The following is a 71,754-nucleotide window of genomic DNA, read 5'->3' as shown; positions in this document are numbered from 1 at the left end:
TACAGGAAGCATTACAGGAAGAAGTCTTATAAACATAAGACTACTTACAGGTTTATCAAGAAGAAAAAGCCTTATAAACCAGGTAAGTATTTCAAGAAAAAATCATCCAAGAAATTTTCTAATGATAAGAAAAAGTTTTGCCCAAAAGGCAAGAAAAATTGCAGGTGTTGGATCTGTAATGAAGAAGGACATTATGCAAATGAATGCCCTAATAGAAAGAAGAATGATGGCAAGGTCCAAATGCTAGAACGAGTTTATTCTTTAGGATATATTCATATTGAAGACCCTTATGAAGATACTCAAGAAGTATATTCAATTGAAGAATTGGACCCTGGACCAATAGAATCATATTCTAATGAATCAACTTCCTCAGAATCCGACTGAAGAAGAAGAAGTGATGACCAACATCACTAATCCAAACTCTATTTATACCTCAGGTAAGTTAAAATTTACAGGATATAAACAGATTGAATTACATTGTTATGTTGATACAGGCTCCAGCCTTTGCATAGCAAGTAAGCATGTTATTCCACCAGAACATTGGATTAACGCAGAAAGACCTATACAGGCAAAAATTGCTAATGGGAGCACCATTACAATTAGCAAGGTATGTAAAGACCTTAATATACTGATAGCAGGTGAAATATTTCATATTCCTACTGTTTACCAACAGGAAGCTGGAATAGATTTTTTAATTGGTAATAATTTTTGCCAATTATATGAACCATTCACTCAGTATACAAAAATGATTATACTAACCCTTTCAGGTCAAGAAGTATATATCAGAAAAATAACAACAGCTCGTAAAGTTGGAGTTCCAGGTTTCCTAGAATCAATGAAAAAGAATTCTAAAACCAAAAAACCTGATGCTATTAATATCAGCACTAATAAAATTTTTCTTTTACAGAGGGGGAAGGATGTTATTAGAAGATTCAAAGAATTAAATGATTGTAAAAATTTAATTCTTGATATAGAAAAGAAGACTATAATCGAAGGATTATTAGACTCTGTCTGCTCAGAAAATCCACTGGATCCTACAAAGACCAAGAAATGGATGAAAGCAGCAATCAAGCTCAGAGATCCTAAAACTGTAATCAAGGTTCGACCTATGAAGTACAGCCCACAAGATCGTAAAGAATTTGGCATACAAATTCAAGAGCTTCTGGATATGAAGATCATCATACCCAGTAAATCACCTCATATGTCTCCAGCATTTCTTGTAGAAAATGAAGCTAAGAAGAGAAGAGGGAAGAAAAGAATGGTAGTCAACTATAAAGCAATCAATGAGGCTACAATAGGAGACAGCCATAACCTACCAAATAAGGATGAACTTCTCACCCTTATCCAAGGTAAGAAAATGTTCAGTTCATTAGACTGTAAATCTGGATTTTGGCAGGTATTGCTAGACGAAGAATCACAGTTATTGACAGCATTTACATGTCCCCAAGGACATTATCAATGGATCGTAGTGCCGTTCGGTCTTAAGCAGGCTCCTTCCATTTTTCAAAGACACATGCAGGATGCATTCAGGTCATTTGAATCATTTTGCTGCGTTTATGTTGATGATATCCTAATATTTAGTGATAATGAACAGGATCATTTAAGGCATTTAGCAGCAGTTCTAAAGAGATGTCAACATCTTGGCATAATTTTATCCAAGAAGAAAGCACAACTTTTTAAAACAAAGATTAATTTCTTAGGGTTAGAAATTGATCAAGGAACGCACTGTCCTCAAGCTCATATTCTGGAACATATTAATAAATTTCCGAACAAACTTGAAGACAAAAAATAGTTGCAAAGGTTTTTAGGTATATTAACTTATGCTTCTGATTATATTCCAAAACTTGCAGCCATTCGTGCACCTTTGCAGGTTAAGCTCAAGAAAGATATTCCTTGGGAATGGAAAGATTCAGATACTGATTACATTTGTAAGGTAAAAAAGAATCTGAAGGGTTTTCCAAAACTCTATCATCCAGAGCCGGATGACAAGCTTATCATTGAGACAGATGCTTCAGGCGAATACTGGGGAGGAGTTCTCAAAGCAGTTAATTTTGATAAAGAATTAATATGTAGATATGCTTCAGGAAGCTTTAAAGATGCCGAGAAAAATTATCATTCAAATGAAAAAGAATATCTGGCAGTCATTAGAGTCATTAACAAATTTTCTATTTATCTAACTCCGGTCAAATTCTTGGTAAGGACTGATAATAGAAACTTCACTTATTTTCTTCGTATTAAGTTACAGGGAGATAATAAGCAAGGAAGATTAGTAAGATGGCAACAATGGTTATCTCACTACAGTTTTGATGTAGAGCACATCGAAGGAGTTAAAAACTGCTTAGCAGACTTTTTAACAAGAGAATTTCAGAAAGATCAGGTAAACACATTATTATAACAATGTGATGTTTTATACTGTTTTACACTATTTTTCAGGAATCCAAAGCCACTTTTCAGGCTATAAATATAGAGGAATTCTGAATAAAGAAAGCACCAACAAATCTTTATTCCAAACCTTGAATACATATAAGGCTTCTCTGCCTACATACATCTCTTTCTTTGAGATTACCATAAGCCTGTAGCTATGGACAAACTAGCAATGCAAGAAGCTATTGTTATGAAGAAAATTCAGCTGTTACAAGATGAACTTCTTATAATTCGTGCTGAAATGGAATTTGTAAGAAGGTTTCACCCTTCTGAACAACAAAAGGTTATCTCAGAACCTTCTTCAGTAATGAACAATTCTGAAACTAGCCCGGAGCAAACGGCTACCGGTAAAAGCTCAACAAATCCGTTGACACCTGTGGATTTGGTAAAAATCCAGACTGAGGTTTATACCTCACAACAAATGGTTACTTCATCACCATCTTCAGAAATGAACAAAGATGAGTCTATTCCTGAGCAAACGGCTCCAGGTAAAGAAATAACAAATCCGTTAAAGGCTGTTGCTTTGCCAGAAAGCAAGACTGAGGTTCAAACCTCCATAATGTTAGAAAAAACCTCTAATTTAAATTTGAGGCCTAACGGGGGAATTCAAATCCCTACAAAGACTAAAGGTCATACTTCAGCTGTCCCGAACGGATACAAAGGCCCTAAAACCTATTATGTGGTGTTTAATGGTCCTAATGCAGGAATATACATTACATGGGAGATAGCTGAGAAAGCTGTAAAAGGATTCTCAGGCATCAAACATAAGAAGTACAAATCCTTTGCTGAAGCAAAAGTTGCAGCAAATATTTATACTACACAAGAATTCAAGCCACCTCTCCAGTTGATTAATTCTGTAGAAGCATTACATCCAACTTATGCGGGGGCAATAACTCACCTAAAAGAAAGTTCTAGCAAAACTATTTTGGGAAACATCCCAAAATCTCAGCAACTGTTAATACAGACGGAAGAAGATACCATTGAATCTTATTTTTCAGGATTTAATTATCTTTATCAATATGGAAGAATAGCCACGGAAAAGGAATTTGTTAGTAAACATTTCTTCACCACAGACAAGAAGAATGTCAGCTACTTCAATTTCTATCCAAATGCTGATCCAGACATGGTCTATGAAGCATACCAATATGGACTATTAGCACAAGTTTATCCTGCTAATAACCTTTTGGAAATTTCTAAGTTCCCCAAGGAATTCAGAACGGCAGTCAAGACATTTAAAAACAACTGTCTTAAAGGAAAAGAGATCGACCTCTTCATCAAAACCACTAGTACCATTATGTGCTAGGAAAATGAAGAAGAATACGATTGTCCACCTAATCAACCTTTACATTATATTCAGGTTGGTCCTGCCAAGGAAAAGATCTATTATCCAAGCCAAGCAATGGAACCTACACTGGAGAAGGATGATTTAAGAGCACTGGCTGAAAATAAGTTAGTGATTTTAATCAATAAGTTATTTAGTGTTCAAAAGGAAGATAAGCTAAAAGTCAATTTAGCTACAATGCATGCCTTAATGACCTCTTATTCCCATAAAGGATTAAGTGAAGATGACTACAACAAAGTTGTCGCGTTCAGAAGGCAATTCTTACATAAAGATGCTGTTGGATCGCATCAAGAAATCTTCTACAAGAAAAAGCAAAAGGAAATAAGCAAATTTGGCATCCATCTCGAATGTCAAATCTGTGGTACCAGTTCCTTCCAGTCTCTCTCGTGGCTAATTTTTCCTTCATTAAATCCCTTGTTGTTCAACCATTTGTTGACAACCAGAAAATGGTACCCGGGAATTGATTTTCTGATGCTGTAAAAAAAACTAAATTCTTTCATCGAGGGCGCGCCCAGCCTGAGGTTGTGGTACATCATGAACAAAGCCCAAGCTAGCTTATATGAGTTTGGAGATAGTTGGATTGGGGCGACGTCATACCACTTCAAGATCTTTTTGATATATGGGTGCAAGGGCACGCCCACACCTAGAGAAATCAACTTTGGAGTAAGCACCATTCGGGGGATCCTTTGATTCCCAATGTTAAAAATATGTGGCCTCATGGTTCGAAGAGGGTGCGCCCAGATGCCTTCCATGTCATAGTATTTCATGTGCCACTGGATTTCCAGGTCAGACGCAGTAGAATCAGGAGCTACGCATGCCAGCTTACCCTCTTTTTTCCTTCTGGCATTCTTCTCTGCTTCAGTAAGGGTACCGAGCCTCGCCCAGTCACAATCTATTTCTACATCTGAAGGTTCCCAATGCTCTAGGGGAGGATCGGACTTTTGAGGAGATACGGGATATGTCTCAAGGTCAGGAATCCTTCTTTCGAACTCACTTACACTGTATGGGGATGCGTCCCCAAAAGGAGCCGCGCCCTAAGAAGATGACGCGTCCTGCGTGTTTGACGCGTCTATATCAGAAATAGCCATTCCTTGAGGTTTTTGGCTTGTAGTGGGGATAATTTCGTCGTCCGTCCAATCTTCGATGGCGGCCCTTGTATGGAGAATTGGAGTTCTTTGCCTTTTGACTCCCTTCTTTTCCATTCTTGAACTTATGGGAACATGGTCCATGGAATCGGAGCTGGAATCAGACATTATTGAGTTTTTTGATTTAAGGGAACCAAAGACGCGTCTTTCTGCTCTAAGGAAGGAGTTCGTCCTGTGGATTTCGGGAAAGTCGGGTTTAAAAGTGATCAGATGTGGGGAGTAGATTCCAAGGCGTTTGTTGAGGGCTTTGAATGGATGAAATGGTGAGAAGGAAGACGCGTCCTCCAGCTGCAAGAGAATGAATAAATATTTGAGGACGCGTCCATATGTTAAAAAAAAAAGAAAAAAAAAAGAGAAAAAAAAGGAAAAAGATGGTGAATGAATGAACCATAAGGAAGATGCTAGAGATATTAGAGGACGCGTCCTAAGAATCTATCGTATGAAATCCACTATCAACACGCGTCCTAGTAAGGTGTTGCCCTTATATGACCTTTAGTTAAAACGGCTTAAACATATGCCTTTATCAAAGGAAAATAAGACGCGCCTTGACAGGAAGGCGCGTCCTACGTGGTTATGATGTGGAGGAATATTAATCGATTGTTAGCAATTTGGGGAAAATATGATAAATCCTAGAAACATGTAGTTGGGAGATCAGGGAAACTAAACGTGTTATATTTACCTATACATACATATATACATACAAACGAACATGAAGAGCAGTTGATATGAACATAAAGCATATGAACGGTTTCTTGCTCATTAAAAGCAATGTATTTGGCCAAATAAAGAAATAAGAGGAGATTTATGTACCTTTTGAGTTGAGGAGTGGATTGAGCTAAAGAAATCAGGAAATGGCCGGCTAAATCGTCGGGGTTTTGAGCTCAAAGTTTAGAGGCGACGGTGATGGTGGTTTTCTGAGAAGGTGAAGGATGAAAATGACGGTTACGCCTCTGGGTATTTATAGGGGAAGATATAGCTGACGTGGAGGACAACTATCTGTTACGAGTACAGAGTAAAGGCAAGACGCGTCATGTGCTTTGGACACGTCCGGTGAACCAAATTTCATTGCTTGGATTGTAGGATAAAAATTCCAATCTTGTTTTTAACTGCAAGTGGAATTTGGGGGGTAGTTGTTATATCCGAAATTTGGCATTGAGTTGATTCGGGTCAAATGCGGATTACATACGGTCAAACCCGATGCTGCGCTGTGGAAGGATAGGACGCGTCCTGACACATAGGGCGCGCGTATATTTAATTTGGTGCTTTATATTCTGGTAACAGCGAGGCTTGGATATGGACGCGCCCACTTTTGGTTGACGCGTCAACATTAGGAAAATTACCTGGTAAACGTGATCTTGTGGCAATGAAAGAGGTAGGACGCGCTTGTCTCCACTAGGACGCGTCCTATGGTTTTGCATGCTATAAGGAATGATTGATGAGGAAACAGGGTTGGATTTATAAAGGTGAGGACGCACCCAAAAGGTTAGGACGCATCCTGTTTTTGGTCTATATACTTTGGATGAGTTTAGGACAAAGCTTGCATGGGAGGAGCAATGGAAGTTATTTTTACTAACGTATTTGTTACAGGTACTCTTTGAAGAATTCCCTCCTTGAGACGGTCAAGGAGGGGGATGTCCGTGAGAAGCTAGAAGGCCTCCAGGGGTATGCCTGATGATTGAAGGCCTCCTCCTGTATTCAACGGGTGTCCTCGTTGGGGATGTGGGGTTAACTTTGGTGTGTGCTTTGGGAACTCTGTTCTTGTATTCAACGGGTGTCCTCGTTGGAGAACTTTGGAGTCATCCTGCACTTTGCACCCAAGAGCTTGGGATCACCTATCCTGCTATCTAGTGGGTTATCCTCATTCGGGGGACAGGGACGCGTCTGGCACTTGGGGTGAACCGTGGCTATACCTGCGTTCGTAAATCAAGGGAGATAGCTGTAGCGGAGTGTTATCCTTGCGCAGGGAGATGCACTATCCGTGAAGTCCTACGATTACGGACGAGCCTTGGGCCTTCGCGGTTGGGCCTCATAGTTGGACATTCCTAAAGCTAGCGGAAGATGGATATCGGATGGGCTTCTACTGGGTTTAGGAGTAAGAAGTCTAAACTCATTAGACTTCTTGTTCTATGAGAACTACGTCAGGCTTGATCCCTATATAAAAGGGTATGTAGGCACATTGAGAGGGTAAGAAGTTGAGAGCTGATAAGAGAGCCACCACTTACTCTGATCAATCTCAGCCTAAAACAACCACAATCAACCACACACCGCTTAAGTTTCCGTCAAAGAACCACCGTCACAGATCTTAGTTCCGGCGAGAAACCTCAATCTTTGTTGTTACCAGATTCCTCCGTCAACAGACACGTTTACAGTTATTATTGGAGATGATTTTACATGTGAATACTTGTTAGCTAAATTATATAGTGACTATTGACTCTTTCGAGTCTACATAGATATAACTGTGTGGTTGATGCCTGATGGCCTAGTAAACCAATGTTATATGATTGCAGGTATCAAACTTTTATTATTGATAAATAGTTAATGTACACAGCTCCATACAGACCGTTGCTGATTTCAGTTCACCTTTGCTCATCAATACTATTTGTTCTAGCTAGAAATTGAGAATATACGGGGTATTATTGATGTCCTTGTAGAAATGTTGAGTACAATAAGTCCTGAGAACAAGGAGGTCAGTGATATATTAGATATTTCCTTCATGTTTTGTACTGTGAGAAAGAATTGAATATGATGAGTGACAATGTGTAGAACTCTTTTGTTTACAGGTTTTTTTTGCTTATAGCACCACAAGTAATAATTGAATTTATAATCTGGCTTAATTAATGAATGATTTGTCTCTGTGTTTTGATATATCATGGCGCCTGTAGTAGTATTCTTTCTCAAGATTTTAACAACTTACTGAAATTTTTGAATGTCATGTAACAGAAACTTAAATAAGAGGTTATTGTTAATTTGGTAAAGCAGTGCCACACATACAAGCAAAGAGTGGTACATCTTGTTAACTCAACTTCGTAAGGCCTTTCTTACTTTCTCTCCAAGTACTTGGTGCATTTTTCCAATAGATTGCCTTTTTTCCCAGATCTCACTAATATTCTTCCCAGAAAGGTTTTTTTATATATAAATTTAATTTTATTTGATTAAATTACTAAAAGAGAATGTTAGAAGTTCCTAATGATGAAGAAAAATGTTTAATATAGGATATTTCCAAGAAAGGTGGCATTTAAATCGGCAATGAGGTAGTCATATAATTTACCGAGGGTGTGGCCTTATACGGTATTTATGTTCAAAACTTTTAGAAAAAAGGATCTTTTAGTTACTGTGTTTGATAAATTAGTTTGTATGTGGTACCAATTTTTTTTAGGAATAGAACAACAAGTGAATATAAAATCATATTGGTATATTTTCAATTCCTTGCTTTTGGTTGGTGCTGCTATGGCAGCGTTTTATTTTCCAAAAAAAGGTGTTTCTCTACGTAACAAATATCAACTTCAGGGATGGTAGACATAAATTGATCACTAGAGAATCATTTCCAAGATACGGATGAAAGTATACAAGGTTCCTTTTATAGACACGGGAGATACCCTTTTCCTCTGAATGTAAAATTCCAGGAAACATGTTAGATTTAAGTAAACATATACGTAGTAGCACTAGCGCTAGCACGACCACCACTGTCACCAATCCTTCTACTAGTATGACCACTACCACCATTGAGATGATAGTGTATGATTATTTACATCTGAGGACCAAACAGTTAACTCCGTGAGTGTTGGATTCATTGTAATTTTTTTTATTTTGAGCAATGCTTTAACCTTCTTTAATTCCTTTAGCATAAAGTTCCAAATGTTTAATTACTTCTGATGTTTCTTGTCGAATTTGAAGTAGACGACAGCTGCTAGAGATCCTGACACTGCCTTTTTAAAAAAATTGGATGGTTTTCAGCCATGTGAGATAAATGATCTTAAAGATGGAAATCAAGTATTTGCTGTTTATGGTAAGAATTACTGCCCATTGCAAATGACCTGTTTAGAGACTAATGGGAGGGATGAAATGAACTTCATGAAATTGTAGCTTCAGGGTTCACATTTGATGTACAGATATGGTGCATCGACGGGGGAGGCCTGTGTTTGTAGGAGTGTATCATCCTTTTTAGACCCTCGTAGGCGCTTTCATGGAACATGTTACAGATGTTGGAGAGGCCTTTTAGTGTGTTGTATTTATGTAAAATTTTTTATCTACAACAATTAGTACAAGAATTTCATTTTAAATTTATAATGTTGTGTATTTGACAATTATGTTTTTGATATCGTCAATGTTGTATATTCGAATGCTTTGTAAGTTTGATAATGATAATCGAAGTTTCGGTTTTTTATATGTGATTGATTCTGCTTGTTTTACTTTTTGATATTTTTGGTGCATATATATGTGTATATATAATAGTTAAATATGTAATCACATACATCGGTTATTCATAGTTGTCTTAGTACGTTTAATACATCGTTTCTATCTACAAAAGCGTTGTTGCATATGTCAATTGACATTATTTCTTATTTTTTACATCGGTTACCAACCGATGTCTGAGTATTTGCTTAACACATCGGTTACTAACTGATGTCTTAGTACGCGTAATACAACGATCATTTAGTTAGAAACGATGTGTTATGCAGTCTTTCACATCAGTCTAAAATCGATGTAAAAACAGGGATTTTTCTCTACACCCACCTAGACATCGGTTTTTAAAATTTTTTATATCAGCCCAGAATCGATGTCTATTGACGTTTTTCTAGTAGTGTAACTCATCGCTGGCTGATCATCTTAATGTGTCTCCTGGAGATAATGTTTATTTTGAAGCCTTTAAATCTCGATATCTTATTTACTTACACATCTTAAGTAATCGGTTCATCTAAAATCTTAAGATTCTAGAGGAATGCTCCAACAAGATCATATACTATTTAACACTCGTTCTCAATTGTACCATTCTTTTCGTACCGATTGATCCGACAACTTAGATAACCAATACTAATACCAATATCAATACCGACACCAAAATTAAATTCAACAAATGGAGGTGGGAGGACTCGAGGACTCGAACCGGAGTCCCTCCCTAATCCGAGCCATACCGATCCATCTAAAAACTTAAAATTGTAAAGGAAGACCCGGCACGATTTTATACTCGATTTTATACTCTTTTACGTTTCATTTCGCATAAAGTTTAAGAAGTCTAAAAAGCGCAAACTAGCGACTTAATTTAAATATGAATTCCCATCAGTGATCCATGCGGGTTGCCTAGACCTTCAACGTAGTCAATGAAATACTCAAATTGCAAGTTTATGGTAAATTTAACTAGTAATCTCTTTTACTTCGTTTATACACTTCATTGGCTTACAATATTCGATTTCTCCCCTAGAGAATATGTATGGTCTCGGATAAACATTCTTGTCTAGTACGTTAAAAATTAAGTAAAGCAGGCCCGAAATTTTGGTTCCTTACCAAACCTGTCCGTTCCCACTTCCCACCAAAGCCCAAAAATTGTACCAAACTCAAAGATCTAGATCTAGATGCAATGGCAGCTCATTTCCAGAACTCATTCTATAAATCTAACTTATGTCATCATCAATCACTATCCAAAAGATTGGACCAAATTTACTACTCCCTCTGTCCCGTTAACTTTTCCTATTTTGACTTTGAATACTATTCATTATAAGCGATTAACTATTAATTTACGTTTAATCAATAAAATTAAATGTACTCATAAGTGATCTTGTTGAATTCGTATTTATGAGTATTTTAATACAATAAAGTTTTTATATTTAATACTAATACGAAATTAAAAATATTAACATTCAAAAGTGTGCATTAGCAAACGTGTCCAACAAAAATAGGAAACGTTTTTAGAGACGGAGGGAATACTATGCATAAATCTGATAACAATACATTTTGTTTCTTGTGAGTACATTAACACGTAATACTATATTATTTCGTTTTTACAACTTGCAAAATCTGCATGCTTGACATAAATATAACAAATTTGAATCTAAATCACCTCTAGCCTTCCCATATATAATTTATTATATCCATATTTACTTATTTAGTATTTACCAGTTGTTTATGCAAATGAACCACAAATGGTAAAAATTATAAAGGGGAGATGAATCGAACCTGTAACATACCGTGCACAGGACTTCGGCCTTTGTTATTAGATTATAACCTCATTGGGTATTTACATCTTTTAATTTTAGTGTACTTGTTATTCCCAACATTAATTTCTTAACACACTCTTCACATCACATGTATGATGTTAGTAACTTGAGCAGCATTGTTGCTTTTGTTTTAGTCCTCTCATTACATTGGCTCTGTAGAAGCAGCAACAACTGAGTCAAAACTCCAGCAGAAATAGAGTCATCTCGTGCCCGAAACGAATCATAACACAAAATCATCAGTGAATTAACAGCACTCTCACAGTTTTCATTATCCGATATGCGAAAAACCATCTTAACAAGAGCTTTAACACCATTAGGGTCATTCATTAGTTCCACTTTTGCGCTTTCTAGTCGTAACAAATCTTCAATTATGGCCATTGCCTCGGATACCATCAGTTTTTCGTGTTTTTTTGGCCTTGAAATGTACGTTACAAGACGCTGAATCACACCAACACGTACCACGTTCTCTTTATTTGATTCATAACAACACAATGCTGATATTGATTTGATCCCAGCTTCAGAGGCATAGTTGTTTTCATGAAATACAAGATTAACCATTTCTCGCAAAAGCGGCAGTTCATTCCCAACTGCAATACAGAAGTCTTTGGTATACAAAGATGATGAGATTGCCTCCACTAGCAAGTGGCACAAGCTCTTCTTGATAACAAGATTGCCATGATCAAATAAATGCACAAGTCGCGCAAATTTAGACTCTTCTTCGAGGATATTTAGTGATCTTGCATCACTAAATGGTAACAACTTGAGAGCACATACAAGTGTTTTCTCCACAAATTTCAAATTTCCCTCGCCTTTCCCAAAAACTAGTTCTAGAAGTAATGAGACTAGGCCTGACTGGATCAAACCGTAGATCTTGTCAGGATGTTCTTGTGATGACTTTTCGATTTCTGATAGCAAGTCAAGCTTGTTTTCCAAACTGGCCTCACGTGACTCAAATTTTTGCCTGATTGAAACTAAGGAGAAACCAGGAGCTATTATACTCAACTCATTTGTGCCTAGATAATGACCCTTTTGAAGCCATTGGTCGATCAAGTTTCGAAGAGTGTGATTGGGAACCAGCAGTGGATCATGAAGCTTCTGCATTGTAACAGGACAAATCATATTACCAGTGGCAAGCCATTTCTCTATGCTGGACCTCTCATATGTTTGGCCAGTGCATAGAGTCACCGGATCTCTAAACAAGTCTAGGCTTATTGGGCACACGAAGAAGTCTGGAATGACCATTCGAGATAATTTAACGAGAGAAATGAAGAAAATATTAGCTCTAGATGGTTTTTGATTATTTTGCAAATCTAAGAACTTAATTGGTTGCAAAGACTTATATGTGAAGTATGGACAGATATGGCATAGGCAAGATATTATGTAGGGAACTATTGTTCTGAATTTAGAATCTTGAGTCAATGTGAGATCACAGGAGTCAAGAGAGGCAACGAATGAGTAAAAGTTGATGATTTTATGTGCAGCTTTAGTATTGTTTGGCAACAAAAGGCCGCGAGCTGAGATAAGAGAGTTGGTTTGTTTGAGCTTCTTACTCACAAACACTATGTCATAAAGGGAAAAAAAAGAGAGGACACAGAGGAATATATGGCAAAAGATGAGAAAGTGAGGCCAAAAGTATTACAACACAAAATATTCAGATAACCATCGTTATTTGTGTATGTCTTACAACACGTACAAATTCGACCTGGATGCCTCAAATTAAACTAAATCGAGCGTACTCGAGAATATACCACTCCGAAATAAGTTTATTATCCCATTTCGAAGATCAAATATCTCACTCCGAAATAAGTTCATTATTTCAATTTGAAAACCAAAGCTACCATTCGAGACTGGAAACTTATGGTTAGATCATAAGTATGACATGCGGTCACGTCTAAAAACTTGTGTTAAAAATTGTAAAAAAATTATGGTTAGATAAGGTCCCGAAAATTAAAAAATTGTGAGAATTACATGAACTCAATCTTATCTCTACCTTGTACAAAAATTTGTTCACGTAAAAATTTGTATTTGCGGTCACGTCTAACAATAACTAAAAATTTATATGTCTCCTTACGATATCTCAAAGGTATGTACTCGTGGATGCTAAAAAATACACAAAAATTTCCACATGACATAATGTTGATGCAGAGCTTAATCCCGTACAATTGATAAACTGAGGTACTCCGAGTCTCTATTTACAACTAATCAAGAAGACAAGGACATTCAAGTGAGTAGAGATATGGTCCCAGTTGTCTTAATTTGCCTTTGAACACAAGAGTGATAGTTCTACCCATTATTGAGTTGAACAGCTTATGCTTGTTTGTCATTCTAAAGACCCCAAATTAGTTATTACAGTCAAAGAATACATTAGAAGACATCAATTTAAATGCTACAAGTTTGAATGCCTCCTAACAAAAGTTGTAGGAGTAAAAGACTAGTTGCAATTGATTTGAAAATGAAATACCATAGATTAATGGCGTTGATAAACTTACACTATTTAGGTTAATATCTGCATATTCCAACTGTATGCTCTATGCACATATATGCCCAAGCCCAATCCACACTAACCTATTTCTGACGGAAAACTTACGACTAAGAAATTTTGGGCTTTTCAACATGAAATATATATTAAAAAGGGATGGTTAAGATTAAATTTATCGTAAATAATATTTATGTCTCCGAAAAAATTTGTCATATCATGTATATACGGGAATACCCAAATAATAATCAGCTAATATATATCACATCTGTTGAATATTGAATGGTATAAAATATTGATTGAATTTTTCTCTAACACCTTATTATCTACTTGTTTTGTTTCCGATTGATTTTGTTGGCCTGGTTTTAGTTGAACATCATGCAGTCAAATACGTATATGAGTTGTTTGTAATCATGAACATACATTACCAAATTACCTTTGTCATCATGGTCAAGTATAATGTTCAAGCTATGACATGAGTTTCTGCTTTAAAATGCAGTTTTGAAGTATTTACTTACAAGTTTCAGTTGCTTATATATATAAGTATATAACCAATAGCAATGTTTACTAATTTAAACTCAATAAAATTCAATTGGAAAAATAACCAACAAGTAACAAGAGCTAATTTTGTCCTCTCCTGTTTGGTTGGGCATCGATACACAAACGTACACATAATAACAAATGTATACAGTAGATGATACATGCATCATGCATGGAACCAGAAACAAACAATTTAGGATACGTGACAAACAAGAATAAAATCAATCAAGTACCCTTAGAAGACTTGCTTTTGACCGGCCTAACAAGTTATTTAATTGATTTAATTAAACATTCATTTTACATATTTAATTGATTAAAATGTCTCATATTAAAGTTCCAATATAAAATATTGTGTTCAGCTACAAAATATAACAAAAAAATTATGCATCTTTGCTATTTCTTGGTGATTGGCACAAGAATATATGTTAATAAGATGAAACCGAGAGATATTATAAATATATATTAGTATAATTTTAGATGCTTGTCCGTCAAAATATTGACTAGAAGAGATAATGTGGGACAAAAAAGATTAAAAGAGACGAGAGGATGAAATAGACTTGGAATGAAGACGATTATATGTGCACGGTTGAAGTTTTGTTTATATTGTCTGCCAATAAAATTACAAGTGTCTAGAAGATTTGTATATGCACTAGCGACTTTACGTCTATGATCAGCTGCGGCCGATCCAGGGACTCGGATGGATGGTTCAAATTTAAATTTTATTTATCATTTTTGCTACTGTTTTTGAATTTTTTTTCATATTTAAATATTAAAAATTAGTATTTTAACTATTTAATATCCAACTTATAATCATATAATTCTAAATAAAATTAAATATAACTCAAATGATAAGATATTTACTAACATTATGGGGGCACTATTTTAGTGGAAGTATTTTACAAAATATACATATTTATAACTTAAAATATTTTAAAAAAACTGTTAATTTTTGTCAGGGCCAACCCTGTGACTTTTGGTTGGCCTAGTGCGAAATATTTTTTTAAGAGCCCTTTTAGAGAAAATTACTAATATGAATAGAAAAGAAAAAATTCAAAGAAATTTACAATTGAATACAGTAAAGCAAATGATATTTTATAAACATAAAAAGTGGCAGAAGTACATCATAAATAACAAAATTATATATATTTAAGTCTTGCTTTTCTTCATCAGGATAAAAACTAAAATTTGAAACCTACAACACATCAATACTCATCTAAAGTGCCCTCTTCTTGCATTTTTAGAAGCAAAATCAGCGACTATATGCTCCAAATCAATATTTTTCACTGGATTTTTCACAATACCCAAAATCGCCAATCCATTCAATCTCTCTAGACTCATACTTGTCTGAAAATAAGATTTAATTAACTTTAACTTTGAAAAACTCTCTGCATATGGCAGAGTAAAAGGTATAGTTATTAAAATCCGATAACCAACTAAAATATTTGGAAACATGTCCATCTTCTTCGCAAATTCTAAGACTGTGAGAGAATTTCATGGTGTTTCACATTCTTATGCTACATTTGGAAGTATCTTTGGTAAGATTTGTAATTCTGAAAGAAACCGTTTTGCATCAACATCACAATCATCACCATGAGTCAAGGTTTTTCTCAAGTTTTATACAACAATTTTTTAATCCTTCATCGTCAAAAGAAATCAGGCGGGATGCATCAAACAAAAAAACAAAAACAGACTCAAAAAGTTTCATTTGTTCGAATCTTATCTTCAGCTGAGAAAGTTCCATATCCACTAGTATAAGAAAATAATCAGTTCTATACTTTTCCAAGGCAGATTGTTGTTTCCTTTCGGTGTGAGAATTGTCATCAAATTGTCTATTTCTTTTAATACTACACTTTATAAGAAAAAATGATTCAATATCCATTTCATTAGCAAGTTTTTTAGCATCAGTCATAACTGATGTAAACCTATTTTCTCTATATTTCTCAAAAAAAGAAACCAGCCCTTTTAAACTTGCAATAGCAACATCAAGAAACATATCTTCAGATTGCAAATTCTTGCTCACCAAATTAATTTTGTGCAAAATATCATGCCAAATAATCAAACTCAATATAAATTCAAAACTTGAAAATTCATTCGAGGCCAATTTTTCAGCATACCAACATATTTTTGGGTCATCAGAAACTTCAGCTAATTTTATTAAAGCATCTCTTATTTTTGGAGCTTGTGTTCTTATACCTTTACACTTTCGATTTGACTTTCCTATCTTGTCACACATAAGGATTTTAAAGTCAAATCATCAGCATATTCAAGTAATAGATTCAATCTCTTGGTGGAATTAGTAAACACATTATATATAGCTTGACATGCTCCGAAAAAGATTTACCTTTCACACAAGAATTTGCCATATCAGAGAGTATCAAGTTAAGAGAAAGACAACCACAAGACATGTAAAAAGCTCTAGGATTAACATCAAGTAATCTTTTTTCAACACCTTGGTGTTTCCCCTCATATTAGAACCATTATCGTATCCTTGTCCCCGCACATCATTGATATTTAAATCAAGAGATTTAAGAGCAATTTCTAACTTACCAAACAGGCCCAACACGAAAGTATTTTCCACATTTAAAAACTCTAGGAAATACTCTTCAAATTTTACAGGGTGACTCACAACATCAATACATTTAGTCACCAAAGTCATTTGTTCCATACGGTTTGCATCAAGAGTGCAAACAAGAATTACTTAAAAGTATTTGGCTTTTTTTATTTTCTTTAATATTACACTCTTTACACTAGAAGCCAACATTACTATCAAATCATTTTGTATTTTGTGACTAAGATAATGATAGTGAATGTCCTTATCTTGAATGAGTCTGAAATGGTGTTTCAATATTTGATCAAACTCAACTATTGACTTAAGAAAACCCAAAAAATCATTCGAATCTTCAAATATTTTTTCATTTTTTCCATGAAATACAAGATTATTAATTGCAAGGCGTTTTAATAACATCAATTATTCTGATCATAACATGCTTCCAATGTTCAGTATCTTTTTTAATTTGCTCTTGCAATTCATTATCAATGGTTTGATTTGTTTTTAATCTAACTTGGAGTTCGGCCCACGCCCTAAGGTTGGTAAGATGTTCAAGACTATCTTCGTGTTGCTTAAGCTTTTCACCTAAATGTACCCAATCATCTATTTCAACACTTGCTAAATTGCTTTTAGAACGAGCATTTATTTACCACTTTACAACAAAAGCAGAATATTTTATTCAATTCTTTTGAGTAAACTAACCATTTTCTATCGACAAGTTCACCATTTCTTAATTTTTGATCATAATAATAGGTTGAAAACCCCCGACTACATTTATCGTTGGGAAATTTAATCATATTTTCTCTAATAGGCCCATTTTCAACTAGCAAATCCCCCATTTTACTATCTAATCCATCCCATACCCGAGGACATTAAATATTCAAAGTTGGAGGACCAAACTCTCTAGTACTAGTGTCTTCCCTATTTTCAATAACCATATTTTTAATCACTTCGATTTCTTGTTCAGTTATCTCGTTCTCACACTCTTCATAATTACATCGTGTTCTTGTGTAAAAGTATTCTGAACTTGAGACAACTCTTTTTCGACAATGCCAGACTCTACTTTTTCAATAGACACGTTAGGTTTTTTGGCTTTCTTCCAAAGTTTTTCAAGAGATCCCTTTAGTGGCTTAATTTTTTCTTCATCTTTCTCTTTTCTTTTTCTTTTGTCATTATCAGATGTATACTTTTTAGTAAACATATTTTGCACTAAAGCAGCTACCAGATTTTGCACTAAAGTAACAGGCATGAGACTTATGAGAAAATGAAACCTGGATAGATGAACTAACAAGTACTGAAGTAATGAAGCAAGGTAGGATCTTCAGTTCCAAATTAAGAACAATGATCAAGTTTGAACTCAAGTCCAACACTGATTTTTTTTTGTAAAAACTATTAAAATGAAATAATGGATTAATGATTATAATGTTGGATTCTAATCTAAACTGTTTGGGATTTGGTTAAGTTGATGGGCCTATGTTTTTGTTTTTGTTTAGTGTTTGAAAATAATAATCGTTGCTGTATCAGATATAGCAGCATGAAGTAGTCAACCTCTTAGTGGAGAGATTATAGGAGGTAGTGAAGTTTATTTAGTAGTTGAAATAGTCTGGGAAGTGGCTAATATAGTTCCTAGTTTGTAGCAGCAGTTTAGTATCACGTACCCTGTACTTTGCTTATTTATTTGCAGCATGTAATTTGTTTTCTTAGAGAAATTAGAAGATAATACAATGTAGTCCTAGAGAGCATTTCGGTATTGTACATATTAATTTTTCATCATGTTTATTATGCAGTTATCATTCTAGTACGTCTTCTATTTTTAACATGGTATCCGAGCTACCGATCTTTGTGGCATAATAATTTGTTTTTCGAGAAGAAGCTTCAGGTGAGAAGGTCAAAGGATGGAAAGAAGTCCCGAGAGAAGCCTCAGAAACAGGAGTAGACGAGAACAATGATTTTGTTATTAACAAAGGGGTGGTGGTATCTGTGAGAAAGTGATGGTAGTAAGAAAGCAACATATTGTTGTTGTCCAGGAGCTGTTGTGCATGTGATGTGATGTATGTCTATTTGCAATTAACCGAGAAAGAAAAAATCACGGAAGATAGAATAATGGTGCTGGTTGTCCATATGAGTATACATATATATTACCTGTGTATGTATAGACTGGACAGAATATAGCAGAGAAAAATGGGAAGATGAGTTCAAGGTTAATGGTATTGCAGGGGCACAAGGGTGAGGTTGACGGACTGGTCAGGAGGATTGTGGTCTAATTCACAGGAAGTGAAGAGGAAGAAAGCCAAATGGGCTTCTGATATTGTGAAACTTAAGGTGCCAGACGGGCAAGTTAGTAGTGCCAGACGGGCAAGTTAGTAGTGCCAGACGGGCAAGTTTGTAGTGTCAGACGGGCAAATAAATGACGTGTCAGACAGACAAATAAAAGCCATACGGGCTGATTGCCAGATGGGCAAATAAGTGATTACCAGATGGGCATAGAAGAAACAAGCTTAGCTTAAAACAATTTAGATTAAGGAGGTGATTGTTGGATTCCAATCTAAACTGTTTGGGCTTTGGTTAAGTTGATGGGCCTATATTTTTGTTTATGTTTAGTGTTTGAAAATAATAATCGTTGTTGTATCAGATATAGCAGCATGAAGTAGTCAACCTCTTAGTGGAGAGATTATAGGAGGTAGTGAAGTTTATTTAGTAGTTGAAATAGTTTGGGAAGTGGCTGATATAGTTCCTAGTTTGTAGCAGCAGTTTAGTATCACGTACCCTGTACTTTGCTTATTTAATTGCAGCACGTAATTTGTTTTCTTAGAGAAATTAGAAGATAATACAATGTAGTCGTAGAGAGCATTTCGGTATTGTACATATTAATTTTTCATCATGTTTATTATGCAGTTATCATTCTAGTACGTCTTCTATTTTTAACATATAATTCATAGAACAAAGTACCAATAATGGATTAAATCAACTCAACATTACAACTCAAATATTAAATATATAACTAAAGAATTACAATTTTATAAAATTCAGCAAATCATAAAAAGTATAAAGAACATGTAACTATGTAAATTTTAAGGTCATTGCATCTGATTGGGGATAGAGAAACAAGTAGTTTGTACAATTTTGGTATAGTATATAAACAACTAAATCAAAAGATTAAAATTATCTTTATTTTTTAAGCCCTAAATTGGAACTTGAAAAACAACTATGGAGTGAATTGATTGTTAATATGATAATATCCACCGTTGTGATGATTGCTGAACTGGTGCTTTGGGAAATTGAAGATGAATTTTTAGTAGATGAATCGGTTGTTTAGTTCTGTCCGCGAAAAAAAAAGCCCCAAAATTCTATACAAATAAATATATATACTTAGACATATATTTTTGGGCCCCTGGATCCAATGGGCGTAGTACAGGAGCACTGGTCCAAGGCCGAAACTGACTTTTCTTTCGGTGGGCACATATCCCTGTTAACCCGAATGGGCTCTTGCCCATGATATCTTTTTTTGTGATGGTAAACATTTCTCGTTTCAAATTTATTGTTTATTTTTTTATAATCAAATTATCTCTTAAATTTCTAAAAGCATTAAGAGTTAACTAATTATTGTATGATTTTTTTGGTACAAAGTTAACTGTCTACTCTATCTAATTCATGATATATTATTTACTTTAGAATAAATAAAAATTAAAAAAATAACTAGACAAGAATTAATAATAAGCTGCCTATTATAATGTCTAATGAAACCATCACAATTATGGGCATGTTATGTTGTTTTCTTCGGTTTAACCTCTTCCAATTTATTGTCAGTTCAGTCATTACTATCTTTAAAGTCAATTTTAAGAACTTAGTGGCATCCAGCGGGGGATTCAGACCATTTTGTCCATGGGAGCGCAAAATATATTTATTCTACAGATAACGACCTGATTCATACCAAAATAATCTCAAGTATATATTACACCAAACAAAAAGATTAGCAAAAATAAGCTTCAAATATATTATTACAAACAGAGATTATTACATCTTACACACTGAAATCATACGAGTCATACCAAAATTAGTTACAACGAATTACTAAGATTATTACAGTGAAATATGCCTTGTCTTCATTTCTTGGAATTGATTTATAGTGGCATCCACTAGCATCTCTAAGTACTTATAGATCGATTTTAAAAATGGGTTTTATTTTCTTATAATTAAATTATGTTTTAAATTTCTGTAAGTAGATAATTATTTACTGTGATTTCTTGGTAAATTAATTGACTATTAAATAAGAGAATCTGTCGGTGGGAAAAGTTCAATGTTAGGGATATAATTGTTCCTGAATTACCACAAGAAGTTATAAGTTTTTTTTATTAATTATTAGACACGGAATTTACTTACAAGAAAATGACCAATAATTGATTAACAGATCGTCAAATGAGAACTGTTTTGGGAACTTATCTTGGAGCTCTTGCAGTATTCATTACATATTAATCTTACAGTACAAGTTAAACCTTCTCTAGTCTTATGGTGTATATCTAATTTGTTTATATTATCTACTTTCGACTAAATAAAAATTAGAAAAAAATTGTGTGATATGCATTTGATGAAATTAAAGATCAGATAAATCTGTAGATCACACAGTATAACAAAATGAAACTATGATGTACATGTCAGGAAATCGGGAACAATTAATCTTTGAAATTTGAATTTGATCATTCAATATGAACTTGTAATCATTCACAGAATAGAATTTGTAAGTTGGAAGTTTCGCTTGCCGTTTACCATTCGTGAACAAGGCCAGTTGTAGCTGTTGCGCGAAGAATCAACTTGTCGTAGCACATGGCTTTAGGAGCGTTGTATAATGGCTTCCCCAACAAAAGGCAGAAGGAGTATATGAGTGTGATAAGTGGATTTCGTATCTACTTGGAACGCTTCCTTACAAGCTTAAGTTGGTGTTTTGGACTCAAGTTGTTGGTATTTTTGATATGTTTTTGTGTTATTGCATTTCAGGCATCAGTTTAATGAAGAAAGGACTTTTTTAAGGAAATATGCTGAAAAGAGCTAAGAATTGGAAGTATAGGTCATTCTCAAGTTGTAGAGAATCTCGTTAGCTTCACGTGGGCAGTTGAATCGCCTAATTCTGACGAGCAGAATTCAAGATACGGCCAAAAGAAGAATCAGCAGAAAAATCCAGAAATCAGGCGCAGCCGCCCCCAAAACAAGCACGGCTGCCCCGCCTTTCAGCCTAAAAACCAGCGCGCCCGCGCTGATTTGAGCACGGCCGTCCCGCCCTTTTTGCCCTAGAATCCCGATTTTAGTAGAATTTGATGATTTTGAGGGTCCAGGTCTACTAGGGGCTTATATATACTAATAAAAAAGACGTTTTTAATTACAAAGAGCCAAGGGAGAGCAATACGAAGACCTAGAGAGCGCAAGACGACTACGGAGAAGAAGACTTTCGTATTCTTCAATTAGGCGATACTTTGATGCTTGTTTTCGATTTGTCTTAAACCTAGTACTCTTATATTGTTTATTATCATGCTTTCATTGGAACCCATAGTGACGATGAGTTTAGTTATGAACTAATCTTTATCGTGGGGTTCTAACGGATTTACTTATGGATTTCTATAGTTTATTGTTTCGATAACTTGGTATGTGGTGATTGATTGATATCATATTATTAGTTGTGCTTATTCATCTTATGTGCGTAGCTAACATATAAGATAGCGTATTAGTCTCTGTTGAAGCGAAAGTGAATATAGAGGTTTAGAACTTGCCATGCTAGCATAGGTTCATGTATAATTGTTATGCATGATTCGTAGGTAATTTTAACCATCTTATTTGACCTATGTAATCACGATAGATAACTTGTTCATTAAACCTTTATGTTGTCAAATTCTATAGACATATAGGGTCTCAACATAATTGGTGTCAATTCAGCTTCTATCTCTTTTGTGGATGTCTGGTAGTAGGGTATTCGTACAACGAAAGTTGGCATTTACTAGTTTTGTGTTATCTGATTAGTTGTCATCACCATTGCATGCTAAGGTTAAGAACAATGAATTTGAATGAAGTATTTAATGAAGTTAGAATCCCATGTTTGTCTCATATAGTTAATTCAATCACTTTTATTCTTAGTTAATTGCATGTTAGTTTAATCTTAGTTATAAACATTTCAACTTGTTATTGTCTTAGCATTGAGCGATAGTCATACCATTGTTGCATAGGTGCATAATCTTAAGTTAACTAAAAAGAGTCTTTGTGGGAACAAATCTGATTTATATCTTATACTACTTGCGAACGCGTATACTTGTGTGTAATTTTAGCGCGTGTTTTCGCCGTAAAGAGTTTTTGGTGCCGCTGTCGGGGACTCGGTGTTAATTTATAATTTATGTGTTTGACATCAGTGGTCGTTAAAGTTCACTGACTCAGATTCTTTTACTTTCACGGTTTACTTGTGTGTGTTTCAGGTACTCTAGTTGTTATTGCAATGGGAGAACCAGCAGCAACGAAAGTGTTGATGGATTATTCTCAACCAAAGATCAATGACATTCAATCTAGTATTGTCAGGCCAGCTATCACAGCTAATACCTTTGAGATCAATCCTGGCATGATTCAGATGGTATAGAATTCAATCCAGTTTGGGGGTTCTCCAGCGGAAGATCCTAATATGCATATTCGGGATTTCATCGAGATTTGTGACACCTTCAAGTTCAACAATATTTTTGAAGATGCTGTGAAGCTGAGACTTTTCCCTTTTTCTCTGAGGGTTAAAGCTAAGTGCTGGTTACACTCTCTACCAGCAGGTTCTATCACTACTTGGGAGGATCTCGCTCAGAAATTTCTTACGAAATTCTTCCCTATGGCAAAAACAGTTGCAATCAGGAATGCTCTTACTCAATTTGCGCAGCAATCAGGGGAATCTCTATGTGAAGCTTGGGAGCGTTATAAGGAGATGCTTAGGAAGTGTCCTCATTATGGCATGCCTGATTGGATGATCATCAATTGCTTCTATAACGGTTTGGGAGTACAGTCAAGACCCATGCTCGATGCAGCATCAGGTGGAGCATTATGGGCAAAGAGCTATGAGGAAGCTTATGATCTAATTGAACTGATGGCTGCTAATGAATATCAGTATCCAACCCAAAGATTGCCACAAGCAAAAGTAACATGAGTTCTGCAAGTGGATACAACTACGGCTATCATTGCTCAACTAAAGGCGTTGTCTATGAAGATCGATTCTCTGGCTAACTATGGCGTTAATCATATAACCAGTGTTTGTGAGTTGTGTGCAGGTTCACATGAGATGGAGCAATGCATTATATCTAGTGAATCAGCTCAGTTTGTGAGCAACTTTCAAAGATTGCAACAACCAGTTCCAACCACTTATCATCCTGACTACTGGAATCATCTTAACTTCAGCTAGAGCAAAAATCAGAGTGCGATGCAGCAGCCTTAACAGCAGTATGCAGCAAAGCAGTTCAACCCTTCTGGTTTTCAACAACCGCAATATGTACCAAGACAACAACTCCAACTTCAACAACAAACTCATGGAGGTGAAGGTCTATCTTCGAATGAAAAATCTGAATTAGAGGAGTTGCAGCTTATGTGCAAAAATCAGGCTCTTATATGCCAAAGCCAGGTTGTTTCTATCAAGACTTTGGAGAACCAAATAGGGCAAATTGCTAATGCCTTATTGAATCGACCATTAGGAACGCTTTCTAGTGATACAGAAGCCATTCCAGGAAAGAGGGAAGTTAATGAACAGGTGAATGCCATCACCTTGAGGTCTGGAAAGGTCGCAAGCCCCCAAATTCAGCAAGACGAAGAGTCTGAAAATTATGTCCAGAATGCAGGTGCGTCTGCACCTTTGCCAAATCCAGAAAATGAGATTGTAGCTGAAAAAGTGGTACATAAGGATGCCGAGGTGGAATCAAGGAAGAAAAATATGGAACACACTCCTCCCAAGGGTAATACAGAAGAAAAACAGTTCTATCATCCACCTCATTTTCCTAAGAGGCTGCAGAAGTAGAAGTTGGATAAGCAATTTGTTAAGTTTGTGGAGGTGTTCAAGAAACTTCATATCAACATACCTTTCGCTGAAGCTCTTGAACAGATGCCTAGCTATGAGAAGTTTATGAAAGGTATTCTCTCTCGAAAAGTGAAGCTCGATGACTCAGAGACCGTTGCTCTTACGGAGGAATGCAGTGTAGTTCTGCAACAGAAATTGCCTCCAAAGCTTAAAGATCCTGGAAGTTTCACTATTTCTTGCACCATCGGAAACTTGTCGTTCGACAAGTGTTTATGTGATTTGGGAGCTAGCATCAATCTGATGCCTTTGTCTATCTTCAAAAAGTTGGGTTTATCTGATCCAAAACCGACATACATGTCATTACAACTAGCTGATCGTTTCATCGCTTATCCGTGGGGAATAGTGGAGGATGTCTTGGTTAAGGTGGACAAACTCATCTTCCCTACTGATTTTGTAATTCTGGATTTTGAGGAAGATAAGAAGATTCCCATCATCTTGGGAAGACCATTCTTGGCTACAGGCCGCACTATGATCGATGTGCAAAAAGGAGAGCTTACGATGAAGGTTCAAGATCAAAAGGTCACTTTTAATTTGTTCAAGGCAATAAAGTTACCCACAGCTAAAGGGGAGTGCTTTAAAGTAGAGTGGGTCGACTCTGTAGTGAATTCGGAACTTGAGCAATTGTCAAAGTCAGATACCTCATAGAGATCCTTAATAGGGGAATCGGTTATTGAAGATGAAGAAGGAGCAGAGCAACTGCGGGTTTGAATGCACCTTCGTGGAAGAGGAAGTTGGATATGCCATTCGATTCTCTTGGGTTAGCAGAGCTGAAAATTTCTCAAGAGTGTTTTGAGCTGTCTATTGAAGAAGCTCCCACACTTGGGCTTAAACCGCTGCCAGATCATTTGAGTTATGCATTTTTAGGTGTACCCCCTGACAAGGGGTTGGAATATATCTATGATAATCTAAATGGTGACCGGGCGATTCCTCCCGTGCTTACAGAGGGTCCATCTCGTTCACCACAGACAAATGATAGGTTTGGTCTTGGTGATGTGTAGTATAGAAGGTTGATTCAGCGTATTGCGGCCATGCATGACATCCATCAACATTTTGCTAAAGATTTGACACACGCTCTCGGTATTGTTTTCCGATACACTGGTGTCGAGGTTGATTGGCCACCTGATCCTCCACCCGAAGAGGGTGATCCTCCTGACAACTAGGTATGCCCGAAATCCTTATTATTACCTTCAATGAGGATATTGAAAATTTTAAATTTGGGGGTGATAATATAAGGATTAGTTTGTGTGTGTTCATATAGATTCATATAGATTCATGTTGCATGTTTAGTTGTATTTTATTTATATTTTTGCATGATTGTTCATATAGGACATATTTGTTTGTGTTTTTATGTGAGTTCATATAGTTGCATGTGCATGCATATAACATGATCCCTTAGGTTAAGCTTTTTTTGATTGATTGGTTGATGTTGATTTGAGTGTATTGATGACGAATAGAGAGTTGTTTAAGTCTAAAGAATTGGTTTGCATGCCAGAAACAAAAAAAATCACAAGTCTTATAGATTGTTGTGGAGCTAGATCATGATCATACTTGTTTGTTTGTTGAGATTTAATCACTTGGTTATATTTAGAATTTTTTTCTATTCTCGTAATGATGTAAAAATACTGATTTTTAAACTAGAGAAAAAGCTTAAATTTCATTGCTTTATTTGAATAAGGCAGGCGTCAAATGACTAGTAGTCGGGTCATAATTTATAAGTAGTCTAGGGTTGAATGAGATGGAGCGAAACACACTTATTCAGAAATTATTGAAAAAAAAACAAAAGGAAGAAAAAGTTTGTGTTTATGCATAATTGATCAAGAGTGAGCTCTTTAATACTCGGTTTATTAAGTTCTAGGGGACTTTGTGCCTAGTGACATAAGGCTTTGATAGTCTGGGATCCGCTAACCTAACGTTCGCTACATGGGTATTATTGCATAAGTCTTTTGGGACCTCATTCATTGCACGGTCAAATAAGCATCTTTGTTATGTATTCAATAATAAGATGAATCCTTGTATAACTGTAGTAGAAAGGAGGTGTTGTGAGTCATTATGCGTTCAACGTCTATTCTAGTTATAAACTTGTGATTATTTTGATAAAAGATAAGTTATGGTTATTGATCTAGTATCGAGAGTATATCTATTAAGCATCCCACACACGCACGTTTCTGGTTTGTGAGTTGTTTTGTGAGATTTATTCGAACTCTGTTAAAAGTTATTACATTCTTAGAGGCGTTGGCTTATTCATTTGGTCATGGTTATTCTGAGGGGATCGATCGCATTGTCATTTAGTCGCATTCACGTAGTTGCATTCATGCATAAGGTTTATTATATAGTTTTTGAGTCTGTTTATGCTTGAGGACAAGCATCGATTCAAGTTTGGGGATGTGATAATTTGATTTTATATCTACTTGGAACGCTTCATTACAAGCTTAAGTTGGTGTTTTGGACTCAAGTTCTTGGTATTTTTGATATGTTTTTGTGTTATTGTATTTCAGGCATCAGTTAAATGAAGAAAGGAGTTTTTCAAGAAAATATGCTGAAAAGATCTAAGAATTTGAAGCCTAGGCCATTCTCAAGTTGTAGAGAATCTCGTTAGTTTCGCGTGGGCAGTTGAATCGCCTAATTCTGACGAGCAGAACTCAAGATATGGCCAAAAGAAGAATCAGCAGAAAAATCCAGAAATCAGGCGCGGCCGCCCCGCCTTTCTGCCAAAAAACCAGCGCGCCCGTGCTGATTTGAATGTGGCCGCCCCGCCCTTTTTGCCCCATAATCCTTATTTTAGTAGAATTTGATAATTTTGAAGGTCCAGGTCCACTAGGGGATTATATATACAAATAAAAAGACATTTTTAATAACAAGGAGCCAATGGAGAGCAATACGGAGACCTAAAGAGCGCAAGACGGCTATGGAGAAGAAAAATTTTGTATTCTTCAATTTAGGCGATACTTTGATGCTTGTTTTCGATTTGTCTTAAACCCTAGTACTCTTATATTGTTAAGTTACGGTGTTAAGTTACGTAGCTTCCAAATAAGCAAAGCTGCGTTTGTAACAAAAAAAGTAATATAGACAGTCATGATCAATTAAAAACATATCTGAGAGAGAAGAGTGCGATTGAAGAATTGGGGGAAAATCCTAAGTGGCGAAATCGACTGAGAGAGTTCAATTGAGGTGCGAATTGGAAGAACATTGCGTGTGGGATTGCAAATATCGTCAAGTTACGATCTATTACCGCAATTGAAAGTATGTTCAATTCCTTTAATTGATGAACCTTAGATATATTGACTTGTATTTATCTGTAAGTACGTTCATATGTGTACATATATACATTTATATGTTATTTTCTGTTTTTTCAGCATGTCTACTACACTGTATCTTCACCACCATGGTGATTTTACCCTTCTCCTAATATTACTTACGTTGGGGGTAAAACTGAGGTTATTACAGACTTTGATAATGATTTGATGTCCTTTTGTGACCTATAAGATTTTTCCCAAAGATATGATTATGATGTGAATGCTCTTGTCTACTTTAAGCGTGATGGGTTTAATTTTACTAAAGGTACTAGGGAAATATATGATGATGGGTATGTGAGGAATTTGGTTGATTTGTCTAAACTGTATGGTATGATTGACTTATATATAGATCATTTTAACCTTGAAAACCTAATTGATGTTCCGGAAATCCCTAAACAATGTAAAAAAAACTGTGCCTTAGGAGAACAATATGAGTAGAATGATGGAAGAAGAAATAGTTGGGGATGATAGTAAAAATGGGGAGGATTTGGATGATGTAAGTGATGATATAGATGATCCTGATGACCCTGAGTACATATTTGCTAATGAAGGTGAGGAATTAGATGATGATGATAGTGTATGCCCTAATAATGTATGTGACAGTGATGATGAGTTGCATACCGTTAGGCAAAATGCTAAGAAATTTAAAGATAAAATGTATAATGCTATGAACACACCAAACAAGTCCCCTAGTGAAGAGTCTGTGTCTAATTCACAAATTATGAGGTCTCTCTCATCCTCAAGTAAGGATGAGAATGCAAGAATTGGATATGTTGGTCAACCTAATCCCAAGAAAAGAAGAATGTTGAAGAAAAATGGTAGACTGAAGGGGTTCCAAGGTTTTAAGTTGGACAGAAGTTTGTTAACATGGCTGAGTTCAGGGATACTGTTAGGAGGTATATTGTGCTTGATAGAAGAGGGGTCCAATTCATTGCTAATGATGGTAATAGATTCCAAGTGTCTTGTGAGGCAAACTGTCTCTTCTACATGTGGTGTAGTAGAAACAAAGACAATGAGACTGTAACTGTAAAAACACTGGTTGACACGCACTTGTGCACTAAGCCATACAACAATAAAATGACAAATGTCAGGTATTTATGTAATGTTTTTGGTGATAGGATCAGGAAGAACACTCAATGGTCAATGTAAGGAGATGGCTGAAATAATTAAAAATGAGCTGAAAATTGAGGTACCTAGAATTGAAGTGTTGAGGTTAAGGAAAATGACACTTGAAGGAACTGTTGAGAGTCTTAAGCAGCATTATGCTAGAGTGAGGGATTTTGGACAAGAGGTGTTGTTACATAATACTGAAAATGATGTCAAGATATCAACAACTAGATTGAATACAGAGAATCATGTGAAGTATAAAAGAATCTATGTGTGCTACTATGCTCTCAAAGCTGGTTGGAAAGCAGGTTGTAGGAAAGTTATTGGGCTCGATGGATATTTTTTGAAGACTGTTTATGGTGGTCAGCTCCAATATGTTGTAGGTAAAGATGGAACCAACCAAATGTTTCCAATCTATTATGCTGTGGTTGAATCTGAGAATACAGATTCTTGGAGGTGGTTTCTTATGCTGCTCAAGGATTACTTAAATCTGGATGATGGAGCTGGATTGACAGTCATAAATGGTCAGCAAAATGGTTTGAATTTTTTTTGTGAAAGAGCTCCTTCGATCTGTTGAGCACAGATTGTGCACAAGGCATCTTTGTGCTAATTTCAAGAAAAAATAACACTCTATCTTTACTTGTTAATTATCTGGAATGATTTATATATTGAATGATACTAATGTTTGCTATTGTCCTTCTAGGTTCAACACTGGAATATTGAAGAATTTGTTTTGGAGAATTGCATTGTCAACACACAAGGTTGCTCATTTAAGGTCTATGAAGGAACTTGAGAGACACTCAAAGGACTTGGTGCCTTTCAGACCACCTAGAGCTATACCACCTGCAATCACACCACCTCCTAGACTAGAACAGAGGCCAATGGCTGCAGAGCAAAACAGGGCTGCTGAGCAAAACATGGATGATACAAATCCTCCTCCTCCTCCACCAGCCCCTTGAAGTTATGTTTTCAAACTCAGCGCTGAGTTAAAAAGGCTGAGTGACTTCAAGAACACTGCAGAAGATCCAATTAACCTAGGGGAATGAATTGATTTTAAGTAGTATTACTTTTGGAAGTAGTATTTGATGTACCTCTATTAAGTCTCTCTTCAACTTAAACTTTTGGTTTAGTATTTTGGTATCTGTTAAGGCTAATGCAATTTGGTATTGTAAGCCTTATTTATGATGGATGGCTTCTGTTATGTAATCATATGTTGTTATATTTTTTTTAAAAATTATTACCACCAAAATATGTTTGTCTAATTTGTCCCAAATTGTAGCAAAATGTGGTCTACATGACATTTTCATTGATTGCAAAATTTTTCAACCAGATAATTCATTCAAACCATTACATTCACTAATTCTAACTACCATTGCACATGCATCTTTACTGCCATCATAAACTAAATACTTCTTATTCATACAAAAGTAACCACCATCACAGTTAATAGCATATATATCTTCAGTTATTTTTTCATCTTTTTCTTCTCAGCCTCTAACATAATCCTTGCATCAATCAACATCTTCCTTTTCTCCTTCAAAATCTTCCTTTTTTCAACACTTTCTGCTAAATTTTCTTCCACAAGTTTCAAATTCTCCTCCAAATAAATTCTCCGGTGGTTTAAGTGAGTTATCACTTCCTTTGATCTAGGGCATAAATTTTCATCAAACCATTGAAAAAAATGGCAGCCTTCACCTTCCTACAATTAACAAAGTATAAACATTATTTACAACAAAAAAAACAAAAAAAAATTACCAAAATATTACCCTTGGTAGGGCACAAGTGTAGAAACGCCTTCTAGAATTTTTTAGAGTCCGTGAAACACAAGTTCTAGCTCGTCTCCCACAAAAACACATTTTGTGTTCTTTAACGACTGCAAAGAGGAAGAACTATCCGCGCTTCTACCTATGGGGCTTTGATACCTAGACATATGAGCATCAACTATATTCAAGGAATTGAGAAGATATAGAAGAAATTTTGATTCATCTTCATTCAACTCCAAGAACCCTAATTTATATATACATTATATGTGTGTATATGCAGTTGTGACATAACCCTTACTACTTAGTCACGTTAAAAGATTTTACCGCTACATCCGCGTTGTCCAAGTCATCTCTGCCGCATACATTCTCCCGTCAACTAGAGTGGTGTAATCGAGACCCCGATAATTAAGGTGGTATTTTTGATATGTGACCCGCAATTGAGCGACTATTTTAAAATTTAAGCGTATATGATACCCAACTCTAACTAACCCCAAAATTTTCGAATCCTTTAATATATATAATGGGCCCGTGTAGCCTTCAAATTTGATTTCAACTAAGGTCTCGGAATTTTTTGGACCGGTTCTAGTTATTTTGGTCTTAATTTCAAAGCCTGGACCGACACCTAATATAGATTGAGCATAAAATTCCTAAAAAAATGTCTTGAACCTCTCTATAAGGAGACTCACAAGAGGTCTACTTGAAATATCTAGGTAATGACAAAAGCTCAGAATTCAGATAACAGCATGCATGGTCACTGGCTTCTGAAATTAATTTTTGAGATCCTCGCATCAGCATGAACGAGACCTATTGACAGTAAACAGAACTTGCGCCACAAAACATCGCCATATTGGATTGGCATTTGCAGTTTCATTCACCCAATATAATTACGACAAACCAAGAGAAAACATGTTGGTGAAAGAAGATTGCATACTTGCATTTTGCAGGGCAAGTCTGCCAATCTGCATGCACCAGGATTTTAAACTCTTCCAGTAGTCCCTTGGTTCAGCCATCTTAATCCTAAATTTTAGATTCAACATTTTTTTTAAAGTAGTAATGGTACGGCCCAAATTAGTTTCCGACTGTTTTCCTAACGATGGGGTGGTGTCAAGTTTTACCGGGAGTTTACGTAATCTTAAATAAGTAATTTATAATTTAAAATGAATAAATAACTTAAAAATAATAAGTAGATAAATTTTATAAGTTAGATAAGTGTTTGAATAATTTTATTTATAAGTACAATTTTTTTTAACTTAACTGAACTAAAATAAATAATTTTTAAATATAATTATCCTAATTCGTGAATTTAAATTACATTAACATTTAAAAACATAAACTTTAAAACTAAGTTAAATAAAAACAAATAAGTTGAGAAAAAGTATGTCATTACCAACATATATAGGGTCTGTTTGGCCACAACATATAAGTTACTTATTGACTTATAAGCATTGTAAGTATTTATCGAGGAGTGTTTGTATACCTAACTTATAAGTCGGATTTTCAACTTATAAGCTGATAAGTTGAATTTTAGTAATGGCGTATTTTTCTCAACTTATTTTGATTTTTTTTCATTTTAATTAACTTTAATTTTAAAAAATATATTGTTAAATGTTAATCTAATCTAAAATTCATGAAATAATATGATTATATTTAAAAATTGTTTATTTTGATTTATTTATATAAAAAAAATTTGACTTATAAGTGAAATTATCCAAACACAAGTGAAATTATTCAAACACTTATCTATATTATAAGCAGAACACCCTTTATTTGATAGTTGGTCGGTTGTTCGGTGTAGTTATTTGGTACGTTAAATATCAACTTTTAGATCTAAAGACAGATATACGGGAACCGTCAGATGTAATCATAAAATAATATTATATTAATATTTAAACTGATCTCATAGGTTCAGGGTTCAAATCTCGTCAACAACGTATTATATTTAAACTTTTATATTATTTATTTTTTATAATTTCTACAGGTTCAAGGTTCAAGTCCCGTGAACAACATATTATCATATTATATTATTTATATTCAGTCAATTCTCAAATTATCAAAAATATATATTATTATAACTTATTATGTTATTCGATTTATTTTTCAATTATTAAAAATCTATATTAATATATTAATAATTAAGATAAAATATATTATTAAAAATTATTCGAGTGTTAAAAGTAATCCGTGCGAAATATATTATTAAAATTTATTCGAGTGTTAAAAGTATTTATCTACTTATCACCTATAAATTACTTATTCATTTTAAGTCAAAAATTACTTATTTTAAGATTTTACAAACGGGCACATAACTTATCAACTTATAAGTTATAAATTCGACTTACAAATTTAGTCGACAAACACTCATCAATTAATATGGGTTTATAAGCGGTAAGTAACTTATAAGTTACTACACAAACATGCCCTAATATGCACTCACCAGTTATTATCATTATATAATTGAAAAATATTTTGAAAAATGATTCAGACAATTTTTTTAAATTGTTAGTATAAATTTATTATTTTGGACAAAAAAAAATCAATTAAAAAACTAGTAACATAATAAAATATCAAAATATATCATTTGCAAGAAAAAAAATTCGTTTCAAATCAAAAGAATTAATATGGGCGTGTATTTTAGAACATAAGGCCCAAAGTTCGTTAACAATCATAAATAGAGAGAGAGAGAGAGCGAGTGAGATGGCGTGTATGTTATTATCAGACTCACTGAGTTCACTCACTCGTTTACCTACCATTTCTACAAAACACACCTTCTCTTTACTCCTCAAAACAACCCCAATCAAACCCATCTTTTCTTCTTCAATCAGGTCTATGTCTTACGACAAGGAGCTCGCCGCTGCTACCAAAGCTGCAGCTCTTGCTTCTCGCCTTTGTCAGGTTGCTTTTCTCACTTTTTGCTGTGTTTTTTGTATGCAAGGTACGTGTTTGCTAAAATGTATGTGAGAGTTTTTTTGGGTTTTTGAGTTTTTAAGCTGTACCCAGATGATAGTTTGCTTTTATGATGGGATTTTTGAAATGGGGTTTCTTTAAATTGTGGTATTGTGTGTGCCAAGTTATGTGACATGTTGGTGTGTTAATGTGTAATGATTGAGATATAAATGTGTTAGATTTGGGATTCAGGTGAGTGCATTGTGAAATTATAGAAGAATGATCAGTGATGTGAAGTTGAGTGTATCAACTAAACAACACCTTTTAACTGAACTGGTTAGGCTGGCTAGTGTATCTTGTTAGAGAAACTACATTCCCAACAGTATGCGTCAGCACATGATTTACCGATGGACATTGTCTAAAAACAGGAGTTTAGCTATATGCAAGGCCCAATTGGTTAGAAAAACGAAGTCTTATAATCTTCACCAAATAGGTATTGAGAACAAAGGAACACTTATGGAAAATGAGGTGGTAGTTCGTTAAAATGGAATATGGCCTTGGCCTGTGCTCATTTCTAGTTGATATTAGTTAAAGGTACCATGTATCTACAGTGAGGGGATTGAATATATAGGCACATCCAGTGAAAATAACATGTGATTTTCGAATCTCTCCGGCAAGCATATTGAAATTCATTTAAAAAGTACTTATCAATAAAGAAAACTTTAATGAAGTGGACGTGGACCAATGTAATATGCTGGCACAGTGCATTTTGTTACCATATTGACATTCAATGAGAAAAGAGTCTGCATCAAAATAGTACATTCTCATGGTTATGATTTTGGGATGTCAGGAAAACGAAGGGGAATCTGCAGAGGTGATCTTTAAGATTGTCTTTAACACTACTAGTAGAATCATTACCATAAGAGCCATGAAGTTGTTCCTGGTTCTGAAACGCGAGAAATGAGATCAGCCTAAAATATCAAGTTCAGTTAGGATTGGAGACATTTTGGCTAGGGTTTTGTGCATAGTAGCCAAAATGTCTGAGCCCTAGCTAAACTTGGCATATTTAAGGTCGGTCTCAGTTCTCCTGTCTGGGACACAGCAGCTGTGACTTCATGGCCCTCTAGATAATGATTGACCTAATAATGTTAAAAGAATATGTTCAAATCTTCTTTTTCCTGTCATCCCGAAATCATATCCTCAAGAATATACTGTTACTCTCTTGAAACACCTCCTATTGAGATCGGCTTTTAATATATAACTGAATGCATTCCCACTTTCCACATCAACTCTTCACTCCAACGGTAAATTTAGGTACACATGATATATGTTGATCGAGAAGTTGTATATTAATTCCCCATGGTATGTGCCAATATATTAAAACCCCTCATTGCAAACACATGGTACATGTAATTTATATCAAATAAATATTAGTACAGACCATAGTTATCTAAAAAGTAAAAGACTACCTCGTTGTCCATGGAAGGACCTGTTCTCCAGTCCATCTATAGCCGGTTAGCGGAAATTTTTTGCAAGGATTTGTTTTCCCAGTTCATTGCCTAATGTAATATATCAGCATCTTTATTCAGTCATAATTTACACCCAGTATAAATTTACCCAGTTTATGGTCATTTCTGTCTGCAGAAGGTGCAAAAGGCATTGTTGCAATCAGACGTCCATTCTAAATCTGATAAGAGCCCAGTGACAGTGGCTGATTATGGTAATCCCAGTGGACTCTTGTCTATATCGTCTATATTTTTACGATCTATTTGACTCACTTGATGCGAATGGAACAAGTTTATGCTATTACAAGGAGATACCTTTTATAAGCCAACCACTCTTTCAGATTACAACTGTTCTTGTGATCAGTTTTGGGTGATTTTAGTTATGCCTGTTTGTAGTAATTTGTATCAGGTAGCGTGCACATGAGTTGTATCATATGTATATCTGGTAAAATCTTGCTTGGGCCACATTTTGCTGTTAAATACCAATTTATTATAAATACTTGTATCTGGAAGACTTAGTATTGTCCTGCTATCTGACCTTTTTCGGTAAATTAGTAGTTTATTTTGATTCAGTAAGTATTTTGTGCAAGCTTTAGCTTTTAAGCATGCTGGAACAGAAGCTATATTTCTATGATATTTTAACGTTTAAAGAAATTATCAGGTTCACAAGTTCTGGTCAGCTTTGCTTTGGAAAAAGAGTTACCTTCAATGGCTTTTTCTTTAGTGGCCGAAGAGGTAAGGTTGGAGAGTTAGCTGCTCTTAATATGTTGATTAGCGTATCTTCTTGCTTCTAGATATGTAACTACTTTCTATATCTTCTTATGTGAGTCTCGGTTAAACCTCCTGATGTTTTAGGACTCTGGAGACCTCCGCAAGGAAGAAGGAAAAGAAACACTACAACGAATTACAGAGCTTGTCAATGATACTCTCATTAGTGATGGAACATATGATGTGCCCCCGCTAACCGAAGAAAATGTGCTAAGAGCCATTGACAATGGTAAGTCTGAAGGAGGTTCTTGTGGATGTCATTGGGTTTTGGATCCAATTGATGGTACTAAAGGGTAAGTTTACTACAAGTGGGCCATTTATTTTTGCGGACTTTAGAAAAATTTCCAATTGTGTGTCATGTTGTAACAATTTCCTTGCTCATACCGTTATATGTATGTCAATTGATGAATCTATGTCGTTAGAATGCACAAACTAATAATTCGTTTTCACAGGAAAGAAAATCCTAAATGTACTCCATGTACTGTGTGGAATCCCAAGATTAAATTTTAATGTATATTAGTCAGTGTTGTAAACCGTATCGAGCTACAAACTTTGTTCAAAGACGTGAACTTGATAATTCAAATGCATGTGAAAAATATTGTAGCGGAAGAAAATTCAACAAATTGAAGAACCAAAAGTTTTTTGTTTATGTACTAATTGTGTAAGTTTTTTAATTTTTATATATTAGGAGCAGAATCATGCATTCATACTTTAATGTTACTACCTATGCTCTGAACGCCAGAATGCCACTTCATCCTGCAATATAACTATTTGTATGTAGTTCCTGTATACTGAGTTTTGTGTTTATGAAAGCATTAATGCATAGATCCCATTAGCACAGGGATATCTACCTTCTGTGGGTAAACTTCAGAAGTGAGAAAACAAACTAACCCGGGGTTTGAGCATAGAGTAGGCCAGTAGGGGAGAGTTGTCATTACACAAACATTATACAAGGAGGATTTAGGAAAGGAAAAAAGAAAATAAAAGTTCAACTTAAACAAGGCTCAGAGGCCTGAAGTCAAATCCCGACTAAAATCCGAGAGAAATCTGAATCACATGCAGACTGTTCAATGATAAATAGACCTACTATACTAATATGAAAGTGCAGAATTTTGTGAATAACTAGAGAGGAAACCCTCACACTCAGTTTAAAGGACTGCTCGAGAACATTTGACGGTCAGAGCAATATATTGGTGAAAATTTAGAGAGATTTATTATCATAATGAACTAGTCTGGCCCCAATCCGCTCACTGGTTATATATAGACATGCTGACACCTTCGTTCATGCACTTGTACAATACGATATTTTTTTAACAGTTTCCTGTCGAAACTTGATCTGATCTATCTGGCTATTGTTGAGAATGAACGTGTAGTATTTTAATCACCTGATGCAGGTTTGTGAGGGGGGATCAATATGCAATAGCTTTAGGTTTGCTAGATGAAGGGAAAGTTGTATTGGGTGTCCTAGCTTGTCCAAATCTTCCTCTAGGATCTGTTAACAGTAAAGAACCTCAGGAAAAAGTTGGTTGCCTTTTCTCAGCTCAAATTGGCGGTGGAACTTATATGCAGTCTCTTGATGGGTCCTCACCTGTCAAGGTTGATTCTCAATTCTGTTATCATCTAGCATTTCTAAGTGATGGATACTGTGCACATATGATATCATTAGTGCTTGTCAGGTCCATGTGAGTGCTACCGAAAATCCGGAAGAAGCATCATTCTTCGAATCTTATGAAGCGGCACACTCCTCCCATGACTTGTCTAGCTCTATCGCGAAGGTACTACTATCTGTGTCTGTGTTAGCATGTGCACCCAACAACTTTCTGCTGCTAATACGGAGCAGTGACCCAATTTTGTATGTATAACAGAAGCTGGGTGTCAAAGCACCACCTGTCAGGATTGATAGTCAAGCTAAATATGGTGCTCTCTCCAGAGGAGATGGAGCAATATATTTGCGCTTCCCACATAAAGGTTACCGTGAAAAAATTTGGGACCATGCTGCTGGATACAGTGTTGTTACAGGTACAATATTTTAGAATCTGTTATCTATTTATTTAAATTATTGAACTGTTAGATGTTAATAAATACTGTAAACATCTTCAATTCGTTGGTACCAAGAATGAATTATAGATTGCTAATCAGTAGCAACATCTAATGCAGAATGGACTAAATATTACCTATAGTATGGAAACCATATGAACACACACACACACACACAGGATGCTCGCGTAGTCATGTTTTCCCTCTGTCCTACGTTAGTAGTCACTAAGATCTTTTACATTCATTTTAAGGAGTGTCGTGTGTCAGAAAGATAGCTCCATAGATTCTTTCTTAAAATTTCTTTTCTAAATTAAATTTTATGTGGAAAAGAAAATCTTATCCATAATATAATTGGTAGTACTATTTGTTTTTAATTTAAATTTTAATGAAGAAAAATAAAATTGAGAAAATAATGTGTGAAACTATCTTTTTTATCCATCTAAAATACATGCAAAAAATCAATGGAATACTAATTTGGACAGAGGAAGTATCATATACATTTATTTCTTTCACATAATAGTATATAAATATGTTCTTGCTCCCAAAATCCTGATTAGTTTTAGTTTTCCTACTAGAACTCTATTTATTATTCTTGTGATAAAAAATGCTGCTGAAGTGCCTAATCCAGTGGCATCGCATGGTAGTTACTTTTGGTTTCCGAGTTTACTAGATGGGCAACCAGGACAGTGGATTCCTGTCGTACGTCATAAATGTTGAAGTCTATTTTTTTTGAAATCTCTTTCTTGGAGATATAGTTAGTGCAATACAGGATAAGTTGCACATGATAGGATCAAATGTCAGTTTACTTTCCACAAATGTAGTATACAAACAGTACTTAATGTTTGTGTGCAACAATCATATGGACCTAGATAACCTTAAGCTCATGATTACACATGATATTTGCAGAAGCTGGGGGTGTTGTGTCTGATGCTGCAGGGAACCCTCTAGATTTTTCTAAGGGAAGGTATCTTGATCTTGACACGGGCATAATTGTTACAAATCAGAAATTGATGCCTTCTCTTCTAAAGGCAGTTAAAGAATCTTTAAGCGAGAATGCTTCAGCTTTGTAATTATGTTGAAGTCGCTTTTTCTCCATCTTCAGTTTTTTTTTTGTTCGTAACAAAGTAAACTTTTGTACTCACTATTTGTTGTATTATTGTGCTATCAATTTGATATTGTAAACACTTAAACTGGTTTCTTTTTTCATCCAGTTTTCACAATAATTTTTTTAAGCAATAATGGAAGCAATCTTCCTTGTAGGAATATCTTTATTTCATCAGCTTTTGTTTAATAATCAACACAACAATGTTGATCTGTTTTCTGTATTTTCGATTTTTAATTAAAAAAAATTATTTAACAAATTTTGTTATAATAATTTATTTTGCACGATGAGTTGCCATTAGTTATCTATAATTTCATATATCCATAGGTCTATTTCTTGGACAGTTATACCTCTTTAGAGTCTAGATTCTTGGAGTCTGATGAAATATGTTAGTATTCTGAATACAATTTGAACTTTGTTAATTTTCAATTATTTATACCATAAGTGTTACATGTAGTACTTACTTAATTTCAAAGAATAAAATAAAACATGGAATAAGTGTGCATTTACGCGGCACATAGCTGGTACTTTGTTTCAGACAAAAAATCACTGTATGTATTCTCTTACAATTAGCCTTATTCCCTGGTTTTTATTAGGGAAGTGAAAAGGAGTTAAATTACTTTCATCTCAAAAATGGAATAAAAGTTTTGGAGCGAAAGTATGTAAAATTTACATCACCACTTGATTTCGTTCCTTTTAAAAGTTTGGGAGCACAAATAGGAATGAAAATGAAACTATTTTACTTTGCTTTCCACCTTTTTTGAAACTCTGGAGCAATCGGTTAAATAAGTATTAGTGATAGGGAGCTTGGTATCTTTCCTCGTTTGGATTAGTAGTAATCGGCTTGTTCATAACAACAAAAACAGAAAGCGGATAAGTAAATATGAAAACTCTTTATTCTGATATATTTCTATTCAATAGGCAATTATATGAAATTTATACAGGGACATCAGATGGATAATCTTTTGAATGTCTACTGATGGTTTCTCTGAGTAACTTTTCTTGTTCACTGAGGTTGGATGGGACAACATCGTATACATCTCGGAAAATGTCTGCAACAGGGGGTTTCTTGCTTCTTTCTGCAACTTGTATTGCCTCTGCTAGCTGAAACAAGCATGTCAAGTTCACAAGTTCAAAACTTTGTCAAATACAGGAAATTTACGGATCATCTGACAGTTTAAATGTGTGCAGAAGGAAAAAAAGTACATGGCATAAACAATAGTACAGTGTGCTGAATGAACACCCAGTGGCCATGGTAAAATGACTCCATATGTAATACTAGTATCGAGTCTTTTTCACAAGAGTATCTACCCTATCTTTTCTTTTTTGCTTAAGCAGTATCTACTTTTTTTGCTATAACAGTTTCTATCCTTTACCTGTTAAGATCTACATTTTATCAATATTAAGTGTGGTTCTATATACTCTCTTAGAATTTAAAAAAGTTTACCTGCAAATGTCGATTTTCCAAAAAACTAATTTTACTCCTAATATTGGCTATATAACTTGACCACTCTCTCCCCATGGCTTTAATGTATTGATGCCCTCAAAGTTATATAGGAGTCCCTTCTTAAAGATTCTACACTGGCGAGATAACAAATGCATTTTAAGTAGTAGGACAAATTACAAAATGACACATTATCAACAAATTTTCCAATGCAAATGTTAGTTGCGAAGCTATATCCTACTGCTTTAACTACCAATTTTTTAAAACGGATTTCATGGTACATACATAATCTCTAACCTTTGCGAATAACTTGAGGGAGTATGACATGTAATTTATCAACTAACAGAACTGTTGAATATATATATAACCAAAAAGGCGAAAGGAAAAGAGAGAATAAATCCTTCTTTATTTTAAGAAAATCTTCAATCAGTGGTTTAAGCTTTTACCTGCTTCCTAGTGTTGGTACGAAGTTCTGACTCTGCCTCAGTACTCCACCATCCTTTCCTTTCAATATATTTTCTAAACCTAGAAACAGGATCTTGTGAGCTTCTCCACCATTCAATTTCATGGGCTGAACGGTATTTGGTGGAGTCATCCGAAGTGGAGTGGTGTCCTGCTCTGTAGGTAAGGGCCTGGAAAAACAATGATCCGACTTAAGTAGGTACCGCTACCCAAAAGGTAATAAAAAAAAAACCTTAGAATTACCTCAATGAGAACTGGTGCGCCTTCCTGAATGGCCATTTGACGTGCTTCATGAACAGCAGTGTATATAGCAACTGCATCATGTCCATCCACACGGATACTACGAATGCCGTATGCCTGTCCTCTAATAACAATACCATCACCTAGTGATGAAAAGAATCGTTGTCAGTTTCTAATTATGAAATATAACAAAGGAGAGAAACATACAATTGGAAAGAGCAATACTTCTGAACTGGTCTGCAATAGGAGTGCTGATGGCCCATCCATTGTTCCTGCAAAAAAATATGACTGGGGCCTCCATAACTGCCGCAAAGTTTAAACCAGCATGGAAATCTCCCTAAAATCAAATGAGAAGGTAAGTAAACAGAACTGAAGATAATGTTTTACACAAAGATATATAATTGCTTCCCTTGAAGGTATGTATATAAGTGTGACAAGAATATGGGACTAGTTTTGGCAATGCCACTAATGATTTCAAAAAGGTTACTGGGACAGAAGCAAGAATTTCAGAAAGGTCAAACTTATAAGCAGACAAGTGTTGGAAGGGATTTATAGGAGCAAGGAATGGAGGGTAGGATAAAAACCTATTAAATCAGAAACACTAATTGTTTCACAAGTAAAGAAGCCTACTTTAACTCCAAGACATAATCAATAAGAAAATAGGAGTAACAAGAAACTTTTAGTTTCGCATTTGATCCCATAAAGAACAAAAAATAAACTTATTTCAGGAAACCTAAAGTATGAAACCTAATATGTGGGCAAGAAAAAACATACAACAGAAATACCTTAAAAACAATATAAAAGGAGAATGACAAAACGCATAGTAAGCAATATAGACATTCATGCAGACAAACTATATGACTCGATAAAATGAGTAGGATGATTGGATATAAAGATGGCATTATTTTCTATTCTTCAGCTGCAAATTCACAACAGCCATCATAACAATCTCTAAACATGACCAAGCACATAAATATATTAAAGTCTGATCAGCTAAAGATGCGAGGAACAAGATAATTATAATGAAAAAAACTTAAAAGCTCAAATCAAGTGAAGAGATGGATAGTCAAAGAAAATTCAGTGGAGAAATGGGTGCAGAATATATAGCAACCATCTATATATCTCTCTGTGAAATAGTCCGTGGACTACTTATATTATAAAGAACTAGATGTGGAGCCTGATACAGTATAGAAGCTTTACACAGAAAAGTTTACCTTTTGACTGCATATAAAAATAAAAATCATTGTTTGAGTGCGACTTTTAATGAGGAACACGCTCTTTAGTTTACAAAAATGAGATAGACTAATATAATAATCATTGACCCATGACAAAGATTTTTCTCTTGTTTCCTAGTTACAAAAAACTATGAGTTACTTCTGAAAAGTTCACACATTTGACATTTGTAAACTTACTGTACTAGTGCCTCCATCTCCAAAATATGTGATGGCACATGCATTTTTTCCATCCATCTTTAGGGAATATGCAGCACCAACAGCTTGGGGAACTTGAGTACTGAAATAATTGAGCTATTACTAAATAATATCAAAAAGGAGATGGTCTACTACATAAAAACCAACAAAAAAATATTTGCATCTTACCCAACCGTGGATGAAACAGTAACATAATTATGTTTGTTTGAACCATAATGAATGGGCATCTGCTTGCCTTTTCCATAATCAGCTTCGTTTCCAAATAATTGGTTTGCAAATTCTTGAATGGTAAATCCCCTCCAAAGCAAAACTCCAGGCTCCCTGTACTGTAATAAAAAAACTTATTCATTTGGACGTTGCTGAATATTCTATGTCTGAGATGTTAAGAGGATGTACATTTGTAGAGTAATTACATACTTGTCAACCAAATAGGTCATGAAAGTAGGACTATACAGTGTATCAGTAAATCAGAATAGGATTAAAAAAGAGCATGATGAGGAAATGTCATGTATCCATTCATAATGTACACATGCGTGAACATGTAATATTGTAGAATAAACACGCATATTATCACATTACTTCTCACGATGAAAAGTAGTACAGAGTTTATTTAGGTCCATCATAACCTGGGGGAATACAAGGTCATCGAAGTTGAGAGCAGCTGCAGATGCAATGTTGATGGCTTCCTCACCAATACAAGTAAGATAAAAGGAAATTCTTCCTTGCCTCTGTGCTTCATAGAATATAGTATCCATAACTTGAAGGGTAACCATATCCATATACATTTTAACAGCAACTTCTTTGCCAATCTGCTCACGTTCATAATGATAAGGACGTTTGCTTGTTAGATAATGAACTATACAAAGAGAACTTGTCATCAGATATATGATTGTTTTAGTACCTCTATAAAATTGCTAGAACTAATTATATGACCATTTTCATCAAGTACTCTGTAGCACTGAATTCGTTCTTCAGGAGATCCTGATATAAAACTCAAATCAGATGTATATTTGACCTTACCTCCTGGGTAATCCATAGCCTGGAGAAAGCAACAAAATGTTAATATTTGATTATTATTACGTACTTATCAACTATATGCAAGATATGAAAGTAACCTACTACCAGTCCAGGCAACCCCAATGGAATAAGGCAGGTTGTAAAATCGCAAAGCAATTATGACTAATTCAGCTTTACTAACCTATAAATTAAGCACAATACCCCTTCTCATGTTTTAGATCATCCGGAAAAGAAGCCAAATATACCACTAGAATTATGAGTTTTAATTTGTTTTCAGAATACGAACTGCACAGGGTTTAGCTGGATAATTAAATCTTACTTAGTATAGTTATAACTTTTGGGTAGCAAAGTTCTTAGCACTTGATCAGCTCCTACTCCTACAGTACCTAATCCTAGCACCCCCAACCCCAAAAATAACCCGTAAAAGGATTCTAATAAAACATCATCACCAAGAAAACTATGCTGGAGTAAGCAAGACTTGATCACAGAGTCAAGGTCTTTTATGCACATAAAAATATCATGATAAACAATTATAAAACTCATCTGATTGTGAAAAAGAGCAATTCACCAAATAAAGTATGCAATTTGTACAACTTATAATAAGCCCTTCTAAACAAGCTAGATCATTAATCAACTCCTTTTTTTATTTGCTAAATCAAGTCAAACTTTCATTAACAAAATTACAAATTCAACAATGTTGAACTCATTTTCAATGTAACAGTACTTCTTTCCAAACTAAAACTAAAACCAACAAAAATAACTCAATTGTTTATCTAACAATCACAAATTCACAGTCAAAAACATAAAATAAACACACAGAAATGAATAAAAATGCAAACTTTAAAATAATTTCTACACAAAGTCTTATCAGAAACTTCCAAAAAGGAGATATACTTACATGTTCAGTGATATTCAAATGCTTCTCTGCCATGGTTGATTCCCACCTGTAAAAAGACATAAAGTTTGGATTTTTACAAGAAAACTCACATGGGCTTTCAAGATTTTGTGTTAAAGTTCTTGAAAAAGAGTGAATTTGATGAGTGAAATAACATTTGGGCTGCTTTGTGATGGCCAAGAAACCAAGTTTTGATCTGAAAAGAGAAACAACATTCTTGGATTTCAAGAGTTGAAGTGCCATGGTTGTTGAGTTTCAGATGATCAAGTACATTCACTCACATGTGTGTATATATATATGCACTTGTATTGTATGTATAGATAAGCTGGAAACTGGGAGGGTCAAAGTTGTATATTCTTTAATTTTGTTTAAATCTGCATATTCATTAATTTTGGAATATTTTTAGAATATTATAGACATTGCACGTGCAAATGTTAAATTTGGATAATTCACCATTTGTTCATTTCTAATTAAAATTCGAAATTTAATATTTAAGATTTCATATATTTCTTAATATTTTTCTTAAATTGGCTCCATAATTTATGAAATATCGGTTAAAATAAGACTCTGAATATTTAATTTTTACGGAATTTAAAATTTTTCATAATTTTATCAATAAAGATGACATAATATACTGAGTTTTGATTCGTGAGCGCATATATGAACTTATGAGTTATATACTCCCTCCTTCCCGTTCGATTCTATACGTTTACTATTTGCACGTATTTCGAGCCTAATATAAAGTATAGTTTGATAATATTTTTTCAATTTTTTTTTAATAAAAGTTTAAACATGAAACTTTTATTCAGGAAAAAAAATTATTTAAAAAAATATAGTGGAGTTATGTTTTAAATGAACATTAAAAATTGTGTCAAAAAGTAACGTATAGAATTTAATAGGACAGAGGGAGTATATACTTTTAGGATTTTATTCATATATATAATCAAAAAATATTTAAAAAAAGGAAAGAAATAATGGAATGTGCAGGGATAGTATGGTAATTGTACAAGGATAGGACAGGTACAAAGATAATTGTGAGATGTCTATGTCATGGTATGGCTTTATATGAAGAGAGAGAGATGGTGATAGTGTAAATGATGAAGTCCTTGCCAAATGGGAAGATAGATAGGCTTTGATGACATGAAATGGTCATGGCAAGTACATCCCTTCACGTCTACTTTCTCACATTTGTCTCTATCCCCTTTTGCTATACAGATTAGACTATTTCATATTTATTTGTTTTAAATTGGTGTAGTTCTATGTATATCACATTTTTTTTTGAGATCACATAGATTATTTTTGTTCTGTAACTAAAATCTTGCATAAAAATATTATAAAATATATTATTTTGTGTATTATATTTTACAATAGTCATTATTTTATTCAAAATTTTGAATATCGTACATGTACTTCATGTAGAATATTACAAAATGTTTTATTCTACGAAACATATTTAGTTTGCAGAATATTTGTTTAAATTGCAGAATATATCCATTATACTTATTAAATTTAAATGATTTTCAAAAAATTTAATGAATTAGTGATATTTGTAAAATATATCTCACAAAATAATGTATTTCATGGTATTTTGATTACAGAACATAGCTGTTTTCCGAGATCTCGAACTTTTCTCTACTTAACTAATTGACATGTTTATAAACCATATATTTATACTCCCTAAATATATTTATACTCCATATTTAGGGAGTTACTTTAAAGAAACCATGTTTCGATCTTTTAAAATTTATCTTTAGAGATTAATTTATTTTCATAAACTTGCCGTTTGTACAAAATAATGGTTTCATTAGGCCGTAATTTTAGATTACAAACACAAACTACAAATTTTTATAGGTGAAACTGTCACCTAACGGTCCAACACCGCACGATACCCATACCCACATTTTCATTTTCAGTCGCAAGTCGCAACTCCTTAGAGTATTGGCTATACAATCATATAAGTTTGATGGTACTACACTACAATTTGTAAAATATTGCACATTGTACAAATATACTGTTCTGCACTTTTTTATACAGTCCTCTTTTTAACATCACAGGGAATGTATGTGCTTAATTCTCTGGATTGCTTGTTTTACCTTGCTTGATGGTTCTTCATACAAGATGGCAGGGTTATCCAGTTCTGACGCCAAGCTCGGTTCATCAAGAAATGCGCGGAATGAGTCTGCAACAGAATTCGAAAGAGAATCAAGGTTGTATCCTCCTTCCAAGAAGAATATGCAGCGACCTTCACAAAGATCTTTTGCTAGTTGCTTGATATTTGAAGCCAGCATGTAGTATGTAGCTGTTGTAAATTGCAAACTTGCTAACGGATCCAAAACATGGCCATCATATCTGAGAAAGGACCGAAGAAAAATTAGCAAACTAGCGTTATAGCATGAGACGGATAAATGCATTGCATCATAACTTAAATCTGTGAGCAATTGGAAAATAAATTGATTGAATAGTGAATCACCCTGCTGAAACAAGTATAATATCTGGCTTAAATCTCTGTGCACATGGTACTATCACTTCGTCAAACACAGTTCGCATGGCGATATCACCTGATCCTCCTGGTAATGGTAGATTAAGTGTTGCTCCTTCACCACTCAGTTCACCCACTTGATCAATTTTACCAGTTCCAGGATAGCTCCCATCCTACATCAATTAAGAGGCCAGCGACAATTTATTTATACATCTGTACAGAGCAAGCGGCTAAGCTGCTACTGTTTAGTTAACAGCGAAGAGACTTCTCTCACCAGATGCTCTAGAGATGTTACTAATTTTTTGCAGCTTAAAAGATAACCTACTAAATTTAAATACATAATGCATCACTTTAACAATTTCTGAAACTTACAACCATATCTACAAAAATAAATGTTTATAAAATAAAACCTATAATGACATATGCAGTTGACCCTATGATTATGCAAAAAAACTGCTTTTTGAGCACAAACCTAGAACAAGGATACACTTTGAAGGGATGATAGATATTCTAAAATCTTCCAATTTAACTAAAGAACACATCAAAACAGTCATAGACAAAAGGAATGAGTCTGAGATGATCTAAGCCAAAATGCACCATGACCTTCTAGTCACCAACATCACACCTACAATACTAACTGTAGCAACAAGGATCCTAGAGATCCTCCTTAACTCACATTTTGAAAATCCTACATATCCGGACATGGAAGATGAACAAAATTGCAAGTAGAATGTAGTCAAAACGTATTGTGTTTTGTACTCTAGGAATTTATACTCACTCCTGAGTGGGAAGAAAACAATTACTTAGAGCCACCAGAACATTTCATCATTATTTCACTCTTGAAGTTGTAAGAAACAATTATAATGTGAACAATTGAACTCTTACTTGGTGAGTTGAAAGAAAGAAAACATCTGGGTCATCATAAAAGGCGTCATTGGTTCCATTGCCATGGTGAACATCGAAATCTATGATGAAAACTCGCTTCAATCCATGAATTCGCTGAGCATAGCGAGCTGCAACAGCAATATTTCCGAAAACACAAAAACCCATGGGTCCTTTTGGAACAGCATGATGTCCTGGAGGTCGTATTAGAGCAAAACCAGCGGGAGGATCCTTTCCAGTTCTTGACGCAGCCACCTATGATGTCGTGAACATATTACATCACTAGCAGTGTATTTAAACACAAGCAGAACAATTACCAAAAAAACACAAGCAGAACCATCCTTTTGTTATCAAAGATTTTCACAGCATTATATTCAGTAAAATTTTCAAAAGGTTATCCTACAAATTGTACAACATAAATTATATTAATTAACTAGAACAAGACTTTCACTTAGCAATTTTTTTTAAAACTTCGCAAAATATAAACTAGAATAAGACTTTCGTGCAGGCATGGGGAAAAAGTCAACAATTATCAATAGACAAATATTCTAGATTGAGACATTACCACTGAATCAACCAATGAAATGCCAGCACCGGCTGCAACTAGAGAATCCTGATATGTCTGCACCAACAACAGAAGGGCTTGAATGGGTTGCACACTGAAGCAAAAACATAAAATTGGGTGTAAAGAAAATCAAAAGCAGCTATAGCTGGGAAAAATTGGTTAGTCAAGTTGAGTGAGAATTTTGACTAATACACATCTATTTAGTACAGATTTTTGTACCGGTCCGTATGGACCTGTCATGTTGCAACCGGACGCTTACACTCTAGCAGTTTTATCAAAAAAGAATTTGAGGCCTCCGGAACCTTTTGTTAATAGCAGAACCTTAAACGGACTAGTTTTTATATTATCCATTATCAATTGTATTTTATGTTGAGTAAAGAATCCTCATTTATTCTTAACTGCAACCACACATGCATATTATCAATATGCCATATATGTGAGCATATGCCTGGTCAGACAATCATTAAACTGAAGTAAGAAGTTTTAAAGAAGATGGCATAATTAAAAAAGGTGAATCTCTTACCGTGGGTGTTGCATAAGTTGGTCCAGAGCCCTCAATGAAAATGAGACCCTGTTCTGAGGCCCGATCCATAGCCTAAGAAAAGATAAAGAGAAAGATTCAATTTGCAATAGAACAATAAGGACTTTTAACATTTACATGTTACCAGATAATGTTTTGGACTTCATATATTTCTGCAGATTTATGCTTTTGGAGTAATGTGTTAACAACAAGATCATACATTCGTTTGGAGTAGCATGACATATTTTACTGATCGAATTGGTCTTAACACATACATATTGTCCTCTTTTTTCAGGAGAGGACAGATCCTACAATAGAAAAACTTTCCCAACACAAATATGTCCAAAGCCAATCCAACATTCCAACCTCATCAAAATCCTGTAGTTCAGTACATATGTAATCCGTTCAATCTAATATATGCGATCAATTTTTAGTTCAAAAGTCAATAAGACGTCTCCGAATTCAAAATCAAAGTCTTTCTTACTTTTTTTCTTTCTCTATGTATGGCAATTATGATTGTAGTTTAGGGTTCACTATTCAGATACCATAAAGTAGATTTTTTCTTTTCTTCTTTCTCCTTCCTTCTCTTTATTTATCGTTACTCCCATACATTAATTTGAGGGTGCCAGCAGGAAAGTTGACCATACTACAGTTTCTCTCTCAAATCTCAACTATCACATCCACCACCCCTCTCTCCAAGTAAAATATTCTCAAAAAACAACAAAATGGCAAACCAGCAAATATACATACGTAAAAAAGACTAGTAAGAAATTCGAGCTGAACTGGAAATCAGTGGTGTAGTTAAAGAATTACAGAAAGAAATATGTGAAGTTATTTGGTAAATTTTGCAACTGCATATCTGCAAAGTGCAAACAATCCTCTTCCACATATTCCACTTCACAAATCAATTAAAATAAAATGCACTTCTAGAAAGAAAGACTTTATAGTAAAGCAGTACAACAGATATAACAGATCTTATGATAATAATTAGGTAAATAATATCATATTTTCCAGAAAGTGTTTCCCGAACATAATAAAGAAATTCAATAACGCGGCGATAGAAAACTGCAATGACAACCGGATGTTACCTTCTCAAGGCCAGAAACATAAGCTTTGGCATGGACACTTGCAATATCATCTACTGTTGCAGGTCTGAAGTTCTGCAGTTCAAAAATCTCTGAGCCACGAAACTGAGGAATGTAAAATCAAATGATAATTAGTCCAGAAGAATTCGAAGTAGGCTGTATCTGATTTAGGAACCTGCACAGAAACATTTAACTTGTGTGTAATTTTCCCTCTACAACAAAATAAAAACAAGAAGATAATGCTAAATTGTTCAACGAGAAGCGTGAGCAAACTTGGTCATTAGGTAAGCAGGTTTCATTATCAGACTGCCCCGTATTGTACTTACAGAGAGCGAATAATGATGTGTTTCTTTACCTTTGGAGTGAGCTTCATGTTGTCAAGAGCACTCACAATTGAAGGAACTCTAAGATGGCATTCTGGATGCGAATCCTGTAAGCACAAACATTGAAAACTTGAAACATCTTCTTAACATATTTTATTCTTAAAAAGAATTATCTCAAGTCAAAGCCTGAAAAAGAATTCAGATATATAGAAAGAAATTTATTAAGATACTGCTAACACTCCATAAGCCATATGCTCTTTTCATTCAACTGAATGTAAACACCCTGGGTTGCGTTCATTTGAATAGAATGCTATTTAGGCTATTTGTGGACATATATGCTACATTCGCGACATGCCATTGTTCGTCAAAATTCCTTTAATTCCCCTTTTATGAGTTTGATCCCCGTCAAAGTCAAAAGTAGAACACTGTAGTTAAATATTAGTACAAACTACAAAGCTTAGATAAAAATTCAACAATAGAGTTTCACTAACATATATTTCCTATTTTTGTGGGATAATGGAGGTACAATGTAACCGGCCCTAAATTACTTATCCAGAAGATTTAAGGGTAAGAAATAATTAAGGTAGATAATCACCAATTCCCAAGCAATTATAAGATATATTACCTATATATGAGATTAGCATTAACTGAATTTACCTTGTTATGGCCCATGGCAGGAGCAACACAGTAAATAATTTTACCATCAAAAACTTGTGTGCTAGAAGGAACAAATGGTTGTACATCCTCTCCATATGAACAAGAAATGGAAACTAAATTGCGTTTCAATATACAATTCTTTGATGAACTACGTTGCTTCAGCAAACATCCGATGCCCACATTCAAACAAAACAGATGGTATTTCTTCCATCTGCATACACGAGGCTGTGCCTGAAATAACAAACTACCTAACAAATTGAAGCAATGTGTTATGCAAGTCTCCAAATGTGCCTTGCTTGACAATAGATTTTAACAACAATACATAGTTGATACTAATTACTAAGCATACATATGACTACATATAAACATAGGGGGAGAGGGACTGTAGATTTTGCAAAACAATAGCATACTTCAGAATATATAAGTTAGATAAATACATTGATAGCAATTCTATCAAGGTTTCACCTCACCACCATCATTAATAATAAACAGGGGAAAAAAAATAATAGCTCAATTTAAACAAGAAAAAGCCATAACTATAGTATGAGAAAACCCAGAATTAAATGAATCCAAGATATTAAGTAAAACAAAGTTGAGCGCAATATAACACCAGAGAGAGAGAGAGAGATAGAGCGGAAGAGAGAGAGAGGGAGAGAGAGAGAGAGGGAGAGAGGGAGGGAGAGAGAGAGAGAGAGGGAGAGAGGGAGGGAGAGAGAGAGAGAGAGGGAGAGGGAGAGAGAGAGAGAGAGAGAGAGAGGGAGGGGGGAGGGAGAGAGAGAGAGAGAGAGAGAGAGAGAGAGAGAGAGAGAGAGAGAGAGATTTACTGGTAAAAGATAGGCAAGAAAATGACAGAAGCTCCATATATAGTTTTGCAGTACTCCACTGGGTGGTTTCCCTCTGGGCATCAGCCAATCCTTGTAGTTTGTAGAGTGGAAACACATCAAAAAATTAAAAAACTCTAAATAAAAAACAAAAAAAACTCTAGTCTTTAACCAACACAAAAAAATATAAAAATAAATAAAAATGAGTATCAAACTTTACTTTTAGTAGGATTTGTGATTTCACAAAGGTCGTTAAACATTGTAGGCTTGAACACTTGATGTAATGAAATGCATCATTACTACACTACTCTCTTCACACACTGCATTAAAACCCAAAACCTTAACTTAGGACAACAACTCCACTCCCACCTCATCAAAACATCTCTAACATCTGACATTTTCTACATTAACCGTCTCATTGATATTTATTGTAAATGTAATTCATTACATTCTGCTCTAAAGGCCTTCGATGAACTCTCAACAAAGAACACACACTCGTGGAACACAATCATTTCCGGGTTTTCGAGAATTGGGTGTTTCGACAAAGCTTATTACCTGTTTGATCAAATGCCTGGACGAAATGTTGTTAGTTATAATTTGTTGATGTCTGGTTTAACGCAACGTGGGTTTTACGCAAAATCGATAGATGTGTTTAGGAGGATGCAGAGTGAGTGTGGGCTTGGGTTTATGGATGAGTTTTCGTTAGTTAATGTAGCACATACTTGTGCTTGTTTAGGGGAGTTGAAGTTGTTGAAACTTGTTCATGGAGCCGGGATTGTGATTGGTTTGGAGTTCGGTGTCGTGGTTTGTAATGCGTTGGTTGATGCTTATGGGAAATGTGATGATCCGGATGATGCGTATCTGGTTTTTAGTGGAATAGGTGAGAAGGATATTGTGTCTTGGACTTCGATGGTTGTTGGTTATGCTCGTGCGTCTAGACTAGATGATGCGTGTTTGGTTTTTGATCAAATGCCTGTTAAGAATACAGTTTCCTGGACTGCTCTTATTGCTGGTTTTGCACAAAACGGGCAAGGTAGTGAGGCTTTAGGTCTTTTTGAGAAAATGATGGAAGAGGGCATCATTCCTAGTGCTTACACGTATGTTAGTGTTCTAAATGCTTGTGCTGATTTAACACTCATTGACAGAGGGAAACAAGTCCATGGGTACATTACTAGACGTAATAATTCAAGTAATATAAATAATCTGTTTTTATCAAATTCTTTGATTGACATGTATTGTAAGTGCGGAGATATGGCATCAGCAATTAGATTATTTGAAAGCAGCAAAGGTAAAGATATTATAACTTGGAATGCAATAATAACAGGATTTGCTCAAAACGGGCATGGACACGAATCAGTTTCTGTTTTCAAGAGAATGCTAAAAGCAAAGGTGATGCCAAACCATGTCACTTTTCTTGGGGTTTTATCAGCTTGTAGTCATGGGGGTCTACTAGGTGAAGCACTCACAATATTCTGCTCAATGGAAAGAGACTTTGGTGTAATACCAAGGTCGGATCACTGTGCAGCCTTGATTGATGTACTTGGTCGGAAAAATAGACTGAAAGAAGCATTGCAGTTGATTTTGACAGCATCTAAGGGATCTGATCATGTTGGAATATGGGGTGCACTATTGGCTGCTTGTCAGGTACATGGGAACTTGGGTCTTGCGGAGAAGGCGGCAAAAGCTTTGTTTGAGCTGGAACCGATGAATTCTGGTAGATATGTAATGCTATCTAACATATATGCTGCAGCTGGTAAATGGGATGATGCTAATCAGGTGAGGGAGCTCATGACTCAGAGGGGCTTATGGAAAAATGCTGCTTTAAGTTGGATCGACATAAGAAATATAAGACATGAGTTTGTTGCTAAAGACAAATGCCACAATCAAATTGAACAAATATATAAAATGCTTGATATACTGGTAAACCATATGACAGACTTTGTGTATCCAATTTACGTGGATTTAAGTTTGATTGAATAAGACAGATGTCCATCTTCCCGACCACGGTGCAACCACGGTCTACTCAAAATTGTTCTTGACAAAGTGCCGAGGACAGTCATTCCGGTCAATGCGATAGAGGTAACTATCTAAAGAAAACATTAAGATGTAATTAGTTGGAACTTAGCAAACTAAACGAATAGAGGAAGACAAAGAGTGAGATGGAGAAATAAATTTCTACATGGAGAAAGCTCTTCCGTTTAAGATTAGTCTGACGATATACCGGTAGAATGTCTAGGATACATAATATAACACCCTGTTTTTAACAAAAAGGTACAATCTTAACTGCAGTGTACTGCTTTATTGCTTTACATATCACACCAATTGCCTTCTTATCTTCTTTCTTGCATTCATGAACTCTAAACATATTCTTGGTATCTAATTAACCTGGTTGAAGCCTTGAAAATATCTTAGGTTGGATTATATGTTACAGAAACATGTGTTATGTATCCATGCCACAAATTTCATTTCCTTGTCTTATCTTCTATTAATTCTTTGGCAGATTTACCCTTATCGTATCCCTTCCCAGCTACATTCGAAGTAGCACCAGAACAATCTACAGTTATACTGTTACAGATTATCAGGTTTTCTCTTTGATTTATAATTTCTACTTTGGATTCATGGTTTTCTTATTTTTTAATTTTTTCCGGTTTTTCTATTAGTACTCGGTTGGACCAGTTGTGGTGTTTGATTTGGCAAGTGTCCATAAGATAGAATGGTTTTCTAAATGCTTAGAAATGAAAATTGGGCTTTTGTCCTCTCCTTTAATATCTCTTGTCTGAATTATATAACCATTAACTGATAAAGAAAAATCTTTCATGTAATTACTATTTTTGTTTTAATACATTGCTTATGTGTGTTTACGACTTGGCCATTTAGTTAGTTAGAAAAAATATCTTTAGTTAATTTCTTGCGGGTCCTATGTTTATATTTTGTTTAAATTACATGTGAAGCTATAATATGAATATGAAAAATAAGATCAGGAAAATTTTGTATTGTTGAACAATTTTAAAATTGGGAGAAAACAGGCCTGTATCACTCTATGTAGAACTAGAATATGAGCACTATTATGTTTATCTACATTGTTGAGCCAAATATGAATAGTTTGACATCGGTTAAAGTATTTTTGTTATTGTGGCTTATTCTTTGGGTTGTTCAATCTGCAAACAAATTTTAAAGGTTTGGCATATGAAAAAGGTTGAATTGTTTTTACCACTTGTGATCTGGATCAATGTACTGCTGAATTTTGTTGCAACTTAAGCTTCACACCTAGCTGCCTATCTATGTTAACATGTCCATTTGTCACTTGCACTCCTTGCCATTTGGAAGCTGTAAAAGTATATGTTCTATTCTTTTCTAATAGTTTGTATTTCATCACTTCTAATTATTATTATGAAATTTAATTAATCCCTTTGCTCAGTTACATTTCAGGCATTTGACCGATTATGACATCCACTCTTAGCTTTCGACTTGGGGTTTGATATTGACAGATTTAAGCAATTATCGTTCTATGTAGGTAAGACACTACTCTATTTCATGTCTTCACAGTTGCATATAGTTTATTTGTTGACAACAAGAGTCTCATTTGACTTTTGAAAATGAGATGACATTCTGAACTTCAAGATTGATGTGAAATCGATTGGTTTTACTGTTTGATTATCGAATTACTATAATAATATATTTTGGACTGATTTAACTTTTTAAATTTTAATATTGATGCCCTTTTATCCAGCTTTTTCAAGTCTGGTTTGAAACTATCAAACCCCAAGTTATCTCATTTGATTCTAATTGTGATTAAAAGTTAGTAAAGGTTCGAATGCAATAATATTTTTAACGACCTTATGTAATTTTATTTTGTATATATTGGATAGTTATTAAAGATGGCTGGTCATTTCCACAGTAAAAATAACTATGTGTTTTGTCATGTGTAGGAGTAAGGTTCGATCGAAACAATTCAGATAAGTTAGAAGTAGACTGAGGTTCAAATCAAGCTTGATTGTAAAATAAGAACAAATAAGAACGGAGTATCAACCTTGAGAGTATATATCCTATATTCACTTAAGTGCTACTACAAATATAATTTTCATATAATTTCATGAATCTATCTAATTTTACGATCAGGGTACTATTGATTGACGTTGAATTTTTAAAATGGAAACCCATCCATGAAAACATGATCCCCTTTGAATGGCCGATTTCTTTTTTGTACATGACATGGAAACATATTTCAGAATTTGCCTTCTATGTCAAATATTTAATATCATTATTAAACGAAATTAAAAAACAAATAAAGTTGAGCAAAGTACAAGCCTATAACATATATGTATTTTGAGGCAAATACTCATATCAAATCTCCTATTGAACTCAGAGAAATGAGATCAAAACTTTTTTTTCTATTTTAATACAAACCACCTGGTCAAATTATTATACATCTATAATTAATGTACGGCCACCATCCATACATCATGCTTGTCATCGCAATAGCTGCCATGCGCTACGCCACAATTATCTTCAGCCTCAACCTAGGTCTTATCTCCATTCCGTTGCATATACAAATTTGTCGCGCGCGTGTGTGTGTATATATATACATAATGCATATTTATATTAGAGTTGGTTTGAATATAAAAAATTGATGATTTGCATTCGAAACCTTTGGTCATTTGCATTTAAAATTGGTGACTTATGGATCCATTTGGTAATTATGTAAGCGGTGGTGTTGGTCCATATTTTGGTGATTGTGGTTTGAATTTGATGATTACGGGGAAATATAGAATACTTATAGGCATGTGATATTTTCACTAAATCACTAATTCAGCTAAACAAGCCGTCAGTTCCTTCGCTTCTCGTTAGAGCAAAATTCTATGTATATATTTTGAAAGTTTTGAAGTTAATTTAATAAAAATTACATTTACACTTATACATGTTTTGCTTTTACATTTTGTTACATATTTTATGTATATGATAATATAAATATCTGAAAATTAACATATATTTATGTTTTTTATTCAAAAATGTTAAATTATGAAGTACCAATAGTACAGTAATAGTTAAAATCATAGTTAATTTATTTTAACTTTTGTTGGAATAAAATTGAAATAGATGAATTAGTATGTAATAAATACATTAGATTAGTTGCTGTGTTTGGTACTTTATTTTGTTGCAATGAAGTGACTTTTTAAACTTTCGTATAGTTGTCGTTACTGTAAAAGTAATTAAATTTACATAATTTCCCCATGTTTATAAACCATTGTGCGTACATATTAATCTAACATACATGTAATAAAAAGGATTTATAAATTCAATTCGATTAAAAAAACATTACATTTTAAACCATGAAAGTAAATGGAAATTTTATTATTCTCAAACTTTTTTATTTTTTTCTTTTTCTCACTCGCTGTTATTCCCGTCTCTTTTGTCATTCCCAGATTGTGAATCAACAGACCGCTCATCATATTCACCTTCACCATATAACCCTTCAAAATCCGGGTCAAAGTCCGGATCCCTGATTATGCTCAAATCCTTCTTCAAAAGCTCGTAATGAAATTTAATGGATTCCATGGTTTTCCAAGGCATCTCATGAGCAACTTGTTGGAAGAATTCAGGGGGTGGAGGTTCATTAAAATCATACAAGATAGTTTCAAACTTCTTGACTTCTTCAAAGGTCCAACCATCTTCAGTGTAAGGCTCATTTCCATCATCCAAGGAAAAGTTTGTAGGCTTGGGTTGTGCCATTTCAAATAGTTATTGAAAGGTGATCTAAATTTATATAGGTGTTTAATATATTGTGAAATGTTTTCGATGGTGTTTCTCATAAGTGTCATGCCCTATTTATAGTTGATGAAATATAAGCTAAATGAATAAATGGAATGCTGAATGCAAAAAGTCTAACTTTACGGCAGATAAAAATATTTAACATATATCTCGAATAATAATTAGGCTTATCTGTAGGATTGACTATGATTGTACAGATGCGAAAATCTATCTCTAAGTTTACGTTTAAGTCTTCTATGTAATAAATACATTCGACTTTTTAAATAATACCTATAAAAACATATATGAAATGATATCTATACTATTATAGGCATAACACCCTCTATTTGGTAGTTGGTCGGTTGTTCGGTACAATAAATAACAACCGTCAGTTCTAAAGACAGATAGATGCGAACCGTTGAATGTAATAATAAATAATATTATATTAATATTTAAACTGCTCTCATAGGTTTAAGATTCAAATCCTGTCAAGAGCGTGTTATATTTAAACTTTTATATTCTTTATTTTTAACAATTTTCACATGTTCAAGGTTCGAAACCTGTGAACAACATATTATATATTATATTATTTATTTTCAGTCAAGACTCAAATTATCATAAAACATATATTATTATAACTTATTATGTTCTTTAATTTATATTTCAACTATTGAAAATATATATTAATATATTAATAATTTTAAGCTAAAATATATTATTAAAAATTATTCGAGTGTTAAAAGCAATCCGTGCATCGCACGGGTTATAGACTAGTATTGATATAGTGTGCAAAATAGTATGGATAATATTAATTTTTGTGTTAGGGATACGTAAATTCAACAGAATTTATTTTGTTGCATTGAAGTGACTTTTCAAACTTTCGTATAGTTGTCGTTACTGTAAAAGTAATTAAATTTACATAATTTCCCCATGTTTATAAACCATTGTGCGCACATAATAATCTAACATACATGTGATAAAAGGGATTTATTAATTCAATTCGATTAAAAAAACATTACATTTTAAACTATGAAAGTAAATGGAAATTTTATTATTCTCAAACCAAGTAAAATAAACTTGCTTCTATTTTTTTTCTTTTTCTCACTCGCTGCTATTCCCGTCTCTTTTGTCATTCCCAGATTGTGAATCAACAGACTGCTCATCATCTTCACCTTCACCATATAACCCTTCAAAATCCGGGTCAAAGTCCGGATCCCTGATTATGCTCAAATCCTTCTTCAAAAGCTCATAATGAAATTTAATGGATTCCATGGTTTTCCAAGGCATCTCATGAGCAACTTGTTGGAAGAATTCAGGGGGTGGAGGTTCATTAAAATCATACAAGATAGTTTCAAACTTCTTGACTTCTTCAAAGGTCCAGCCATCTTCAGTGTAAGGCTCATTTCCATCATCCAAGAAAGAGTTCTTAGGCTTGGGTTGTGCCATTTCAAATAGTTATTGGAAGGTGATCTAAATTTATATATGTGTTTAATATATTGTGAAATGTTTTCGATGGTGTTTCTCATAAGTGTCATGCCCTATTTATAGTGATGAAATATAAGCTAAATGAATAAATGGAATGCTGAATGCAAAAAGTCTAACTTTACGGCAGATAAAAATATTTAACGTATATCTCGAATAATAATTAGGCTTATCTGTAGGATTGACTATGATTGTACAGATGCGGAAATCTATCTCTAAGTTTACGTTAAAGTCTTCTATGTAATAAATACATGCGACTTTTTAAATAATACCTATAAAAACATATATGAAATGATATCTATACTATACTATTGTAGGCATAACGCCCTTTATTTGGTAGTTGGTCGGTTGTTCGGTACAGTTATTTGATACAATAAATAACAACCGTTAGTTCTAAAGACAGATAGATGGGAACCGTTGAATGTAATGTTAAAATAATATTATATTAATATTTAAACTGCTCTCATACGTTTAGGATTCAAATCATGTCAACAGCGTATTATATTTAAACTTTTATATTCTTTATTTTTAACAATTTCTACATGTTTAAGGTTCGAGTCCCGTGAACAACATATTATATATTATATTATTTATTTTCAGTCAAGACTCAAATTATCATAAAACATATATTATTATAACTTATTATGTTCTTTAATTTATTTTTCAACTATTGAAAAAATATATCAATATATTAATAATTTTAAGCTAAAATATATTATTAAAAATTATTCGAGTGTTAAAAGCAATCTGTGCATCGCACGGATTATAAACTAGTATTGATATAGTGTGCGAAATAGGTTTGCCTTATTCAATTATGGATAATATTAATTTTTGTGTTAGGGATATGTAAGTTTGCAAAGTTTGGAATTCACAAATATTTATCTTCATCCACACACTAATATGCATTAAAGTTTCCATTATCTAACATATGTTTCATGTTGAAATTTATAAAATCAGTGTGAATTTAAAAAATATTCTAAAATAGTATTAGTGTTGTAGTTTAATATTATCATCCAAATTTCTAAGGGCACAATTTTTTCTTTTAGCTAATTAATTACACATGCATATGGCAGAAGTCTAACTCATAAGCTCCTGCAAGGGGGGACAAGAGCTCAACCGCTGCACCAAACTCTTTGTTGGGCTAATTAAAACTTTAACCCTAGTCACCTGTTAGCTTGAATTGTCAGGTGTCACTCAATATACCGATTCTCTATAATTTAACCACTCCAATGTGGTCTTTCTATTATCTTAAATTATAATAATCAAGGTTTTATCCTCCAAATTTGTTGATTTTCTTTCCATTAGCTATATCAATTCCACCTCATCTCCCGTATTTTTCTTTCATTCCTGCTGCTCACTTTTCCTTTTTCCCACTATCTCATTTTCTGATTCTTGGTTCATGCTCTTTTTCTTCCACCTGACACGAAGAATCATTCTTGTGGTGCTGAGCCAAATATGGAAAGTTTCACATCAGTTCAATATTTTTATTATTGAGGCTTGTTCTTTGGGTTGTTCAATCAATCTGCAAACAAATTTTAAAGGTTTGGCATCTGAATATAGTTGAATTTTGTTTACCACTTGTGATCTGGATGAATCTACTGTTGAATTTTGTTGCAACTTAAGCTTCACAACTAACTGCCTATCTATGTTAACATGCCCATTAGTCACTTGTATTGAATGTGCACTCCTTGTCGTATGAAAGCTGTAACTATATATGCTCTATTCTTTACTGATAGTTTGTATTTCATCACTTATAATTATTATTATAAAATTAAATTAATCCCTTTGCTCAGTTGAATTTCAGGCATTCGACATATTATGATATCTACACTTAGCTTTCCACTTGTGGTTTGATATTGAACGATTGTAACAATGACCGTTCGTTGTAGGTAAAGGCACTACTCTATTTTATGTCTTCATAGTTGCATACTTTATTTGTTCACACCAAGAGTCTCATTTGACTTTTGAAAGTGAGATAACATTCTAACTTCAAGATTGCTGTGAAATCAATTGGTTCTACCATTCAACTATAGAACTGCTTTAATAATATATTTTGGACTGATTTAACTTTTTATCTAGCACCTTCAAACTTGTATAAATCTATCAAATCCCAAGTTATTTCATTAGGGTCGAGTTAAGCCCCTCTTCAACAAATATCATTAAAAATTATTCAAGTTTCGAATGGAATAATTTTTTTAACGAACTCATGTTTTATTTTGCATTCTTTCAGTTAAGCTCCTTTCCATCATTCAAGGAAGTATTCTTGGGGTTTTGGTTGTGCCATTTTCGATGGTTATTGAATGGTGAGCTAGAATTCTATATGTGTTTAATGCTTTAATTTATTGTGAAATGTTTTTATATTGTTTCTCATAAGTTTCATGGCCTATTTATAGCTAATGAAATATCATATAAATAAATAAATAAATGTATAACGGAACCCATTAAGTCTATCTTTGCGGAAAATACAAATGATATCTTATTTTCTGTGTGCACAATTAATGCAAATATTCCATTTATATCTCGAAAAATAATTAGACTTATTTGTAGGATTGACTATGACTTTGCATATGGAGATAATCTATCTATAAGTTTACGGTGATATAAGAATTCATATAATACCCGTGACTTTTTAAATAAAATCTTTAAATACATATATGAAGTAGGTAAATAACAGGTTTGCCTTATTTATTTGTGGATAACATCAGTTTTTGTGTCATCGATACGTAAGTCTACAAATTTTGAAATTTTGAAATTTTAATTTTATCCTTACACAAATAAGAAATAAACCTTATATCTTCTAACAGATGTTATTGCTAATATTGTGGTTATCTAATGAAGCTTGTTACGTATTTGATCTGCTTAACAAATATTTTAAAAATAGTATAGGTATGTTGACATATTATTATCATCCAATTTTTTAAGGGCACGTCTTTCTATGGCTGAACTACATATTGATGCAATCAGTTTTTATGTGATATTTAAGATGACTCTGTACATGGAAACCCGTCATAGTAAATAAAGATCAGTGTGCTATTGACTGACTTTGAATAGTTAAAGTGGAAACCGTCTATGAAATGGATGAAGTATTGAAATATCATTTACATGATCACTTTTGAATGGGAGAAGCATCCGTTTTTGGACATGACAGGCAAACATGGTTTCGACATTTTCCTTTTATGTCAAATATTTAACATCATCAATAGACACAAGTAACAAACTAAATAGTGGGGAAGAAAGAAGCTGCCAACTATAGTGGAGTACTGGATTTTGGTAGAGGACAGTGGAAATCTCATAGCTTATTTAAGTTTTACCTAAATCCTACCAACCATATCTACATTTTAGATACTTTCGAGTTCTAGACAGGTGGTAGACGAGATTTACCTCATTGCGTCTAAAATTGCTGCAATAGGGCATAGCATATCAAGTCAATGTGTCCTGTGTGAGTGTTGATCCGGATGTTTATCTTTAGCTTTTTACATTTGTTTGTGTGGTAACCTCAAGTCAGTTGCAACTCTTGGACCACTCGTTGATGCACTAGTCAGATGCAGCCTGTTCTGACTTCTGACCTTCTCTATTAAGGTTTCAGAAGTTTTAAACATTTTAAAGATTTCAAAAAGGTCAGCGAAAAAGCTGTAACATGTTTAAATGTCATGAAAAAAGTCAGCCAAAAAGCTTTAACATGTTTAAAAGGCTTGGATGAAGTAATTTTCCTTGAGACCTCTATTCTTTCATTTTAGTTGCCTAATATTTATTGTGAACATAACAGTGGTTCAACCTACTATATAGACCTTTTGTTTGTGTAGGTCATGTGTGCCAACTGTGAAGCTCATCTTCCAGATACAACTGGATATCAAGTTCTCAGATTTCATCTATGAGATATGATGACTTCGGGCAGATGTGATGAAAGTACAGCTCCTTGTATGTTTTTTAGTTCAGATGATTAATGTGTCATTGCTTAGCGGATGCCTTGCTCTGCCGAAGCATGTGCATATGTGAATGTTTAAAAATTGTAAATGATCATTTCCAGTAAAGTAAACAGTATGCTTGGCCCACACTTGTAGGCTCTTTAAGAGATTATTGTGTTTTTCATGTTGACAGAATAAAATCGATTTGTCAAGGGGAAGAGGTGAATGTAGGAGTCTTCTTAGGAAACTAGTTAAATCTAGTTTTTATCATTGAACTGTTAAAACTAGTTTTTGGTTTTCGTGGGAAGATTTAAATAAATAACCATGTATTGTAACTATACTTTTTAATCATATTGTTTCACCTTTATTGTTCATTTCTAATCTATGTGTTGAACTTTATTTGATTTGGGAAGATAATCATTTCATGTTAAGTGATAACAATGATTGGTTTAGCAAATCAACAATATACCTCCGTTCTTAGATTTTACAAAAACCAACTATTATTAAAAAAAATTATTATGGTCCACATAAAGTTCAGGATTTGGTTTCTGCTCACCCGAATTTGTTAAAATAAATAGGCATTTGTAAGATATGTAAGTCTAATTATTAAAAAAACATTAATTAATTAATTTATGAAAAAGTCTCTAACATCTCAACTTTATTAAAAATAATTAACACTCAAAAAACATATTAAAAATAATTAACACTCACAAAAATATGAAGTAATCATGTTCCACTACCATGCAAAGTATTAACAAAATGTACATAAAGTTCAAATTATTTGGCCGTCCAAATTATCTTTGAGGAATTGTATTAACTATTAAGTTTTTGTTCATACTATTATCAAGTAACGAATAATATTTGTCATTGACAAAATTACTAAAAATAAATAAATTGTTGTTATTTTATATAATTTTAGAAGACTTTTTGGCAAAACTTAGTTACATGTTTTATGCATGTAAACTGGAGCAAACACTTGGGGCAAAAGTGAAAAGGTCAAACAAATAGTATCACAGAATGAATGGAGAATAGTTAATTAGTGTTTCAGAAGTATCACAAAACCAACTTGTTAATAGCCTACAAAAGCTCTGGAAAGGAAAAATGGATGATCCATATGTTATGTCATACATAATGTAGAAATCATTATAAAGTAGAAATGAAATAATCATTGGTGGTTAGAGCAAGGCCTACTTAGTTTCAAAAAAGTGTAGAAAGATACAGGAGTTGGTATTTTTATTTTTCCTTGAGCATAATTTACACATGCCATCTTGTCCCACAATCTAATAAAGGCACTGACTTCAGATTTTCAAACCTTCATATTACTCATCTTTGAATAACAGCAATGCAGGAAAAAACTACATTCTTCATCAATGCTCCTACTCAGTATATAAAACATCAGTAGTAGCACCCTCAACCTACTTCAACTTTTTTTAGAAAAATCTTTACTATTTCTGAAACCATGATTGATCTTCAACAGGGAACTAATAGATTCAACCTTTCACCGTCCGGTCAAGTGTGCCAGGTTAGCAGCAAAGAAACCAGGAAATGTGAGGGTGATGCTGATTTACAAAGCTCTCCAATAGAGTTTCAAACAGAGAAAGGGGACTATAGTGCTTATTCACCTCCTCTCTGGGCTTGCAATAGCAACGCGAATTCAAATTTGCTGCCAGACAATCACAATTATAGTTCTCCTTCCCCAACATCACGCTTGCAGGCGATTCAAGATGGTAGAAAGGAGCTAATGGAAATGGTTAAGGGCATGCCCGAATCTTCTTATGAACTTTCCCTACAGGATATAGTAGATGATGGAAAAAAAAGAAAGGAGGTAAAACAAGACAACAAGAAGAAAGCTGAACAAAATAACAACAAAAATGGTTTAAAGAAGCATTCGAGGAGTCAAAGCATGAATGATGAGGTTTTCCTGTTAAAGATGTTTATCCCATCTTGCCTAAGTTGTAAGAAGAAAACAACGTTAGAAAACCACTCAAAGGTTTCTAATATGCCTTCATTTGCTAGATATGTGAAACCGGTGGATAAGGAACGGTGGAGTATAAGCTGTCTTGTTTCAAGGAAAAACAGAAGTAACTCTAGTGGTAGCAGCAGTAGCGGCCGCAGTGGAAGCAATGGCTGCAATAGTATCGGCAGAAGCAGGTATAATGTCATTAGACTCTGTTCAAAAAACTTAACGGATGATCATGAGCATTATTTGAATCACTTAAATTCAATGAAATGCAGATGGTTTCAGATAAACTTTAGGTAAAATCAAAATATGATGATAATTTTACTATTTCTTGCATCGAAATCTCCATTCATAAGAAGGAATTCTCTTCTATTTATTGCATAAAAATTTCAGTTCTAGCGACAATATATACTGTAGCATCTTCATACACAACAGTTGATATATCTATTTCATTAGTAGACTAAATTCATTTTGATACTCTCAGAGAAGGCCTTCAAAACGAAAGGAACGGAAAACTCTTTACAGAGACAAATGAAAAAAGTGCATACAGTAGATGTCGACTTATAATGCTACTAAAAGAAATGAAATTTACATTACTTATGCATATACAACTGCTTACCTGACTAATCGGCCTGGTTATCTGTCAAGCAGGAGTGTTGATGGCAATTACACGCCAGTTTGCTTGACATCTGACAGCCTAGACAAATCAAGAGGACGCAGAGGATGCTTATTCTGAGTATAAACAGTAAATATGTAATTATTCAAACTCTTCCGAATTTTGTAATGTGTATGTTATATAGTGCTACCCGGTTTCTTCTAAATCATGTCTCACGTTCCTCTTTTGATCATTGATTATAGAGATTTTTTCCAAATTAGTGAATATATGACAAATGTTTCCATTAGTAATCATAAAGAATATTATGTTGATGATTTTCAACAAGCGCCAAGAGTTATTAGTAATGCAGTCAGCACACTGTAACATACCGGAGAAGGATGAGAAACACAACTCTATTACTTGGTATTTTCTGTATATCAACCTGTCTTTCAGAATACTATTCTACAACTAATCAGATGCAGTTATGAAAATCACAATGTTGTGATTTTCATTACTGCATCTCCTGCCTTCTAACAAGTGTAAGAGGTCAAGCCATCCGAACTTCGAATTGCCATCATTGATAATTCCTCAAGTTGTGAAACTTTTTAAGAGCAACAAGTCAAATAAAGAAAAGTCAATAAATAAGGTTCTTGATTGAGCATCTCAGTAGTTTGTTTGAAAGAGTGAGTGGCTTGTTCAACATGAATATTACATAAGGCTTAATAACTCACCATACCTCGTCCTCTTCTGGGGCTGGCCTTCAAATAGGATTCAAGACTGCTCGCTGCTCCGTCTCATCATCCCATAAGATAACCAACTCAGGACAAGAAATATCCAAAATCACACATCTAACACGTCCCAAGTTGAGTTTGTTAGTCAAACAACAGGATCAGCCCCTACTAGTTCAAAAAATATGCCTATAAACTAGTACAAACTACATAAATTACCAGTAAACTATCCCTCCTCCATTATCCGGGCTTGGGACCGGCAATGGCACTGTATAAAATATGACATAGGCGGAGTTCCCCCTCCCCCCACCCCCCAACCAACCAATGTAACTTGACTTCTACTACACGATATTTAATGAATAATGCTGATCCAAATCCTCTGCATCCATGGTTTCTTCAACTTAGACTTACATCCTTCCACTTGCAACACAGCTATCATCATCTACAAACTCCATTAATTTAAAATCACAACCAAACACCTAACTCTTTATATATTTAATATCCTTGAACATTAACAATGTTTATATTGTCATCTTGTTCCTCAACTATGTAAAAAGAACATAACTTTCCAAAGTACCGCTAGCATAGCAATGACTTTCAGAGGCAACGTTGCTTCTTCCCATTTGGACATTCCTCACAGTCTTCCTCACCACACCTCATCCTCTTCCCAGGCTGGCTTTAGATTATGCTATACGACTGCTAGTTGAATTCATCAAGTCCATCAAGTCAGGAGAAAAAGAATCCAAAACCACATCTAACTCTTCCCAGAAGTCATCACCCTGATTGTCCACATTTATTGCTTGAATTTGAGGAACATATGATGCTTCAATCATCACTAATTCTTGACCGTCATAAACACCGGTACTATCATCATCTATAACTATGTTATTGTGAATACTAGCCCATCCAAACCTTTGTCGGATTCATCATTCCTTTCCCAAATTGCAACCGATATCTCTTGTATCGAAATCTCGTGAATAACCTGCGTTATTACACAGATACGGCTAATTCCTAGGAAACTCCAACTCCATCACTTGTACCGTCAGTTATAGCAGTTTAATTTTGGTCATCAGAAATATCCATTCCAAATTCTTGATATAATTCGTCCATCCAACCATTCTTGTCCCAATTTGCGGACTTCCTCTCTCGATATTCCGAAATTATGTTCATAATACGTGCATCCCCTTGGGTGCAAAAATATCTTGCCCATAGTACGGAGGTTTTTTCCAAAACCCTGCTTCTTTAATAATCTTACAGATCACATAGTGTGGGGAGTATTAGCTATGAATATATCTGAAATAGAGATTACAAGAATGAAATTACCGAAAATGTTCGAGTCACGTGAAAACCACGCTCTCCTTAAAACAGATAAGCCCCTTCCTCGTGGTGCTTGAAGATGTTGTGGCTTCTCTCCCGGGATACAATGAACAAAGGCGACCTTAAGCACAAAAAGATCCACCTTCTATGAACTGAATGAACACAACTTTCTGTGGCGCCCTCCAAACCCGGGTCAAAAGTTTGGGGTCCACAACACATACACAATATATAACCCTGTAAAAGAAATATTATTTATAATGACCCTGCTTCACAAAACCACGGATCGCAACAGGTCAAAGTATGAAAACAAGCCAAAACCTTAACTTTTATTACAACGTACCAAATTTCCCTTTAATTTAACTTACAACTGATAATAAAAGTATTCTTACAATTTGACTATCTCTCTACCGCATGAAGCTTCTGCTAGCTTGATCCAACTCAACTGGAACCTTAGCCCGCACTTTGGACTGAGGAACTTCACTATCATCATATCATTTTCAACTGTAACATATATAAAAAGATTCGCAAGAGTGAGCTAACTAGCTCAGCAAGTCATGATAACGATAACTGAGGTTAAACAATGATCAAATGAGATGATTCAAAGGAATCAAGTTTCTTTTTAACTAATCATTAGAATTGGATATTCATTTTAAGATTTAAAAACCAAGGTTAGGCTGCTGATCAGTCACGCACTAACCCCGAGCAAGCACACAGTACTGCTTTAATTACTGGATCCAAGGCACACATTGGCCTAACTTGACCATTGGTATGGTCTGACCACGAATCTGGTCCACATATATAAAAACTATCCAATCCTAAAGCAGTTCAATATGATAACAATATGATTCAATAAAACAAGATCATAATCAATGATGGTTAAACATTTGCATAAAAACGTAAGGAAACTCATGGATATCTCAAGGGTATATCAGGGTATGTATAAGAAACGGTTTTCAGTTTGTACAAGGGTCAGGTATTAGACCAGCAATGATTTTTCCAGATATGGTTCTTTGATGTTATAAAGAATGATTGGAGTATAAAAGTTTTTGTGTTTTCAAACCATTCTCTTCCAGTGTTTGGTGTTTGGTAGTTATACCTTTGGGGAGTAGTATTATATTTGTATGGTTTGGTGTCTGAGGATCAACAAAGGACGGATTACAAAGAATAAGGCTTATGGCTCAAGATCAAGAAAATCAGGGTTCAAGGTTAAATGGTTTAAAGCTCTTGCAATATAAAACATGAGTTATTTTGAATAATAACGACATGTTATAAAACAGTTCAAAAACATTGGTAATATATATCTTGAAGAAAAGTTCAGAAATACTTGCCTTACAGGATTTACAACTATTACTGATCAATTCTGAGCCGACTCTGTCGCTCAGGCTTTAACGTCCAACTACTAGATCCCATTGGATTCAACTTCGACACTCAGGTCTTTCTGTTGAAACTCTACTGAACTCGTCGACTGACCACTAGGTTATCTTTAGTCCATCGTCCACTTTCAGGTCCCCGACTATAACCTACAGGGTCGAAATACCCTACGTTAGACGTCTAGGTATGCTTGACATATCCTCAATACTAATTCTTACCCAACGGTATTCAAACCCGACTCGTAATTATTCATATTAGAATAACACAGACAACAATTAGGGTTCACATTCTCGAAATCGATCCCGTGTTCGTTTTTTTTAGAAAATACGTATACTCGTCATTTTACGAAATTAGGGTTACTGTGTTTTGGACAAAACATACAACACAACTTACAATCCGGTTCTGTATAAAACATACGTATAGGTATTTACTTATACTCGCTCGTCGTCCTGATAATCCTCGGATACACTTCCGTATTTCCGTAGTTCGATTTCCCGGAAATCAGACAGCGTCTTCTTTGTTTATCGGACTACCCGTCGAAATAATTCGACATCACAACAACCAATCAATCAGACAGTTAATTCAATAACCACCGTTTATAATCCAAACTACTTAACAACAATCTCCGTCAAATTTCATAAATCCCAATCACAATCTCTACATACCCAATAAATGTTTATCCTTTTTGAAAACAACGTTACGAATTAAATTAAGAATTTAAAATTTTAGGACTCAGAATAAACATCACAGTCCACCGCCGGCTCACTGAGGCTCATCGCCGACGGCGATAAGATACGCGGGTACCCGGAAATTTTGAATTTCCAACACAAATTTTATCGATTAATAATATTTATTTTTGCAAATATCGAATAGTCTATTTCACGAAAATCTGTCAATTATATCTGTAAAATAATGAAATTTTAATCCCGCGATAATCAAGTCAAACACAGCAACACCATGACAATACAGCCGGCAAAATAAATCAGATAACAGATCGCGGCAAGATAGCAGCCACGCGCCACCACTTCGTCGGAAAACCGAGAAGGGCGGAGACCAAGCAGCATACAGTGAAGCAAAACAGGAATCGCACACAGGTAACAAAACCACCAACGCAGAAGTTATGCGCCTACGCGCCGCGATCAGGCCACCACACCACTCGGAGTTTCCGAGAGGCAGTAACCAACAAAAGAAAAAGGGACTGCAACTTATGCATACATATGTATGTACATATACGCAATCAGCAATCTAGAACCCGAGATATACTAGTGAATCAACAAAAACCCAGCCAAGAAAGAAAGAATAATCCAACACTTACCGGAAGAAAAGAAAAGAACCGGCAGCAAATTGGATAGGAAAGGAAAAGGAACACGGGGGTTCTGTGTGTGTTTGTTTATTATTTTCTTTATTTTGTATTACTCTTAGCTGTTGCCACGTCTCAAAAGCAGTAGCTTAGCAACCTGAATGAGCTACACGTGTATGCATGGCTTCTTTTTAAATCCTGGTTCGTTTTTCTCTCGACTTATCGAACCAAGTTACTCGTAAAATAAAATCCGAAAATTATTAAAATAGTCTTAAAAATTTCTAAAAATCCCGAAGTTAATAAAATAAAATTTTTATAATTTTTAAAGCATTTTTGAAATACCACTCGTATCCGCATTTCATAATTAACAAACCGAGATGTACTTAAAACAAATTCAGAAAATCACGAAAATAGTCTTAAGATGTTAGAAATATCCCGAAGTTTATAAAAACGTAATTTTCAGAATTTTAGAATAATTTTCGAAGTACACTTTATACCCGCTTTTTAACAATTAAACGAAACAACGCGCGGGTGAAATTAATCCCGAAAATTTCTAAAATAATTTTAAAATTCTCAAAATATTCCAAACTTAAATAAATGTGACTTTCATGATTTTTGAAGAATTCGGGAATTAAATACAGATTTTTTTTCAAATAAACGCAATCAGAAAATCATACAGGACTAAATAATTGATGAAATATTGATTTCTAAATTTTATAAAATCCCAAAAATAATTATTGTAATTATAGAACCATAAAAATAATTTTAAAGACATTCCCAATATTTATGCAATTAAATTTGCACTAAATCCACTTTTGAAATTGAACATAATTCTATACAATTCCTTATTTAATCACGCGGACAACCCGATACATCATAAATCACACACAGATAATAATCAAACAACACATGACGGTCAAAACCAATACACATATTTGATTTAATAATTTCCATAATAATCACATATTTAAATAATTCAAAAATACACGAGTCGTTATACTTTCTATCTCACAAACATAGAAACTCGAGCTCTAAGAGTAATATGATAGATATATAAAAATGATTGAGAGATATTTTATCTTTATTAAAACCAAGAAGATCAAGTCCCCCCCTCAACAAGAATAAGATTATGTAACTTATAAATAAAATCAAATTGTAACTTATGACATAATGAGCTAAAATACTGAATAATTAATATTGTGTCATTATTAAGGAGTTACAAATTCATTTTTATAAGTTACAAAATCAACCCAATAAAAACAAAGTGAATTTTTATTCAAAATAGTCCAACAGTCCCCCACATGAATAA

The 71,754-nt window shown here is 34.3% G+C and overlaps 6 protein-coding genes, 1 long non-coding RNA gene and 1 other non-coding gene across 17 annotated transcripts; 3 read left to right on the top strand and 5 right to left on the bottom strand.

Moving 5' to 3' along the window:
• Positions 1–11,207: 11,207 nt before the first annotated feature.
• Positions 11,208–12,365, bottom strand: LOC141674742 (U-box domain-containing protein 26-like). The gene has a single exon (XM_074481444.1). It carries the CDS (start codon positions 12,363–12,365, stop codon positions 11,208–11,210), a length of 1,158 nt encoding a protein of 385 aa, XP_074337545.1.
• An 11,181-nt stretch (positions 12,366–23,546) lies between these two features.
• Positions 23,547–23,653, bottom strand: LOC141676108 (small nucleolar RNA R71). Its single transcript, XR_012556715.1, has one exon. It is a non-coding gene; the product is annotated as a small nucleolar RNA R71 (small nucleolar RNA).
• Positions 23,654–33,735: 10,082 nt separating this feature from the next.
• On the top strand, positions 33,736–39,393 carry LOC141672158 (3'(2'),5'-bisphosphate nucleotidase 1-like). Its single transcript, XM_074478665.1, has 8 exons — positions 33,736–33,816; positions 35,452–35,527; positions 35,974–36,047; positions 36,168–36,373; positions 37,475–37,676; positions 37,757–37,855; positions 37,946–38,099; positions 39,024–39,393. The coding sequence occupies exons 1-8, from the start codon at positions 33,751–33,753 to the stop codon at positions 39,185–39,187; spliced, it is 1,041 nt and encodes a 346-aa protein (XP_074334766.1). The 5' UTR covers positions 33,736–33,750; the 3' UTR covers positions 39,188–39,393.
• A 697-nt stretch (positions 39,394–40,090) lies between these two features.
• LOC141672233 (2-oxoisovalerate dehydrogenase subunit alpha 2, mitochondrial) lies at positions 40,091–45,032 on the bottom strand. Its single transcript, XM_074478787.1, has 9 exons — positions 44,711–45,032; positions 43,697–43,834; positions 43,422–43,604; positions 42,964–43,121; positions 42,778–42,877; positions 41,591–41,702; positions 41,369–41,508; positions 41,110–41,295; positions 40,091–40,323 (listed from the first exon to the last, which is right to left on the bottom strand). The coding sequence occupies exons 1-9, from the start codon at positions 44,948–44,950 to the stop codon at positions 40,156–40,158; spliced, it is 1,425 nt and encodes a 474-aa protein (XP_074334888.1). The 5' UTR covers positions 44,951–45,032; the 3' UTR covers positions 40,091–40,155.
• A 1,560-nt stretch (positions 45,033–46,592) lies between these two features.
• LOC141671272 (histone deacetylase 14, chloroplastic) lies at positions 46,593–52,159 on the bottom strand. The gene is made up of 9 exons (XM_074477458.1): positions 52,043–52,159; positions 51,219–51,466; positions 50,594–50,668; positions 50,242–50,343; positions 49,157–49,228; positions 48,634–48,690; positions 48,072–48,323; positions 47,178–47,359; positions 46,593–47,056 (listed from the first exon to the last, which is right to left on the bottom strand). Exons 1-9 carry the CDS (start codon positions 52,077–52,079, stop codon positions 46,756–46,758), a joined length of 1,326 nt encoding a protein of 441 aa, XP_074333559.1. The 5' UTR covers positions 52,080–52,159; the 3' UTR covers positions 46,593–46,755.
• On the top strand, positions 52,095–63,343 carry LOC141671271 (pentatricopeptide repeat-containing protein At2g13600-like). 9 transcript variants are annotated; one of them, XM_074477451.1, is made up of 9 exons: positions 52,095–54,118; positions 54,540–54,621; positions 55,458–55,553; positions 57,463–57,788; positions 58,927–59,252; positions 60,343–60,810; positions 61,063–61,158; positions 61,500–61,572; positions 63,073–63,343. In XM_074477451.1, the coding sequence occupies exon 1, from the start codon at positions 52,328–52,330 to the stop codon at positions 54,017–54,019; it is 1,692 nt and encodes a 563-aa protein (XP_074333552.1). In that variant the 5' UTR covers positions 52,095–52,327; the 3' UTR covers positions 54,020–54,118; positions 54,540–54,621; positions 55,458–55,553; positions 57,463–57,788; positions 58,927–59,252; positions 60,343–60,810; positions 61,063–61,158; positions 61,500–61,572; positions 63,073–63,343. The 9 variants fall into 9 exon arrangements, with proteins under 9 accessions (XP_074333552.1, XP_074333555.1, XP_074333554.1 ...); XM_074477454.1 differs by lacking the exon at positions 60,343–60,810 and having other exon boundaries at positions 55,469–55,553; XM_074477453.1 differs by lacking the exon at positions 60,343–60,810 and having other exon boundaries at positions 57,463–57,715.
• A 1,290-nt stretch (positions 63,344–64,633) lies between these two features.
• On the top strand, positions 64,634–66,168 carry LOC141670607 (uncharacterized). Its single transcript, XM_074476541.1, has 2 exons — positions 64,634–65,325; positions 65,786–66,168. Exons 1-2 carry the CDS (start codon positions 64,634–64,636, stop codon positions 65,868–65,870), a joined length of 777 nt encoding a protein of 258 aa, XP_074332642.1. The 3' UTR covers positions 65,871–66,168.
• LOC141670608 (uncharacterized) lies at positions 65,165–70,534 on the bottom strand. 2 transcript variants are annotated; one of them, XR_012554653.1, is made up of 5 exons: positions 70,461–70,534; positions 69,108–69,294; positions 66,461–68,275; positions 65,754–65,831; positions 65,165–65,301 (listed from the first exon to the last, which is right to left on the bottom strand). It is a non-coding gene; the product is annotated as an uncharacterized LOC141670608 (long non-coding RNA). The 2 variants fall into 2 exon arrangements; XR_012554654.1 differs by having other exon boundaries at positions 66,466–68,275.
• Between the last annotated feature and the right edge of the window lie 1,220 nt (positions 70,535–71,754).

The sequence above is a fragment of the Apium graveolens genome, chromosome 7 (assembly GCF_009905375.1).
Source record: "Apium graveolens cultivar Ventura chromosome 7, ASM990537v1, whole genome shotgun sequence".
In the NCBI taxonomy this organism is placed as follows: domain Eukaryota; kingdom Viridiplantae; phylum Streptophyta; class Magnoliopsida; order Apiales; family Apiaceae; genus Apium; species Apium graveolens.
This window is presented reverse-complemented; position numbering and strand designations above follow the sequence as displayed.

What these genes read in the sequence shown, in the direction of transcription:
- LOC141671272 (XM_074477458.1), bottom strand. Translation starts at nt 52,079, where the DNA reads ATGGAGCTTCTGTCATTTTCTTGCCTATCTTTTACCA. An exon ending in ACATGAAGCTCACTCCAAAG is followed by an intron (nt 50,344 to 50,593) that starts GTAAAGAAACAC and finishes TACATTCCTCAG; the next exon opens with TTTCGTGGCTCAGAGATTTT. An exon ending in TCTTTCTTTCAACTCACCAA is followed by an intron (nt 47,360 to 48,071) that starts GTAAGAGTTCAA and finishes TAATTGATGTAG; the next exon opens with GATGGGAGCTATCCTGGAAC.
- LOC141671271 (XM_074477456.1), top strand. Translation starts at nt 52,328, where the DNA reads ATGCATCATTACTACACTACTCTCTTCACACACTGCATTAAAACCCAA.
- LOC141672233 (XM_074478787.1), bottom strand. Translation starts at nt 44,950, where the DNA reads ATGGCACTTCAACTCTTGAAATCCAAGAATGTTGTTTCTCTTTTCAGA. An exon ending in ATTTGAATATCACTGAACAT is followed by an intron (nt 43,835 to 44,710) that starts GTAAGTATATCT and finishes TGCTTTCTCCAG; the next exon opens with GCTATGGATTACCCAGGAGG. An exon ending in GTTCTAGCAATTTTATAGAG is followed by an intron (nt 43,605 to 43,696) that starts GTACTAAAACAA and finishes GAACGTGAGCAG; the next exon opens with ATTGGCAAAGAAGTTGCTGT.
- LOC141674742 (XM_074481444.1), bottom strand. Translation starts at nt 12,365, where the DNA reads ATGGTCATTCCAGACTTCTTCGTGTGCCCAATAAGCCTAGACTTGTTT.
- LOC141670607 (XM_074476541.1), top strand. Translation starts at nt 64,634, where the DNA reads ATGATTGATCTTCAACAGGGAACTAATAGATTCAACCTTTCACCGTCC. An exon ending in AATAGTATCGGCAGAAGCAG is followed by an intron (nt 65,326 to 65,785) that starts GTATAATGTCAT and finishes TCTGTCAAGCAG; the next exon opens with GAGTGTTGATGGCAATTACA.
- LOC141672158 (XM_074478665.1), top strand. Translation starts at nt 33,751, where the DNA reads ATGTCTTACGACAAGGAGCTCGCCGCTGCTACCAAAGCTGCAGCTCTT. An exon ending in TTGCTTCTCGCCTTTGTCAG is followed by an intron (nt 33,817 to 35,451) that starts GTTGCTTTTCTC and finishes TTCTGTCTGCAG; the next exon opens with AAGGTGCAAAAGGCATTGTT. An exon ending in AGTGACAGTGGCTGATTATG is followed by an intron (nt 35,528 to 35,973) that starts GTAATCCCAGTG and finishes AGAAATTATCAG; the next exon opens with GTTCACAAGTTCTGGTCAGC.